Genomic DNA, 72,089 nt, shown 5'->3' with positions numbered 1-72,089 from the left:
GGTAAATCTTCTCTGCACCCTCTCCAAAGCTTCCAAATCTTTCCTAAAGTGAGGCGACCAGAACTGCACACAGTACTCCAAATGTGGCCTAACCAAAGTCCTGTACAGCTGCAACATCACCTCACGACTCTTGAATTCAATCCCTCTGCTAATGAACGATAATACTCCATAGGCCTTCTTACAAACTCTATCCACCTGAGTGGCAACCTTCAAAGATCTATGTACATAGACCCCAAGATCCCTCTGTTCCTCCACCTGACCAAGAACCCTACCATTAACCCTGTATTCCGCATTCTTATTTGTTCTTCCAAAATGGATAACCTCACACTTGGCAGGGTTGAACTCCATCTGCCACTCCTCAGCCCAGCTCTGCATCATATCTAAGTCCCTCTGCAGCCGACAACAGCCCTCCTCACTGTCAACAACTCCACCTATCTTTGTATCATCTGCAAATTTACTGACCCACCCTTCGACTCCCTCATCTAAGTCATTAATAAAAATTACAAACAGCAGAGGACCCAGAACTGATCCCTGCGGAACTCCACTTGTAACTGGACTCTATGCTGAATATTTACCGTCTACCACCACTCTCTGACTTCGACCGGTTAGCCAGTTTTCTATCCAATTGGCCAAATTTCCCTCTATCCCATGCCTCCTGACTTTCCGCATAAGCCTACCATGGGGAACCTTATCAAATGCCTTACTAAAATCCATGTACACTACATCCACTGCTCTACCCTCATCCACATGCTTGGTCACCTCCTTGAAGAATTCAATAAGACTTGTAAGGCAAGACCGACCCTTCACAAATCCGTGCTGGCTGTCCCTAATCAAGCAGTGTCTTTCCAGATACTCGTAAATCCTATCCCTCAGTACCCTTTCCATTACTTTGCCTACCACAGAAGTAAGACTAACTGGCCTGTAATTCCCGGGGTTATCCCTATTCCCTTTTTTGAACAGGGGCACAACATTCGCTACTCTCCAGTCCCCTGGTACCACCCCAGTTGCCAGTGAAGACGAGAAGATCATTGCCAACGGTACTGCAATTTCCTCTCTTGCTTCCCACATAATTCTAGGATATATCCCGTCAGGCCCGGGGGACTTGTCTATCCTCAAGTTGTTCAAAATGTCCAACACATCTTCCTTCCTAACAGGTATCTCTTCTAGCTTATCAGTCCGTTTCACACTCTCCTCTTCAACAATACGGTCCCTCTCGTTCGTAAATACTGAAGAGAAGTAATTGTTCAAGACCTCTCCTATCTCTTCCGACTCAATACACAGTCTCCCACCACTGTCCTTGATCGGACCTACCCTCGTTCTCGTCATTCTCAGGTTTCTCACATACGCATAGAATGCCTTGGGGTTATCCTTGATCCTATCCGCCAGGGATTTTTCATGCCCTCTCTTAGCTCTCCTAATCCCTTTCTTCAGGTCCCTTCTGGCTATCCTGTATCCCTCCACTGCTCTGTCTGAACCTTGTTTCCTCAACCTTATGTAAGCCTCCTTCTTCCTCTTTACTAGACATTCAACCTCCCTCGTCAACCAAGGCTCCCTCACACGACCATTTCTTTCCTGCCTGATCCGTACATACATATCAAGGACACGTCGTATCTGCTCCTTGAAAAAGTTCCACATTTCCACCACATCCTTCCCTGACAGCCTATGCTCCCAACGTATGCTCCTCAAATCCTGTCTTACAGCATCGTAATTTCCCTTCCCCCAATTGTAAAAACTTCCTTGTTGTGCGCACCTATCTCTCTCCATAACCAAGGTGAAAGTCACAGAATTGTGGTCGCCATCACCAAAATGTTCACCCACTAACAAGCCCACCACTTGTCCCGGTTCATTACCGAGTACCAAATCCAATATGGCCTCCCCTCTGGTTGGACAATCTACATACTGCGTGAGAAAAGCTTCCTGGACACACTGCACAAACACCGCCCCATCCAATCTACTTGATCTGAAGAGCTTCCAATCAATATTTGGGAAGTTGAAGTCGCCCATGACGACGACCCTGTGGCTTCTGCACCTTTCCAAAATCTGTTTCCCAATCTGTTTCTCCACATCTCTGCTGCTATTGGGGGGGCTATAATAAACACCCAACAAGGTGACTGCACCTTTCCTATTTCTGACTTCAGCCCATACTACCTCCAGAGGCAGATCCCCCTCAAACTTCCTTTCTGCAGCCGTTATACCATTTCTAATTAGCAATGCCACCCCCCTCCTTTTTTACCACCCTCCCTAATCTTACTGAAACATCTGTAACCAGGAACCTCCAACAGCCATTCCTGTCCCTCATCTATCCATGGTTCCGTGATGGCCACAACATCGTAGTCCCAGGTACCGATCCACGCCTTAAGTTCACCCACCTTATTTCTGATACTCCTTGCATTGAAGTATGCGCACTTGAGCCCATCTCTGTGTCCGCAAGTAGTCCCTGTCAGTGCTACCTTCTCCACAGCCTCCCTACAGTCTTGGACATCCTGACACACAGCTAGCTTACTTGCTGGACTACAAGTCCGGATCCCATCCCCCTGCCAAATTAGTTTAAACCCCCCCGAAGAGTGCGAGCAAACCTACCCCCCAGGATATTGGTGCCCTTCTGGTACAGGTGCAACCCGTCCTGTTTATACAGGTCCCACCTTCCCCAGAATGTAGTCCAATTGTCCAAATATCTGAAGCCCTCCCTCCTACACCATCCTTGCAGCCACGTGTTCAACTGCACTCTCTCCCTATTCTTTGCCTCTCTGTCACGTGGCACCGGCAACAACCCAGAGATGACGACTCTGTCTGTCCTAGCTTTTAGCTTCCAGCCTAACTCCTTGAGCTCTTGAATGACCTCCCCCCCCCTCTCTTCCTACCTATGTCGTTGGTGCCAATGTGTACCACGACTTCTGGCTGCACACCCTCCCCCTTAAGGATTCTGAAGACACGGTCCGAGACGTCTCGGACCCTAGCACCCGGGAGGCAACAAACCATCCGAGAGTCTCGCCCATGTCCACAGAACCGCCTGTCCGTCCCTCTAACTAGAGAGTCCCCTATAACTAGCGCTCTCCTCTTCTCCCCCTTTCCCTTCTGAATCTCAGAGCCACAGACCCCTTCACTGCAGCTTACACTTGCAAGGCTGTCCCCCCCAACAGTTTCCAAAGCTGCATACTTATTTTTTAGGGGAGCGACCACAGGGGAACCCTGCACTGCCTGCTTCTTCCCCTTCCCACCTCTAACTGTTACCCAGCTACCTCTGTTCTCCGGCGTAACTATGTCCCTGTAGCTTCTATCGATCACCCCCTCAGCCTCTCGAATAATCCTCAGCTCATCCAGCTCCAGTTCCAGTTCCCTAACTCGTTCGGTGAGGATCAGGATCTGACTGCATTTCCTGCACACGAAGTCGGCAGGAGCAAAGAAATTTACCAATTATTCTTTGCGTCTCTTCTCTCAAAGCTTATTCTTTCGGTTTATATCTATTGCTCTCTTCTTGATGTAATGTGATTATAATTGTGCAATGTAACTTCAAAGACATGTGGGAGGAGCTGGACAGAGTTAATTGGAAGGGGAGCCGAGCAGGGCAGACCATGGAACAGCAAAAGCAGGAATTTCTGGGGATGTTTCAGAGGATATCAGAAGTTCTCCCAAAGGTGATGAAACACACTCATGGCAGGACAAGGCAACCATAGATAATAAGGCATCAAACCAAAAGAGGAAACATACAATGTGGTGAAGATGATTGGGAATCCAGAGAATTCATTGGCTCTGAAACTACATAAGGCTGACATCACTGACACTACAGAGCTCTTAATCATTGTCAGGGAAAGAAACAGAAGAAACACATTCACATTAAACACAGAAGATGGTATTACTCAAGGAAAAAGATTCAGATGAATTAAATAATTGAATTAAAAACAGTTAATTGGTTTTGCAGAATGCGTCAGATTGAAAGCATGACCCGGGAAGAGACCCTCAGCAGAATGAAAGTATGAAAATGGAAGTGTTACCACATCAGATACCAGAGTAGGTCACTGAGTACATGACTGATGGGTGAATGGGTCTCGATGTGAACTAAGGGACAGACAGCAGAATTGCATTGCAGATATTGCAGCTCAAAACTGCGTATTTATGTGGTGCTGTAGACTACAGCAGCAGGAGAAGCAGAACAACATTCAACCACAACCTGTAACTTTTAGCCTCGAGTAATTTCCTCAGTCTGCCATTACCATCAATACGATCTATGTTTCAGTAATGACTGTGGGTGAACATGACAGGGTCAGAACCACGTGAACCTAAACCTGACGCGAACCCATTAAAGCTACCACACTTGACCAACAGATCTGATCGAAGCTCCGCACTCCTGTCACATTCTGACATAAATGGTGATGGATGATTAAACAAATGACGGAGGAAAGTGATCCACAAATATCCCCATCCTCAGTAATCGAATAGCTCTGCACATCAGTGTAAAAGACCAGGATGTGGTAGCTGCACCAACCTCAGCCAGAAGTGTTGAGTTAATGATCCACCTCACCCTCGCCATGATACCCACAGAATCACAGATGCCAGTCTTCAACCAATTCAATTTGCTGTACGTGACATGAAGCAACAGATGAACACAGTACGTACGAAAAAGGCAATGGTCCCTGACACCATTCCTGTAATAGGACTGAAGACTTGTGCTGCACAACAAGCCGTGTCCCTGGGGAAGCTGTTTCATTCCAGCTCCAACTCTGACAACTCCTATGTCCAGTTCCTAAGAGGATTATAATTACAATCTGACCAGTCACCTCCCCCTCAGACCCACCACGACAGTCAAATTGGTGGGAGTTTTTTTTTGACAGAGTTATCAAGCAGCACAGAAATAACCTGCTCAGTATGATTTCAGATTGGTCCCCATGTAGAGATGGTGCTGTTGTGGAAAGGTCACTGGATTACTAATCCAGACCAGGCTAATGCTCTGGCAGCTGGTGTAAATTAAACACAATTGACAAAATATTAAGATGCAAAATCTGGTGTCAGTAATAGTGACCTTCAAGCCAATGTCGATTGTACACACCAATTTGCTTCACAAATGTACTTTCAGGAAGCGAATGCCCCGTGCTTTCCTGGTCTGCCCTAAACGTGACTGCAGACACACCGACATGTGATACACTCTTCAATGGTCTCTGAATTCCGCCAAACAAGACATTCTATTGTATCAAACTATTCCGAGGTCTAAAGGATAAAACCAGACAGAACACCCGGCCCTAGCCTCAGTATCGGAAAAAGAGAATGAGAAACACAGTCCTGTTGACCCTGCAGAGACCTCCTTCCTAACATCTGAGAGCTTGTGACAACATTTACAGACTGCATAGTAACATCGGGAATGTAGTTGGCCATACAACACATTGAGCCTTGCCCATTCCAGTTCATGTTCAAACATCTCCTCAATGCACTTTTACCACACACTGTACACATCCCTTAATGTGATTAACTGTGAGAAGCTATAAAGTAGGAAGTGCACTAGTCCCTTTGGTCTGTCGAGTTTGCTACACAATTCAATATAATGATACCTGGCCCTTTATTTCCATATCGTTCGCCTTCTCTCCGACCATTCCTTTACTTTCTCTACGTCCGTATTTATATTCAGGGTCTTGGCTTCCAGGTTCGAGCGCATTCCCCAGGTTCACCAGTTGCTGAGTGCAGACATTTATTGTCATCTCATTGCAGAATGGCCTGTCTGTGGACCCTTGTTTTAGACACCACAGTCAGGGGAATTATTATCCCTGCTTCCAATCCGTCTCACCCTGTCAGAGCTTTATATATCTCACTGAGATCTCCACCCATTTTCCTAAACCCCATGGAATACAGGCCCAGTCGCCCCAAACTCTGCTCCCACAACCAGCCTGTCATCACAAAGATCGGTCTGGTCATCCTTCACTGCTCTCCCTCAATGTCAGGTTTGTCCTTTATTAGGTAATGAGACCAAACCTGCACAGAATACTGCACATGTTTGAGATGGGGTCTCACTAAAGCCCTGTACAGCTGCAGTAAGACACGCTTATTCCTGGATTCAAATCCCCCTGAAATGAACATCATTGATCTTCCCAACTGCTTTTTGCTCCTGCAATATTGCTTTCAGTGACTGGTGTACAGGGAGATCCAGATCCTTTGCAATGTTACAGCTCCCCACTTGGTGGGTCTATGTACACTGGGTAGCGTGTGAATGCCATTCCCAGTATTGCCTTGTGGGTTCAGACCTCACTGCGCTGCAGGGACCTCAGAGGGCCGCGCAGAAGGAAACAACAAAAAGGCGCATCCGTCGCTTTTCAGATCAACATGTTTCAAACAATCCCTTTTCAAACGAAAAGCGGCCAATCTCTTGTTCCCACCAAAGGGCACACCGCCACCTCTACCCACATTGCTCTCCATCTGCCACGTATTTGCCCATTCATTCCACTTGTCTTAGTCACTTTGAAGCTTTTTTACAACCTCCTCACCCACTCACAATCCAACATCCTTTAGTTCTGTCAGCAGGCTGGGATATATTGTATTTGATTCCTGCAACCAATTGTTTAATGGTTATTGTGAACAGCTGAGACCTGAGCACCGATCTCTGTGATATCCCAGCAACCTTCCTGTTATTTTTTAAAAAATAATATTTATGTCGTGAATCTGGGTGTGACTGGCTGGGCCAGCATTTATTGCCTTCCCTGGTTGTCCCTTGAGAAGGTGGTGGTGTGCAGCCTTGTTGAACCGCTGCAGTCCACTGTGGATTCAGTGACAGGAACACCATTAAATGCCAAGGGGCAGTGCTTAGATTGTATTTTATTGGTGATGGTCAGGGGCTGGCATTTGTGTGACGTGAATATTACCTGCCACTTGTCAGCCTGGATACTGTCCAGATCTTGTTGTATTTGAACATGGACTGCTTCAGTATCTGAGGAGACACAAATGTTGCTGAATATTGTGCAATCATTGGCGAACATCTCCACTTCTGACCTTACAATAGAGGGAAGGTCATTGATCAAGCAGCCCTGAAGATGTATGGGCCTAGGCCACTGCCCGAGGGACTCCTACAGACTTGTCCTGGAGCTGAGTTGACTGGCCTTTATCAGCCAAGACCATCTTCCTACGTGTCAGGTATGATTCTAACCAGCAGGCAGTTTGCCCCTGATACCCATTGATTCCAGTGTTGCTAAGGCCCCTTGATGCCTCACTTGGGCGAAGGCAGCCCTGTTTTAAAGGGCTGTCACTCTCACCTCATCTCTGGAATTCATATCTTTTGTCCATGTTTGAACCAAGGTAATGAGGTCAGGAGCTGAGTGACCCTGGTGGAGCCCAAACTGGGCGTCATTGACCACGTTATTGCTGAGCAAGTGCTGCTTGAAAGCACTGACACCTTCCACCACTTTACTGATGATCGAGAGTAGACTGTTGGAGTGGTATTTGCCGGATTGGATTTGATCTGCTTTTTATGCATAGGAGATACTTGAGGTAATTTTCGACGTAATCGGGGAAATGTCATTGTTGTAACTGTATTGGAACACCTTAGCTAGGGCAGTAACAAGGTCTGGAGAACAACTTTTCAGGACTATTGGCAGAATGTTGTCAGGGTATGTACCCTCTGGGGTATCCAGTGTCTCCAACTGAATCTGGATATTGCGTGGAATGAATCGAATTGGTTGATGACTGGTAAACTGAATTGCTGAGGACCACTGGAGGAGGCCGAAATGGATCATCCACTCAGCACTTCTGACTGAAGATTATTGCGAATGCATGAACGTTATCTTTTCCACTGAAGTGCTGGGCTCTTCCATCATTAAGGATGGAGATACTTGTGGAATCTCCTCCTCTGATGACTTGTTTAATTGTCCATAACTATTCTCAACTAGATGTGGAAGGATTGCAGAGCTTAGATCTGATCGTTGCTTGTGGGATCACTTAGCACTGGCTAACACTGACTGCTTGTGCTGTTTGGTGCACAAATAGTCCTGTTTGGTGATTTCACCCGGCTGACACCTCATTTTCAGGTATTCCCAGTGCTGCTCCTGCCCTCCTGCACACTCCATTGAATCAAGGTTGATCCTCTGGCTTGATGGTAATTGTTGTGAGGGGGATATGCCAGGCCATGAGGTTGTGCTGGAGTACAATTCTGCTGCTATTGATGTCCCACAACACATTATGGAAACCCAGACTTGAGCTACTAGATCTGTTCGAAGTCTGTCCGATTTAGCACGGTGATAGTACCACCCAAAAGTGTGGAGGTTATTCTCAATGTGCAGGTGTGACTTTGTCTCCACAATGACTATGCAGTGGTCACTCTTACCGATACTGTCATGGACAGATACTTCTGAAACTGGTAGATTAGTAAGGCTGTGGTCAAATATGGCTTTTCTGTCTTGTTGGTTCCTTCACCACCTGCTGCAGACCGAGTCGAGAAGTTATATCCTTTCGGACCCAACCAGCTCAAGCAGTAATGCTGCAGCTGAGCTACTCATGTTGGTGGACATTGAAATCCCTCACCCAGAGTACATTTTGCGTCTTTGCCACCTTCAGTGCTTCCTCCAAGTGTTGGTCAGCATGGAGGAGAACTGACTTATCAGTTGAGAGAGGCTGGTACATGGTAATCAGCAGGAGGTTGCCTTTCCCATGTGTAAACTAATGCCATGAGACTTCATGGGATACAGAGTCACTGTTGAGGACTCCCAGAGCAATTCCCTTCCAACTGTATCCCACTGTGCCACCACTTCTGCTTTTGTCTGTCCTGCTGGTGAAACAGGAGATATCCGCGGAAGGTGATGGGGAGTCTGGGACATAGTCATACTCACAGATTCATACCTTAAATACAATGTCAGGCTGTTGCTTCACGTGTCTGGTTATTTTTATTCACTGTTTCCTGCCTGCTGTCCCATTCTAGAAGCACGGCCATATATTCGCCCCAATCCACTAAGATTTGATTTTGCAAACCGGGCTTGGAGCTTTACCAAACTTTTTCTGAAAATCGACATGCTTTACATCCATTGCTTCTCTTTCATTTGTCTCCTAGTCAGTTTCTCAAACATAATTCCCGTTTTGCAAATCCATATTCGTGTTGTCTGTGACCATTATTTTCAACCTCAATAATTGCTCCTAAAGCATTTACTTACTATGTTCGATGTTCCATGTAATATTTCGTTTTCCATACCGGACTTGGTTTTCCTGGTATTGTCAGAAAGTTCTGTGAAGACAGAACTGAAGTATTGGATTCATAGTTTTGCCATTTCCCTGTTTCCCATTCTCCATTCTCTGGTTTCAAATTAGAAGGAACCAGCACTGTTTTTTCATACGTCTCACATTGACATAATTTGACAAACTATAACAGTTCACTCTTATAACCTTTGTGAACAGTATCTTCAGAAACCTAGCAATTCCTGTCTTAAGCTGCTCAGCTCCACATCATACACGCACAGGAGCATAGTCTCTGTACCAACAGAAATACAGCACGATCTATATTCGTCCCACTTTCCAACACCAGGCACATAGCCTGGAATGTTATGACACTTCCATGTGCTCGTCCAAATACACTTAACGGTTGAGAGGTTAGCCGTGATAACTCCCCTCTCAGGAAGTACATTCCAGACCTCAACACAATCTGGGTAAAAAAAAAGTTTTTTTAAAATCCTCTCTGAACGTTAAACCCTTCACTTTAAAAGTGAGCTGCCTTGTTCTTGACCCTCTGTCTAAAAGGAACAGCGACTGTCTATCCACCCTGTCCATGCCCCTTGTTAACTTATCCTTCTGAATCACATCCCCCGAAGCCTCCTCTGCTCCAAAGTAAACAACCCGAGCTTATCCAGCCTCTCTCCATAGCTCATATTCTCCTTCCCAGGGAACATCCTGGTGAATCTCCTCTGCCACAACTCCAGTACAATCACATCCTTCCTGTAATGAGTCTCCAAGAACGACATACAGTACTCCATCATGGACTAAACCAAGCCCGGTATAGAACTTATAATCTACTCCCTGATTAATAAACGCTACACCCAAGGTTCAATTTTTAACTAGTCCATTACCCTGTTCAGTCACATTCCGGGATGTGTGGAGAAACACCCTGTGAGCTCCCTAGTGTTCTGCCAATCATTGTGTACACCCCATGTCAGGTTCCTCCTTCCAAACTACATCACCTCATATTTATCAGGATCACATTCCATCTGCCATTGATCTGCTCATCTGATCATTCCACTTGTATTTTCCTGTAAAATCAGAACTTTCTCCTCACTGCCAACCACCCGGCCAATCTTTGTGTCAAACACAAACTTACTTATCACAACTCCCACCCCTCCACCCACTCCCCCTCCAGATTCACATCTGTACCATTTATGAATGCTACAAACAATAAGGGACACAGCACTGATCCCTGTGGTACACCAGGGGACACTGGTCTCCAGTCACACAAACAGCCTTCTCCCGCCACCCTCTGCCTCCTGACACTAAGACAATTTTCGTTGTAACTTTTTAAGTTATCCTTGATACTGTGAGATTTTACTTTATTTTTTTCAGTTTCCAATGTGGAACTTTGTCAACGGCCTTGCTGCAAAACTAAATAAGCGACCTGCTCAAACTAATTCAATCAAAATCATTAGGTGTGACTTCACTCTGACAAAGACATGATGATTATCCCTGATCAAACTTTGCGACTCTATTTGGAGTTCAATTTTCTCTTTCTCTATTTTCTCCAGTAGTTTCCCGAACAGTGCTCTAACACTCGCTCGTCCATAGTTACCTTGGCAAATCTCTACCACCCTCACTGTGAAGTGGAATCATATTAGCTGTTCTCAAGTCCTCTGGTACCTCCCCTATGGTTAGATTCCAATTATAATTTCCTCCCTTGACTCCAACAGTATCCAGACCTGCGGATTGGTCCAATTTTATACCAGACAAAACCTCAAACCCCCGCTCGTATTTTACATCAATCTCTTCAAGAGCTTTCCAGTCCATCTTCTCGAATTCTGTACCTGCATCCTCCTTCTCCCAAGTAAAACAGCTGTGATGTTTACATGTAACAATCTATCAATGTTCTCTGGGTTGACGTACTGATTCCCCCCTTTGGTTTCTAATGGACACTAACTGTTTGCTGATTATTCTGTTCTACCTGACCGTGTAGAATACCGTGGGATTCTCCCTCATCTCGCCTGCTTGCACTTCTCCATGTCCCTCTGTTATTCAGTTCCCTCTATATTCCTAAGTTTCTAAGTTTCACTACAATCGCCTCTCATCTTTTGAAATTCGAGATCACAGGCTGAGTTTCCCCATCAGACAATCTTGTCATTTTATGGATTTATCTGGAGAATACCTTTTGCAGTTCCTCTATAGTCAGGATATTCTATCGTAGATTGGGACTCCAAACGGTACATAATACTCTAAGTTTCGTCTCAGCAACACTCTATGCAACTGGTGCACGACAACTTCTATATTGCAATTGCATACACATGAATGTAAACCTAATTTTTCGTTTCCTATTTGCATGCGTTTTTCCCAATTCCTTTCACTTTAACTTTACTTATGATGTTAGTGGGAGAGTTCTTAAAGAAAAGTTCCTCCTGAATATCCAACGATACGTTATCCATTATCTCCTTGTTGCCTCCGTCCACAAGAATCATCTTCAAACTATTCCAAAAGATGTTTGCCACGTATGGTTTTCGTTTCATCGATGCATTACCGTCCTCCCCAGTTTTCCCATTACCTTCTCTATATCCAGTAACACTTTCTTTGTAATTCAGCCCCAAGAGACACCTGACCGCGGATTACAAGTTAACTGATCTGTAGTTCACCACTCTCCATCTTCATCCTTTCTTAAACTGGTAGATAATATTTATAACTTTTGCCATATCCAGATTGACTAAATATCTTTCCGGAATGTATTGGAAAATAACATGAAAATCTGAGATGCAATCAATACGTCTACTGCTGCTTCCTCTGAAATTATTGTATGAAATACATCTGATCTGTCAGATTTACAAATACTCAATCCAGCTTTCTTTTCAAAGATGACCTCAACACTGATAAGAATGATCTTAGACTTTACTTCCACACGTCCCATGTTCCACACTTGGTATTTCTGGGAGAATTTCTGGATATTCTTCCTTGAAGATAGACACAAATAAACTGTTTCTTTCCCCTGTGATTTCTCTGTTCTTTGCAATAAATAATCCTGTCCGCACACCTACTGTTCCACATTTGACCTTGTTTTTACTTTTGTTTCATACACTGATGCACGTTTGTGAAGCAGTCTTTATGTTTTTTTTCGCAGTTTTTATGATTTTCCTTAGTAGTCTTTATGGTTTTCTTTTGTTTGCATGCTGTTTCACTTTTTGATTTCCTTCTCAGTTTCTTGGTCATCCGTTGCTGTGTCCTACATTTCTCCGAATCCACCGGCTTACTACAACACTTGACATTTTTCTAAGCTGCTTCCATTGACCTAATAGGTACTGAAAAATGAGGATGAAAGGGTTAGGTCGGAGAAGAGGGTGGACCAGATTTATGGGAAAGAAGATGAACAGATAGGAACGTTCCAAAGGGGGAGTTTGCTGAGTTGGAATATTGGACTGCGATAAGGTGGAGTTAGGGGACATGGGGAAACTGGTGAAATCTACATTAATCCCCTGAGGTTGGAGGGTCCCAAGGTAGAAGAGGAACCTTTCTTCATCCATGCTTCGGGTGCTTATGTTTTGGCGATAGAGGAGGCCCAGGACTCTCATTCCCTTGGCAGAGTGGAAAGGAGAGTTCAAGTGTTTAGCCACAAGGTGGTGGAGTTGGTCAATGTGGCTGTTCCAGCGATGTTCTCTGAAATGATCCACGTATGTCTCGCCAATGTAGAGAAGACCACACTGAGTTTAAAGGATGCAGTAGATGAGGCGTTCTGTCTCCCTTCATCACCTATCCCTTTCAACACCACCTTCATCTACCAATCACATTCCTAGCTACCTGCCTCCTGCCACACCCCCTTCTCATTTATCTCTCAGCTCCCTTGACCCAGAAGCCTCATTCCTGATAAAGGGTTGTGCCCGAAACGACAATGCTCCTGCTCCTATTACACTGACTGACTGTGCTTTTCCAGCACCAATGATCTCCAGCAGCTGCAGTGCCCACTTTCTCCTCACCCCTTCAGGGCTTGCATGATTCAGATTTATAACAGTTCCTTCAAATAAAACAAAAACTATGGTGTACTCAAACAGCATAAAAGAAAACAATGCATTGTGGTCACTGTTCCCAAAATGTCCTTTTAAAGCAAAGTTTTCAATTAACTTTTCTGATCATTCAACCTCAATTTCTAAATAACCTGATCTCTAGCTCCGTGCTCGACAAAATGTTAATGCCATCATCTAACACATGCTCATGAAATCCATTTTCCCAGCATTAGCATTCAGTTGGGTTAACACAGTTTCAATATAATGTAAACAGTACATCATTACTTCAGTAGCCACAAATGTGTATATCTTATTTTCCTGTTTTATAACCTGCCCAACATTTGTATTGCAGCTTTCACTTTGATATATAACGCCCTTCAATGTTTCCTTCGCGTTGCTGTTTTTACGCTCCACCTTACAAGATTCTGTAGAATCTGAGTGACGTCAACTTTGGGGAGATTAATGGGAGAGATCATCTCACCATATCATTTATGATTGTCTTAAGCATCATCGTGAGATTTTCTCCAGATCTCCCGTTATGCTAGTGGAGTAGAGAAGGACAATGATCGTTCTACAATGCTCTGTATTCCCCCAGAGAGCTGAGACTGCTCTCACCTGGGTGGGAACCTTACAGCAGGATGGTAAAGCATTGCTGCTGCTATACAGGATCTTAGTGAAATCACATCTGGAGTAGTGTGTACAGATTTGGTCTCTTCAATGAAGAAAGGATGTTGTTATATTGGAAGCAGCTCAGAGATGGTCCCCTCAACTGATTCCTGCAATGAAGGTGCTAGCTTATAATGACAGGATGATCAGGTTGATCCAATAGCCATTGGAGTTTACAAAAATGAAAGAAGATCTTATTTCAATTTAGATGACAGGAAGGAGTCAACAACTGAAGAGAATTACACAGATAATGGAGGAATCCATTCCGTTCTTCAACTTGTTACACGCACAACAGAAGAATATTCAGGCCTTTAACTCTGTTACACTAGAATAGGACGAGGCTGTTCAGCCCCTGGAGCCGAATGTATTTTTACAGGATGAGGCCAATCAGCCCCTTGAATCTATAACACTGACCCCAGAGTAGACCATGTGGCACCAGTATCCTATTACACAGCAACAGGATCAGTCCATTCAGCCATCACAAGTCCGTAACATAGGAACTGAAAGCGGTCAAACAGTGACTGGAGATTTGTTACACTGGGATAACAGGAGGCCATGCAGTCCCACCGAGTCTTTTGCAAGAGAATTAGATAAGGATAAAAACTATCGGAGACTTATTTCATGAGAAAGGAGGAGGTAATTCAGACACGTGTCTGTTGTATGGGAACAAGTGAAGACCAATCGCCATCTTGCTCACATCTCTGGGATACATGAAGAGACCGTTCAGTATCTCCACCTATTATGGAGAAATATGAGAAGACCCATCAGCCCCTCAAAATGTTACACAGCAACGGGAAGTTTCCATAATCCCCCACCTCTCTAACGCATCAACAGGAGGTGGTCATTCTGGCCTTGGAGATGACAACATGTGAACGCAGGAAAGACTTCATCCCATCGATTTTGTACACCAGCAGGATGATGAGTCCAGTCAGCCACACATACCGCTTATGCAGCAATTGAAGCACATCTCTTAAAACCCTTTTGCCCATCAAACAGGAATTCAAAGAGAACGTAAAGGTTTTAGAATGGGAAGAATTTATAATAACTGAATACATTAGGGAGTAAAATGTAACAATAAAGTATTGTAATTTAAGGCAAATTATTCGAATCCATTGTTGTGGACATTTGCAAACATAAACCACAATTTATCGGAGTCAACATGGTTTTACAAAGGATAAATCATGATTGAAGTGTTTTCTTGAGTTATTTAAAGATGTGACAAACAAGGTGAATAGTGGGAATCCTGGAAATGGAATATATCTGGTCTGCGTGAAGGATTCAGATACGCCCCTTCTCCAAAGAGTGAGTGGTAAGATCAGACAGCATCGGTTTAGGAGTAATTTATTGGCTTGGATGGAGGATTGGTTAACCAACAAAATGCAGTCAGATGAATTAACTGTGTCATTTTCTATTGGAAATGCAATTTGTTGGGTGCCATAGATTTCAGTTCTCATGCTGCAACCATTTGTGATCAACATTATTACTCGGTTGACGGGATAGAAAATGCAATAGCTACATTTTCAGATGACACTAACATTGGTGGGAAATTACTTCGGAATGATGATGCAAGAGATTTAAAAACTGTGTGTATAGATTGGGTGAATGGGCAAACATTTGGCAATGAAAATTAAAATGGATAAATATGGAGTTATTCAAGTTGGCCGGCCTAATGAAAAGGCCAATAATTTTCTAAATGGAGAGAAACTTCAAAGTGCTTAAGTGCAGAGGGATTTGGGTGCCTGTTTGCATATCACAGAAAACTTCCTTGCGGGTACTTGAAGTAATGAGGAATGCAAGCATAACTTCAGCGTTTATTTGTAAAAAGATAGAGTAGAAAGGTTGCTGTAGCTATGCAAGGCGTTAGTGAGGCTGCAACTGGAGTACAGTTTGAGTGTCCTGCAGAATGAGGTATTTCCATTGGAGGCAATTCAGAAGAGCTTCATTAGATTGATTCCATATTTGAAGTGTTTGTCTTATGAAGAGAAATTGAGCAGTTTAGGCCTATACTCTCGAGTTGATAAGAATGCAAGGAGAGCTCATTGAGGTCTGTGAAATGCTAAACGTAATTGAAAGCGTAGCTGTGGAGTGGATATTTTTTCATGTCGCGCAATCTACAATAAGAGACTACAGTTTGAGGATCGAGAGATGGCAGGAAAGTGGAACAGACGCCGCGATGCCATCAGTCATAATTGTATTCCATGGCGGAGCAGATTAGAAGAGTTGGATTCATGACTGATGCTCCTTGTTCATATTCCGCTTTACGACTGTGTTACACAGTAATGGGGGAGGATTATGGATCAAACAGGAAGCAGGCACTCCGGATAAATCAGTCTAAATCAGTTTGACAGAACGTCACCAGTGGACTCACACAATGACCAGTGCTGCGTCCTCCACTATTTCCAATCTATATCAATGATCAGGAGGATGGAACAGATATAGAGATACTGAGTTTGGTCATGTTGCTGTGATAAGCAAGAGATTAAATTATCAAGAGAGGGTGGAGGGTCTACAGATAGATACAGAGAGGTAAGGGCAATGGAGAATAATTTGGCAGCTGCAATATAACATGATATAATCTGTCATTTCATTTACAGGAATAATGGAAGGCAGTATGTTACTGAAATGGAGAGGGATTACAGGGATTAATGATACTGTGTACTGGGGGGTTCATTCAGACCCGTTCAGACATGGGAGGTTTTGCTCCATCCCTGATCATCTGCTCCTTGATGCTCCAAGTGACCCCATTGCTCTCCGTACACATGGAATGTTTTGATGTGTTTGGTTGGTGATGGGTGATGCTGTTATTAAACGTATATCAAGGGGATGGCCTTTATCCAAGATACATTCATTCCTTTCTACATGGAGACCCGAAGACGATGGGGATGGCAGCCTGATTGTGAATGAAGAGTCTGTGGTTGCTGTCTGGACAGGGGTATTCACCAACATGATGTACTGTGATGGGCACGCTGCAAGATTAATACAGAGAGTGCTCCTTCAGTTCCTCTACCTCTCCCCATTGATATGGCTACTCCGCAGATGCCATGTACACCATCGGGAATCCCATTATACTGGATAGACCTGGCAGCTCCCTCTTGAGGGAGAAACAATGTATTTACCTCATCCACCATATATATCCTCCATCACTGAATGGCTACATTGATGGCAACATACCGGCAGATGATGGATATGTCACACAGTCGTGTTTGAAAAGTTCCAGAACATAGAAGCTGAATGAAACTGTGACCCTAACGGCCACTGGCAGCACCATCCACCCCCTGGTGTGAAGCTGCAGGACTGTTCAATCTATTAACATCACCTAAACACACCCCTTGGCAAAAAGGAACATTCAGACATGCATTCGTGCATACAGTTCTCCAATCCAGGAGGAAACACCATCAAAATGAGGCTTTAGAGAGAGTAGCAGCTAGGGATAATTTACTAAAACTTCCAACCCCTCTGGGACCCCAAGCACCCGGTGATTGTTACAGCGAAAAGAAAAAACAAACTAGAAAGCCTGGTATGTGCGAGCTGGCCAATGTTCCTACTATTTATTAAAGAACCCTAAAAGCCCCGTAAGTTATTTACTTGAGCTGTTTTCAGGCAGTTTGGCCTTTAAGATCTTTACTAAAAAAATTGAGAAACTAACGTTTTATTTAAAAAGTGACAGCATTGACACACAGTTTAGATGCCTGGTCCTTTACTCAATGAGCTTCCCCGTGTTACTGAACGCAAGGTCCCCTGAGTGGGGCAAGCACAGGTACAGACCAAGTTACAAGGATGTTTCTTATAACTTCTGAAACACGCCTGTCTATGAACCATCACACGGGACTTACCGGGAAGGGAAGGGAAAAACAGCTTGAAAAAACAACATTTCAGTCTTTCTGAACTACACAATGCCAGCACTCGATGCACTAGGGAGACAAAACCCAAGGCCAGGGAAAGATACAGAGGGACAGAGAGATTCACATTAAAGACAGAAACAGACAGTTAATTAACTGAAAAGATGTTGTGGAAATATGTGGAAAAAGGCAGGGCAGTGGGACGAACTGAGGAAGTGAGATATTCGTGAGTAAAATTACAAGAATGAGAATATTGAATAAAGGCATTGTCAGATCAGCGGAAATGGTTTGTTACATCAAATTCTGAATCTGCTTTACTGACCACCACAAACAAACATAGACTGGGACAAGATGACAGCCCAGCATGGAGAGCTGTGCAGACCATGCTAGTGTGTTGCTCAGTAAACTGCACTATCTGCCCAGCATGAGAGTATAGCAGACTTTGCTATCATATGCTAACTATCCTCGCATTAGATTACTGCCTGCAATGGGAAGGTTTGGTGTGTGTGTGTGTGTGTGTGTGTGTGTGTGTGTGTGTGTGTGTGTGTGTGTGTGTGTGTGTGTGTGTGTGTGTGTGTGTGTGTGTGTGTGTGGTTGAATGCGAAGCTCATTGTTTGAGAAGGAACGCACATAGAGGAAATTATTCTAAATAAGAACAACTGGCAGGCTTTTTATTAATGAACAGAGAGAACGAGGGAAGTTTCATGGACAGGTTAAGATAAAGTGTTTGAGAATGTTAAAGTAAAGTCATTCCCAGACACAACAGCAATATACATTCGGGTGCACATGAATGACAGATGGATGGGAGTTTGGTGTGAGGTGGAATCAGATTTGCTTCGGCAGGTTTGAAGCCGGGAGTGTCAGCAGCAGATTATTGGCTTCATTAAGACGGTATTTAATAGCTCAAGATTCAAACAGCAGATGGAATAAACCAGTGAGATATATTCTGGAGTGGTGAGTATTTCAAGTTCGAAATGTTCAGGGCATGGTGTCAAGAATTAGCTCATTGTCAAAGGGATCTCCCACAGTTGTGACTTGTCTGCTTCAGCTGCAGATATTGGCCAAGGATGGGATGGAAACAGTGGAAGGAAGTGGAGTTTGTAACCAGAACAGTAGACAGTGACCTCCATGCTCTGAACAGCAAAGGCAATGATACGATGCATTATGATTCTCCCCTGAAACTGAATAGTTCAACATAGAGACCCGTGAGTAACACTGCCAGAGCAGAGAGGGAGGCAGTAATTGAACACGTTCATTAATGTAGTTAGTAGTGGTCTGTAGAATGAATATCTGGATTGAGAGATTCAACAGGAACAATATTAGTGACAAGATGTGTAGACTATATGAAAGAACCATAATACAGTCATAACTGGTTTATAGAAAACAAAATCTGGACAGTGACACTTACCAGGAACACCAACGATAGCCAGGAATGGATAATAAAAGTATTGAATAATGAGAAGAGCGTAATAGATCCGCGATGATAATAACCACCAATAAAATGCAGAAAGATATCAAACATAATCAGATAAGTTCCTGTATATTGTTGGAATATTCCTGTTTAATGTTCTCAGATCCTGATCCATTGTTTGAATATTCCAAACTAATGTTCTCAAATTCTGATCCATTGTTGGCACATTCCAGTCTCATGTTCTCAGATTCTGATCTCTCCTCCCCCCTCTCTCTGGATCTGCTGATCCCTATCAGTGCTGTCGGTGATGCTCCCGCTCATGCTATGGGATAACACATTGAACGGAGTCCATTTATCATTAAAAGATGGAAACCCTCCACTGGCTTAATTAGAATCCATGGAGACTGGCATTAATCGCACTTACTGAACAAATAGGCTCAGTTAACCTGTTCAAAACATCACTTTTCATTTACTGGTTTTGGATGGAATGGATGAGGGTTGCTGAGGAATGGATCATAAATCTTTAAATCTGTTAAATCATTTTATTAACTTGTATATGAGACTATTAACAGGACACTGCAGGCGTCTATATATGTTCCACTCTGTTTATGAAAGGAAGCAGTTATAAAATAACAGATCGGCTACATAAAGAAAATTCGGGTGATCAAGTTTCTCGATACTTGAGTATTTCAAGTTAGAAATGTTCAGGGCATGGTGTCAAGAATCAGCTCATAGTCAATGGGATCACCTACAGTTGTGACTTGTGTGCTTCAGCTGCAGATATTGGCCAAGGATGGGATGGAAAGTACGCAAAGTACAGTACTTATTGACCAGTATGCGGCCACTCCTGGTTTTAATGCCCTGTTGTCAAATCCTTTCATAACCTTGAGACAGAGCATTGAGACTGCTGCTGAGGAACAGGCCGAAGCAATTCTGTCTCTATGGGACTCTTACAGAGGGATAAGAGAAGGCCATTCAGCCCATATTAACCTGTTGCTACTTAAACAGGTGGAAATCTAGAATATTGGCACATTTTGCCGAAAGAATCATTCAAAACGAAGAGATGCATCGCTGCAGCTGTATGAAGTGTTACTGAGAGGGCACCTGGAGTACATTGTGTTGTTTGTGTTTCTGTAACTGAGAAAGGATGGACCTCCATCAGATATAGTTTAACAGATGCTCGTAATCCACGGTTTGCTGTGTCAGTTAATGTCTCAGATTTGTTACACAGGGACAGGAGGAGGCCATGAAGCCTCTTGAGTCTATTTCAGAGGGACAAGAGGAGGTCATTAAGCCTCTCCAGTCGATTACAGAGGGACAGGAGGAGACTATTCAGCCTCTTGAGCCTGTTCCAGAGGGGCAGGAAATGTGTATTTAACATTCAAGGCTGTTACACAATAATATTAGTTTTAAATTAATTTTGGAATAGGAAAGACCTGATGAAAATATTAAAGTTCTAACTTTGAACAAGGCCAATTTTGAAAGTGTTAGGCGAGCCCTGTGAAAGGCTGATTGGAGTACCCTATTCACAGGTAAAGGGATGGTTGGAAAATGCAAGGCCATCAAAACCTGGTTTCAGAGAGTCCAGAGCCAACGTGTTCCCATTAGTGATATGGGCAAGGCTAGTGAGTGCAGGGAGTGCTGGATGGCTAGATATATTGATGCTCTGGTCAAGGTAAGGAAGGAGGCATATGTCAGGTAAACAGAGCTGAGATTAAGTGAATCCCGAGAGGAGTATAAGGGGAATAAGTGTATAGTCAACAGGGAAATCGGGCCAGAAAAATGTGGGCATGAGATGGCTTTAGAAATAGGGTTAACGAGGCATTGAAGCAACTCTACACATCCTTTCATTGCAAAATATTAACTAGGGAGAGAATAGGGCACCTTAAAGATCAGTAAGGCAACCTATGTGTGGAACCATAGGAGATGGAAGGGATACTAAACAAGTATGTTTCCTAGTATTTAATGTAGAAGAGGTTACAAGACTGAGAGAATGAAGAAATACATAGTGATATCTTGAAAAGTATCTATATTACAAGGAGATGTTGGACATTTTAAAACTCATAAAGGTGAATAAAGCCCTGCGACCTGATCAGTTGTATCCCAGAATATTGTGGGAAGCTCGGAAAGAAATTACTCAGCCTTTTGCTGATATATATGTAACATTGATTTCCACAGGTGAGGTGGCAAAAGACTGGAGGGTTGCTAACATTGTGTCATTATTTCAGAAATTAAGGAAAACCCAGGTAAATATAGATCGGTGAGCCTGACGTCAATGTTGACTAAATTATTGGAGGGGATTTTGAGGGAAACGATGTATATGCATTTGGAAAGACAAGGACTGAAGAGGGCTTTGTACATTGGAGATTACGTCTCACTGACTCAATGGATTTTTTTGAGGAAGTGAAGAAGATGATTGATGAAGGCAGGACAGTGGATGTTGTCTTCATGGAATTTAGTAAGAAAACCAAAATGTTCGACATGGTAGACTGGTTAGCAAGGTTAGGCTGCCTGGTATCCAGGGAGAACTCGCCATTCAGGTCCAAACTTTTCTTGAATATCGGAGACAGGGTGTGACAGTTGGCAATTCTTCATTAAACATGGACACCTGTGACCAGTGGCACTGCTCGCAAAGATCAACAGTGGGTCCACAGCCTTTTGTTCATTACACAAATCATTTGCACTTGAATATATGAAGTATTGTCAGTAAGTTTGTAGATAATTCCAAATTTGGTGGTGTAGTCGACAGTGAAGAATGATCTCTCAGACTATAATGAGAACTTAATTAGCTGAGCTGAGGAGTGGCAGATGGAGTTTATTTTAGATAAATGTGAGGTGTTGCATTTTGGCAAGAAAAATCAAGGCCAGACATATAGTTCGGTTCCTGTCGAAAGCTGCCAATCAAGGAGAACTCGATAGAAATTATAGAATCCCTACAGTGAGGAGACAGGCTATACGGCCCATCGAGGCCACATCGTCCCTCTAAACAGTATCCCACTGTGCAAACCCCTACCCTATCCCTCTCAGCCTGCATTTCCCATGGCTAATGCACCTTGCCCTCACATCCAAGGGTACTATGCACAATTTATGATGGCCAACCTATCCTTATCTGTATATCGTTATACTATCGGAGGGAAACATAGCATCCTGAGGAAACTTACACAGACACGGGGAGAATGTGCAAACTCCACACAGTCAGTCATTCAAGGATGGAATTAAACCCCGATCGCTGCCCTGTGAGGCACCTTGCGGTGCAGGTTCTCCGTTCCTTGAAATTGCAGTCACAGATAGACAGTGCAGTGAAGAAGGCACTTGGTGATCTTCCCTTTATTGGTGAGTGCTTTGAGTCTATGCGTTTGCATGACATGTTGCATCTGTACAGGACATTGGTTTGGCCACTTTTGTAATATTGCCTTTAATTTTGGTCACCTTGCTGTCGGAAATTTGTTGTCAAACTTGAAAGGGTGCAGAAGAGATTTAAAAGAATGTTGCAGGTGTTGGAGGGTTGGTGTTACAGGGAGAGTTTGAATAGGCTGGGAGTATTTTCAAGTGTTGAGGCTGAGGGTGGACCTTAAAGAAGTTTATAAAATCAGGAGGGGCATAGAAAAAGTAAGTAGTCAATGTATTTTCCCAGGATAGATAATTCCAAATATAGAATATAAAGGCTTAAGGTGAGAGGAGAAAGATTTAAAAAGGGACGTGAGGGACAACATTTTCACACAGAGTCTGCTGCGTGTATGGATTGAACAGCCAAAAGAGGTGGTGGAGGCAGGCACAGTTACACCTTTTAAAAGGCATTTGGATGGATACATGCATGGAAAGTGTTTAGAGAGAGATGAGCCAAGTGCTGGCAAGGGAGAAGAGATTGATTTCGGATATTTGGTTGGTATAGATGACCAGACAGAAGGATCTTTTTCCACGCTTTTCATCTCTGAGATTGTATTGACTCTTGAGAGTTTAACACGGGAACAGGAGGAGGCTTTTCAGCTTCTGAATTCTGTCAGTCAGCTGGTTTGGTCAATTACTGACAGTCAAATACAAAAATAAATCATTCAGATTTTGATGGTGTTTTACAGAAACAGGAGAAAGCCTTTTAGTCAAGAAAAGCTTTAAAGAATGTGAAGAGGCCATTCAGTCCCTCACCTCCATTCCACAGGAGCAGCAGGTGAGCACAGAGCTATTGGAGCCTGTTACTCAGGAGCAGGAGGAGGACATCAATATACACAAAACTTCGATTAAGAGACAGTCACTCAACTGCTCGAGACTGGGACACAGGAACATGAGGGAGTCACTCAACCGCTCGAAACTGGGACACAGGGAAATCGAGAGGCTGGTGAGGCCCGAGGATCCGGTTACGCAGGAACAGGAGGAGGGGACTCACTCCCCACCAGTATGGGACACTGGGAGAGAAGGGAAGTTTGCTTGGAACAAACGCAAATATATGAATAAGTTGCATTCGTGGTCCACACAATCCTGCCCCAAAATTCACTAAGACCACGGCTGATCTGATTGTGATTCCCTCATTCCATTTTACGGAGACTGTTCTCTCTGCCGCCTCTGCTCCATTTGTTGGTCATGTTGCAGGCTCAGATGCTGCAACAACAGTCACCATGACTCATCCAGAGGGTCGGATCTAACCGGATGAGTCTGGATTTGAAGGGTCCAATCACGAGAATGAAATCATAAAATAAAGGTATACCCAGATGTTCAGTTCTCTCACATTCGCAATCCAACTCACATAACCAGCCCGTCCATTGTATGTTCAGGATGGAGCACTGTGTAGATATGGCTAGCGTACTGCAGAATACAACCCTGCAATGTCCAGAATGGAACTGTGTGCAGCCCACACCAATGCTGGATCTATAATCATGGGCTAAATGTCCGGTGTTCGGAGCTGTGCAGTCCGCATTGGTTTATTCATATATAAACCCAGACTGTTGCATTGTTCGGTAACACTGTGTTAGATCACTGCCCAGTGTGGGGAAACTTGCAGCCAATGTTGGAAATGACAGGATGTGCAGCTCCCATCCATTTACAGCTCCATATCTCCACTGTGCCTTGACAAGGGGTGTCATGGATGTGAAAATCACTGCGATGTAGAGATGTAAATGGAAACAGTTTAAATCCCAATAGTTCTGTTTAAGGCGAGTATCACACCACTATTTATTATTGAAATACCTGAGATAATATCCAACGAGGTTTCGTGAATGGGGCAAAGTAGTTAGAGTGGGATGGTAATGTTATCGTGGTTGCTCTATAATTAACAATGTGAATTAGAGGAACAAATATGCCGGGGGACTGGGGAGACTTGCAGGAACAATAGGGTTGTTATAATGGGTGATTTCAATTTTCCTAACGTTGACTGGGGCTTCCAGATGGTTAAGAACTTAGATGGAACGTAATTGGTTAAGTGTGTTCAGCGAAGTTTCCACAATCAATATATAGAGTATCGTACTCGGGAAGGGACAAACTCGACCTACCGTTGGGAAATAGGGCAGGATAGGTGAAGGAGATAAAGTGGGGGAGAATTTTGGTAAAAGTGATTCGAGTTGTATTAATTTTAAAATAGTTATGGGAGGGACAAAAGTGGTCCACAGTTTCAAGTTCTAACTTGGGGCAAGGTGTATGTTGTTGGAGTTAGAAAAGAGATTGCTGGGGATGATTGGAGTTGTTTGTTTCCAGGTAAAAGGATCTCGTGCAAGTGGGAGGTCTTTAAAAGTGAGATAGCTCGAGTTCAAGGTTTCCATTTTCCTGTGAGGGTGAAGGTTATGTGAGACTGGGAGAGAGAACTCTGGATGTCAAGAGCTATTGAGGCTTTGACCAGAAAAAGGAGGCGTGGCTCATGTTCAGGCAGCTCATACCAAGGGAAACCCTGGAGGTATATACAGGGGATAGAGGAGTTTACTGAAGAAGGATATCAGCAAGGCCATAAGGGGGTATGAGGTAGTCTTGGCTGAGAAGATTAGAGTGAATCCAAATTCAGTATAGTAAAGATAAAGAGCAACTAGTGAGAGAATAGGATGCTTTAAAATCCAAAACCGGCATGCATGCGTAAAACCTCAAGAGATGGGTGAAGTCCTCAATTTCCCCACTGTGTTAATCATGAAGAAAGAAATGGAGATCTGTGACCTTTAGGATGTTAGTTGTCATATCTTGGTACTGTCCATATCACAGTAGAGATGCTGTTGGACATATTAGAACGCACAAAGTCAGACAAATCTCTTGGTCCTGACCAGATATATCTGAGAGCACTGTAAGAGGCGAGAGAAAAATCTTAGGGACCAAGATCCCGGAAGACTGGGCGGTAGCAAATGTTGTGCCCTTATTCAAGAAGGGCTGCAATGAAAATCCTAGGAAATATAGACCAGTAAGCTTCACACCTGTTTTCGGTAAACCACTTGAAAAGGTTCTGAGAGATAAGATGTGCATGCATTTGGAAAGACAGAGTTTGACTTGGACCAGTCAGCATGGCTTTGTGCGTGGCGGATCATGCCTTACTAATTTTGTTAGAGATTTTTGAGGAAGTGACCAGGAAGGTTGATGAGAGCAGGGTTGTACACATATTCTATGTGGATTTCAGTAAGGCCTTTGATAAGGTTCCACATAGTAGGCCGCTCTAGAAGGTTAGATCGCATGGAATCCAAGGTGAACTGGCAAATTAGACTGAGCTGCCAGTGGAAGTGGTTGAAGTGGGCACACTAACAACATTGGAAAGGCATTTGGACAAATACACAGATCGGAAAGGATTAGATGGTTACAGGGCAAAGGCAGGGAAATGGCAGATTGGTAGATAAGGGACAATTACACCATGGTTTGTTGACGGATGGTTGGGTGAGTACAGAGGGGGAACATTCCCATCACAGAGGGTGCCACACCACCAGATCCACCCAGCATGGTCTGGGCTCACTATCGAGTTCAGTGCAGTATTTGTGGTCTGAAGAAATGTCCAGAAATACAGGACAAGCACCAATAACCTTCTCCGCTCTGTCAGGATAAGGGTCACCATATTCTGTCTGCTCCCTCACACTCACTGTATATCTGTGATTGCAACTACTCCCGAACAAGGCTCATGGTTCCCCACTCTCACTACTGCATGCAACACCTTCTCTCTCTCTCTCTCTCTCTCTCTCTCTCTCTCTCTCTTTCTCTCTCTCTCTCTCCTTTGCAATACCTCCCACACAGTCATAGAATATTCAGGAGAATGCAGATTATAGAATATTCCAGATAATGTTTCAAATATTTCCCAGTTTCAGGAAAATGGTACTGTCCCAGTGTGTAACACATAAGAGTCACTTGACTCACCTTAATGATATTAAACCAAAAACAACTTCTAAACACGTCTTGTTACAAATACAATTTCGAGCAGAGAACATTTTTACCTCAGGCGTTATCTTGACTGTTATCTGAATTGTACCACTTTTCTTCTTATCAATGTTTCTCTTACCCTTTGTCTGTGACTGTTTCTGTCTGTAACAGTTACACTGTCTCCCACTCAGTTGGCAGGACGGCCGGTTTGTGATGTAGAGGCAGGGCAACAGCGCAGGTTCAGTTCCTCACATTGACAGAGATTACCATGAAGGGGACACTCTCTCAGCCTCACCCCATCACCCGAGATGTAGTGATCCTCAGGATAAACCACCATAAGTGGTCTCGCTAATGAGAGTTTTTTGGGACTGTATTCTATCAATGATAGCATTTTAATTTTAAAAAATATTTTAAAAGAGATTTTTAATATTATAATAAACCAATAACAACACAACTCAAATATCTGAAAAAGATTACATCCCATTGCATGTACATACAAAACAAGTTAAAACACCACACACGGAAGAAAAAACAAAACTAAACAATTAATAATGAATAAATAATACAGCTCAGCATAACAAAAGGACAGCTCTCGCTCATCAAGAGCATTAACTGATATACATTTTTATGTTCATAGTTCTTCCTCTCTGGGGGTGGGGGAGTTCAGACATCCAAAACAACAGAATATTTTTCCTAGCACGGAAAGTGCGGAATTTTTTCCCATATTCATCTTTGGAATGTACCTTGGGCAGGCCCAGAAAAAACAGAAACCAAGTCCATCTCCAATTCAGTCCCCAATACCCAATCTTCCACATCTTACACAGTGCTCCAATACAGATGAAGTCTGCAGCAGAACCACAAGCAATGAGTAAGAGTGCCTGTAGTCATTCTGCATTTCGGACATGCTGAAGATAATCCCACTTTGCATTTTGAGAGACAATCTGGGGTCAGATAGACCCTACGAAGAATTTTCAACTGCATGGAATGGGTCCTATTGCAGATCAAAATCCTTCGAGCATTTTCACAAATATCCTCCCATGTCTCAGAAGTTGCCTGAACCCCCAACTCTTTCTTGCAGACATCACAAAGCTGCACAGTCTCGTCTGAGGGGACACTCTCCAACTAATGATAAAGGATACTGACAGAGAGTGTATTCGAAGCAATAAGCGCCCTCTTCCCTTTATCGGATCGATAAGAGTGTGGTAAAAGTGTGTTTTTTTTTAATCAAATCTCTGATCTGGAAAAAATACAGAAGAGGTCTCTACTAGGTAGTCCATATGTACGAATTATTTGATCAAATGACATCATTGTTTCTCCATCAAATAACACGTGGTGGCTCAGTGGTGAGCATTGCTGCCTCACAGCACTAGGGTCTCGGTTTTGGTTCTGGCCTTGGGTGACTAGCTGTGTGGAGCTAACATTCACGCCGTGTCTGTGTGGGCTTCCTCCCACAGTACAAAAATGCACATGTGAGATGAATTGGTCATTGATAAATCACCCATAGTGTTCAGGGATGTGTAGGTTTGTACATGGTCCCCAGCTATACCTGTCTCTTTGTTGGCTATGTATAACAGTTGATCTTCCGTAATTACACCGGCACCACTCCCCACCTCTTCCTCCGCTACATTGATGACTGCATTGGCGCCACCTCGTGCTCCCGCGAGGAGGTTGAGCAATTCATCAACTTCAACAACACATTCCACCCTGACCTTAAATTTACCTGGACTATCTCTGACACCTCGCTCCCCTTCCTGGACCTCTCCATCTCCATTAGTGACGACCGACTTGACACTGACATTTTTGACAAACCCACCGACTCCCATAGCTACCTGGATTACACCTCTTCCCACCCTATCTCTTGCAAAAATGCAATCCCGTATTCCCAATTTCTCCGCCTCCGCCGTATCTGCTCCCAGGAGGACCAGTTCCACCATAGGACACACCAGATGGCCTCCTTCTTTAGAGACCACAATTTCCCTTCCCACGTGGTTAAAGATGCCCTCCAACGTATCCCGTCCACATCCCGCACCTCCGCCCTCAGACCCCACCCCTCCACCGTAACAAGGACAGAACGCCCCTGGTGCTCCCCTTTCACCCTACAAACCTTCGCATCAACCAAATCATCCACCGACATTTCCGCCACCTCCAGAAAAACCCCACCACCAGGGATATATTTCCCTCCCCACCCCTTTCCGACTTCCGCAAAGACCGTTCCCTCCGTGACTACCTGGTCAGGTCCACACCCCCCTACAACCCACCCTCCCATTCTGGCACTTTCCCCTGCCACCGCAGGAACTGTAAAACCTGTGCCCACACCTCCTCCCTCACCTCTATCCAAGGCCCTAAAGGAGCCTTCCACATCCATCAAAGTTTCACCTGCACATCCACCAATATCATTTATTGTATCCGTTGCTCCCGATGTGGTCTCCTCTACATTGGGGAGACTGGGCGCCTCCTAGCAGAGCGCTTTAGGGAACATTTACGGAACACCCCCACCAATCAACCAAACCGCCCCGTAGCCCAACATTTCAACTCCCCCTCCCACTCTGCCGAGGACATGGAGGTCCTCGGCCTCCTTCACCGCCGCTCCCTCACCACCAGACGCTTGGAGGAAGAACGCCTCATCTTCCGCCTCGGAACACTTCAACCCCAGGGCATCAATGTGGACTTCAACAGCTTCCTCATTTCCCCTTCTCCCACCTCATCCTAGTTTCAAACTTCCAGCTCAGTTACTGTATCCTTGACTTGTCCGATCTGCCTATCTTCTTTTCCACCTATCCACTCCACCCTCTCCTCCTTGACCTATCACCTTCATCTCCTCCCCCACTCACCCATTGTACTCTATGCTAATCTCTCCCCACCCCCATCCTCCTCTAGCTTATCTCTCCATGCTTCAGGCTCACTGCCTTTATTCCTGATGAAGGGCTTTTGCACGAAACGTCGATTTCGCTGCTCGTTGGATGCTGCCTGAACTGCTGTGCTCTTCCAGCAGCACTAACCCATGATTTGGTTTTCAGCATCTGCAGTCATTGTTTTTACCAGGTTTGTGCATTAGTCCGGTTAAATATGGGATGGTAGGGGAATGGGTCTGGGTGGGTTACTCTTCAGAAGGTCGAAGTGGACTTGCAGGGCCCAAGGGCTTGTCTACACACTGTAGGGATTTTACTAATTCTAAGTCACTCAGGCAAATCACCTGCTGCCCACAGTTTAAACCTGGAATCCATTACCCCCGGATAACAACCCGGTATACCAATTAAAGGGGTAAGAAACATGATTTTGGCTGTATTACCGTCGATCTGACGCATTACCGTTCATGCTTTAACAATATTGATAATTATTGGGTTATGACAATACTTCATAAATGTTGTCAATTTAGCTAAGAAAAACAGACTAATAAAGGTTCACTTTATCTGATAGGGTTCAATATCTCACAGAATTGACGCCGAGTCCTCAGCAGCCCAGGCACTAACATAGGATAATAAAGCGCTTAATTGATAGCTTTTATCTGGGTGACGTACTCCCCACAGTCTGGAGGTAGTTGCAATTTGGTTAGCTTGATAAAGAGTTGCTTATGCTGCCAAATAAAAGAGCCATTATGTCTCCTAAATACCTATGTGGGAAACATCAAAGGAAACATTCACACGAGGTATAGTAAATGAGGAAGGACATTCTTTAATAAGAGCTATCCGCCCTAGCCAGGATATTGGAAGTGGCTCCCATCTTTGAAGGTCTTGTATAATTTTGTCAAACAAATGGGCATAGTTCACGTTAAATAAATGATCAATGAATGTAATGAATATACCGAAATTGGGATACCCTCCGCCACCACACCCCCGTGACCATTTAAAAGGAAACCAGGATTTGCCCTCATCAGGTATTTCCCCAAGACCTCTCTTAGGCACGGCCTCCAACGTTGCAAAATTAGTCATATAGCCCGAAAAGGCGACAAGCGAATTATTGCATTGCATCACTTGAGCTGCCGAAATTGCCTTCTTTTGCCTGAAACGTCGATTTTACTGCACTTCGGATGCTGCCTGATCTGCTGGGCTCTTCCAGCACCACTAATCCCGTATACTCAACATCCTACAGTTGAGACAAATATTTTGCCTTTGTTTAACAATACAAAGTGTTTTGTGTAATTCAGTGATGGTAACCGGATTATAATAAATCCACACCGAGCTGAAAGCTGACACTTAAAATATGACCCAAAATCTGGATATGGTCGTGTCGTGGGTAATGCCCCTGCCTCTGAGACAGAGGTCTGGATTTGATTCCTGAACGTGCTTGGTGATGTTCCAAGCTCTGGACTCGAAGTTATGGATTCAAGTCCTGCCTGTTGCAGAGGTATGTCACATCATGCCAGAACAGGCAGATGAGCAAACACACAGGAGAATAATTTTACAGCTTTACGGGTATTGCTGAGTGGTGTTAGTGTCCCTACCTCCGGGCACAAAGGTCTGGGTGCAAATCTCACAGAAATGTTTCATAACACACCTGAAAAAAACTGATTAAAACGTATTTAGAATTGTGGCTTGATGGAGAAGGAAGAGGTGTCAGTATTGCATTTCAGAATTTAGGCCCAGGATGATTAAAAGCACAGCCATTTGTGTTGATTGGAGTCACATTTTGCAGCAGTAATGGTTTATAAAATCCAAATGGTTACGGAAAGGGTGAGCTGTCAAGCTTTTCCCCAGATTTGGGGCGTCCAAAACTAGAGGGCATTGGTTAAAATTGAGAGGGGAAAGGTTTTGACGAGCCCACAGCACCATTTCACACAGAGGGTGGTGTGCATGTGGAATGAGCTGCCAGCGGAAGTGATGGTGTCTGGTAGAAATACAGCATTTAAAAGGCATCTGGATGCTGATAGACCTGCCGAGCTTTTCCAGCAATTTCAGTATTTGTTGCAAAATGCATTCATTATAACACAATATTCTGAATACATTAAACATTTTATTTTTTAATGATGCAGCAACGTATAAACATATCTTCAAATCGTCCGAGACCATTTTCTGCTAAGGATAGGGCACTGTGTATGACAGCAACAATGATGCACCTACATGGACCAGGGAATGTGATGGAGACACAGTTTGGACAAAGTACAAGGAGACCTCACATGGTCCAGTTTGGGAGAGGATGACATTAATGTGTGATTCATCTCGGAGAGCGAGAAAATGTAATCAGCCTGAGAAGGAACGGCCGATTACACTCTCTCTCATTCATTGTTCCTCATGACAGCAATGTGTGCGAGCTAAAACAATAAATCTACAGTCATCGTTACCATTCTTATTTTTATAGAATCCCTGCAGTTTGCAAATAGGCCCTTCGGCACAGAACGTTCATACAAACCTTCCCAGGCTCGCTCCCTTACATTTACCCCAACCAATGCACCAAACCTAGAAACCCCTGAACACTTCAGACAAATTATCATGACCAACCCATCAAACCAGCACAGCTTTGGACTGTGGAAGGAAACTGGAGCAACCATTAGAAGTGGAGAATGTGCAACGTCTACACAGATAGTCACCCGAGTCTGGAATTGAACGCAAGTTCGTGGTGCTATGAGGCAGCAGTGCTAACCACTGAGCTACTGTGATACCCTTGGGCGATCCCTGGCCAGAAGTCATTGGAACCTCTTCACTGCCTAATGCAAAGGGAATTCAGCCAAATCCAACTGTTCCACGATGATGTCCCATTGCTAGCAGCTTGTGTGATTAGAATGTCTTCAGAAGCAGAATAACATTTTGAACAATCTCTCGATTTTTCCTTTTCTCATGAGTTACAATAATATACGGACAAAGCGCGTTCAACTTGGAATTGCAGAGATTTTGTTTAAGTGTGTGTGTGTGTGTGTGTGTGTGTGTGTGTGTGTGTGTGTGTGTGTGTGTGTGTGTGTGTGTGTGTGTGTGTGTGTGTGTCAGTATTTTTAGAAAGGGAAATATCGATTCTTTATTTGCAATATCCAAAGAGTGTGCCATGCATTTTTCCACCATAGTTTGAGTAACATTGCTCTTGATTATAAATGTGTTGTTTTAGCAGATTAAAGAAACTAGCCTGACTTGTTGCTAAAACTGACTCTGACCCAGTCGGAGAGCGATATCATCGACCATATCACCAACCTGGTCACATTTGACATGCATTGTAAGCAGTGGAACATTGCGAATGGAAAAGGAACCAATGACCCCAAAAGTTGGGTTACTATAGACCGGTGAGCCTGATGTCAGTGGTGGGTAAGTTGTTGGATGGAAACTGATGGACAGGGATTACATACATGTTTATGCCGAAACGTCGATTCTCCTGCTCCTTGGATGCTGCCTGACCTGCTGTGTTTTTCCAGCAACACATTTTTCAGCACATACATTTGGGTAGGCAAGGGCTGATCTTTGTTGTCAACGTGGCTTTCTGCATGGGAAATCATGTCTCATTAATTTGATTGAGTTTTATGAAGAGGCGACAAAGAAGATTGATGAAGGCAGTTTGGTAGACATTGTCTACATGGACCTCAGTAAGGTGTTCACAACATTCCGATTGGTAGGCAGATGAGTAAGGTTCGGTCACACGAGATACAGAGGAAGCTAGTCACAATTGGCTTGAAGGAAGAGTGATATTTTTCAGACTGGAGGCTTGTGAGCAGCAGTATGCTGTAAGAATCGGTACTGTCTTCACTGCATTTCATCATTTATTTTAAGGATTTAGATGTGAATATTGGGGCCATAGTTAGTAAGGTTACAGATTACATCAGAAAGGTGGTGTAGTAGATTATCTCAGAGTACAACGAGACCACAATTAGATGGGATAAAGGGGCAAGGAGTGACAGATATAGTTAAATTTAGATAAATACAAAGTTTTGCATTTTGGGAAGGCAAATCAGGGCAGAATTTATACACTTAATTGTAAGGTCCTGGGGCGTGTTGTGGATCAAGGGGAAATAGGTCTGCAGGTATATAGTTCCTTGAGAGTGGAGTTGCAGGTAGACAGAGTGGTGCAGAACACATTTGGCACATTTGCCTTAATCAGTCAGAGCATTGAGTATAGGAGGTGTGGTGGCATGTTGTATCTGTACAGGACGTTGGTGAGGCCACTTTAAGAAAACTGCGTACAACTCACTTGCAGAACTGGAGGTTTGAGCTTCAGGGAAAGGTTGATTAGGTTGAGGTGTTCCCCCCTGGAGTGTCAGAGGCTGAAGTGTGACATTATAGAAGTTTATAGAATCATCAGAGGCATGGATATTCTGAACAGCCATATTCTGCTCCGCAAGATAGGGGAGTCCAGAACAAGAGGGCACAGTTTGAAAATGAGAGGGCGAATAATTTAGAATGGACCTGAAGGTAAATGTTTCACACAGAGAGTGGTGTGTGTACAGAAAGTGCTGTCAGAGGAAGTGGTGAAGGTGGCTACAATCGCACATTTAAAATGTATCTGAAAGAGGAGGGATATTGACCAAATGCTGCCAAATGGGACTAGGTCAGACTTGATATCTGATGGGTGAGAACAGATTGGACTAACGGGTCTGTTTCCGTTCTGCATGACTGTCAGATTCGATAAGAGGGATGGCGAAATATTCTTAAAGGACGTTTCAAGTGTGAATTTTCTTGACTGGAAGTTTATCGTGCCTCTATGTTCACATGGATTGAAAGCTGTTTAGTTTAATATGTGACAGCGAAGTGAGTCACGGGTAATAGTATATAGACAGTACAGTGGGGCTGAGTCCATAATCTTAGTGCCTGGTGGAGAAGGCTCAAATTATCTAACGTCCCACTCCTGCGCCTCAGTCCCATGGTTCTGTATTCCATCCAGCCCCGCAGACCTGCGAGATAGGAGAGGTTGGAGGCAATTTACTCATATAACCTGTTGCACAGAAACAGAGGAGACCATTCAGCGTCTCAAGACTGTCACACACGCTTTGAAGTGATTTGGGAAATGCAATTGGAAAATCCAGGCACGGGTATGAAAGAGGCCCCTCATCTCTCTTTACAGAGCTTCCCCTCTCTGCAACTTCTGCTTCATTTGTTGGTCGTGTTTAGACCCAGATTCACTGTGAATACTGCCCACATACCTCACCCAGAGATGGCTCACAAAATCCTCTGGTCTTCCTGCCTGCAACATTCCATAACAAACATTAATGAAAATAACACCCACTAACTTTCCAAGAACAGAATGTGAGAACATCAGACACAAGAACAGGTCATTCACACCCCAAACCTGCTTGGCCCTTCACTAAGATCATGACTGATCTGCTCTCTGTCTCAAAACCTCTTTCATACCCAATACATCATTGCCCTCCACTCTCTGACAGAAAAATATCCATCTACCTCCTCTTCAAATACTTTCAGTCATTTTGCTCCCCAACACTCTTGAGAAGAGAAATCATGACATTCAATCCCACCTGTTTGAATAAAACACTTGCTGCTCCTATATCATGGTTTATTGAAATGAACAAAAGAGGTTCAGACAAGGGTTCAGGTATAAATGACTGGCCCCGGTATCAAGGCAGTGGTTGACGTCTGCTGACATCAAGGAGCTTAACAAAACTGAACTTAATGGGAATCAGAGTAACCTCTCCAGTGTTTGGGGTCAAACGTGGCACAAAGGAAGATGTTCATCATCTCAGTCCTGGATCACCTCTGTGGGATATCCTCAGGGTAGCTTCCTCTTCACAAACAGCTTCAGCTGCTTCATCAATGTCTTGCCACCCTCACCCTCCCCACCATAAGATCAGAAGTGGAGATGGTCACTGAAGATTCCACAATGTTCAGAATATTTTGTACCCCCGTCAGCGCCTGAACTAGTCTGTGTCCATGTGCAGCAAGACCCAGACTCCATTGAGACTTGTGCCGTTAAATGGTCCGTAACATTCATCTAACATCACTGCCTGACACTGCACATTGCCACAGTAAAATAAGAGTTCATTCAGCATCTCACGCTAGTTTCACAGGAATATGAGGAATCCATTCAGCCCATTGACACTATTGGAGAAGAACAGGGACAACCCATTCAGTGCCTCCAGCCTATTACTCAGGAAGAGAAGGAGTCTAGTGTGATGGACCACACGAGAGCCCCTCGATAATATTTGAATGCAGTAACATAGACTCTAATTTTCTTTTATTTATTTTAAAGGGAATATAAATTGACTGTTCCAGATGCAATGTGACATGCCGTTGAGAAGCTAAACACTATTTATTGAAACAGGAAAGATAAAATGAAAGCAAAGAAAGAGGAATTTAGAAAAAACATAATTCTATTAGACAAGCTAACAGAATAACAAATCTAGGAACCATTACTAATGAACTGTACCAATATAGGAAAATCCCATAAACAAAGGCCCTGGCAGAAAGGAAAATCCAGGAACAGATTATCACAAACATTTCTCTAATCCAGGAATTAAAAACAGCACCAAGAAAAAATTCAGACAGGGTAGCAGCCAGGAGTTATGTCACTGAAGATTTCATCTCTGTGGAGACCCCAATAGTTTCTGATGCTACTTAGAAACCAAAACCCAGAGAGCGTAATTTGTGAGAGCTGGCCACACCCATTCAGGCTGCATTAAAATTAACCCAAGGCGTCCCTTGCTGTTTACTCAGTGTCCTTAACTAGCCAGCTTGGTAACGATCATTCAATCTCTCTCTGAAAAGAAACCAGGAAAAAATAACCTCTCAAAGCCTGCAGCATCATCACACTTGGCAGTACATTGAGCTGTCAAACAGGAACCAGGGGTAACCCAATCAGGTCCTTGGTCCTGTCCAATCAGAAGAGGAAGAAGCCATTCAGACCCTTGAGTCTCTTACACAGGAACAGTACGAGGCCATTCCCCCCTCAACGCACTTGCAAAGGGACAGAATGAGGTAATTGATGCTAATTCCTGATGAAAGGCTTATGCCCAAAACGTGGATTCTCATGCTCCTCGGAGCTGCCTGACCATCTGTGCTTTTCCAGCAATCTACTGTCTACTACAATCTCCAGCATCGGCAGTCCTCACTGTCTCCAGATTGATGCTCCAACATGATGAACAAGTGGAGCAGATGCACAGTAGTGTACAAACAGACTGCTCCACATTGTTCCTCGTGGCTCCGTTGCTCATGATAAACACGTGGGACTTTAACGTTGTTTTCTAGTGTTGAGGAGGGAATGCATATGTCTTGTTTGAAGTCTCAAGAAGGCACCTTCCATCTCCGAGAAGCCAGCCTGGTATTTTCTATGTAGGGCGGAAGCTGGTGGGAATGGCTACCTGTTTCAGGTCGAAGGTATTGTGGCTGCTGTTGGGGATTGTGAACAACATGGCGTTCAGTACGGGTTCACACGCCAACAGCACAATAACATGGGGAGAGTTAATTTATGCATATAAACTATTAGGAAAGTCACGTTAGACTGATGAATCGACTCTCTATGTTCAAATAATGCTGATCTTGCTCATGTTGATCTTGTCGAGTGCTTGTTTTGTGCAGTGTATCCTGTATGCCTTACTCTGTCTATTTCCACACTATGTTCTGTCTGGCCATGCTTACTATGATCTTCCTCCACTGCTCATAAATAAAGTGCTTCCCTGTACTGAGGTACACGTGGCAATAAATCAAACCAATCAATCCTGGGTAAAGTATGGAATTTCTCACCCTATCAATGTGTCATTTGGAAATATACCTGCTACAACTCGTGTTTCATCATTACCATTTCTTCGTATTTCACAGCTCTGCAGATTAAACTCTCAGGTTCTTCACTCTACCCTCATGATACCGCCATCTGTGTGTGTGGGAAGGATATCATTCCTTACAAAGGAGATCAAATCTATAGAGAGTGTCCCAAAAGCTCTCTCAGCAAGGCTCGACAACAGCAGGAAGATGGCCTTACTTATGTACTCGAAACATTTTACAATGAAGGACAGCATACCAGCGACTGCACCCCTTACTTACACAGGGTTTGATTCGGAGCAGTCAGCATAGACTTGTGAGTGGGAGATCATGCTTCCCAAATTTGTTATAGTTCTTTGATGAAGTGACCAGGAAGGTTTACGAGGAAAGAGCTGTAAATTTACTCTCGATGGTTTTCAGTAAGGCTTTTGATAAGGTTCCACATACTGGCTGCTCTGGAAGGTTCCATCACTGGAATGCTGGAGGAACTGTCCAATCGGATACACGGTTGGGTTGATGATCGGAAGCAGAGGGTTCAGTGGAAAGATGATGGTCAGACTGAACGCTGTGTCCATTGCTGTTTGTTATCTATGATTTGATTGAGAATGTGCAGGGCATGATTAGTAAGTTTGCAGATGACACTAAAATAAGTGGTAGCGTGATCAGTGAGGAAGTTTATCAGAAATTGCAGCAGGACCTTAATCAGTTGGGGAAGTGGGCCGAGAAATGGCAAATGGAATTTAATATAGATGTGTGAGGTCTTGCATTTTGGAAACTCAAGTCAAGGTAGGAGTTTCACGGTGAATGGGAGGGTCTTAAGAGGTGCAGTGGGCAGAGAGACCTTGGTTTTCACGGGCACGGTTCTTTAAGAGTAGAGTCACAGGTTGACAGGGCAGTGAAGAAGGCTTTTGGCACATTGGCCTTCATCAGGCAGGACATTGAGGAAAGAAGTTGGGAAGTTTTGTTGCAGTTACACAGGACTTCGGTAAGGCCGCACTTGGAGTATTGTATTCAGTTCTTGTAACCTTGTTATAGGGAGGATGTTATGAAATTAGAAAGAGTGCAGAAGAAATTTACAAAGACGTTGCCAGGACCCAATGGTTTAAGTTATAGGGAGAGGTTGGACAAGCTAGGACCTTTTCATTCGAGTGTAGGAGACTGAGGGAGTCTTTATAGAGCTGTATAAAATCACGAGGCGTATGGATAGGGTTAATGCTCTCAGTCTTTTTCCAAGGTGCACTCAATCGAGGATTAGAGGGGATCAATTTAAGGTTAGAGGGGAAGGAATAAAAGGGAACCTGTGTGGTCACTTCTTTTCACAGAGGGCTGATACATGGATGAGCTGCCAGAAGATGTGGTTGGTGGTGGGGCGGGGGGGGGGAGGGATGTGTACATTAACAACATTTCAAAGCATTTGGATAAATATGTCCATAGGAAAGGACTGGAAGGATGTGGGCCAACTGCAGGGAAATGGGGCTAACGTGGATGGACATTTACAAGGTGAAGATGAACCCCTCTGTTAATTAAAACCAAACACCCAGAAAAGCTCGCCTCACCTCGTAATCTGTTAAAATATGAGTGACACCGATCTCCTATATTCCACTATTTAAACAAAAATTAACAAGGTTGTTTCTTAACTTTAATAGTGAACACTAAACAACAACTATTGAAAAATAAAAGCCCCTCTTTTCTTAGCTACTTACTATCTGACTCCAAATCTGTAAAAATATGCTGTTCCAACAATCCACATATTAAACATTACAATCTCAAGAGCACACCGTCTCTATCTTCCCCGCTGTGCTCACTCTTCCAGCTGCTGATCTCCCCGGGTCATTTTTTTTAATTGCAAGTAGTTTTACATGAACATGTGTCTTTGATAGAGTGTGTTTGAGATGGCCAGTTAGCACTCCTGCTCTACAGCAGTTGCTCTGCTGTTGGATGGCAGTAGCTCTCCCACCGGTGTTCAAAATGCTTGGTATGTATACTCCCCATGATATAGTAATTCTCATAATTTGGTTGCTTATCAGGTGTCCAAACAATAACATTCAAATTCCATTGGCTTCTGGTTTCCTGAGCGTTATTTAAACTCTTTGGTTGCATGTGAATGGCTGTCAAAACAGCAACCAAAACTCAGGTATCCATTTCTCAGTTAATGGTGACATGTGGAACAGTTTGACCTTTAGCTGGCATCTGTGGCTTTAATTTCTATTCGGCAAAACCCATTCTGTTTTAAGGTACCCTACATAATTTTGGCTTCATAACATCTCCCCGCTTCAGAAAATAGAGTGACCCAGCAGAATGAAAAGATGACTTCATTTCATCTCCTCTAATTCTTAATCCCAATTTTATGAAATACAAACGTATTAATCTCAGTTTTATTATTTATATTAATTCTGCACACCATTATAACACTGGAATAAGGTAAATCTTATCTACACTTTTTCCTTTAAATCTACGATAACACATCTGCTATCACATTGTAGGAGCCGCAGTATGTACATTTTGTGAGTTTAAAGTCGGTAAGGTAAGACTCCAATGAAATAATCTCATATTCTGGTTTTAACTATTCCAAAAAAAATGCGAGAGATTTGTCATTGTCCACAACCATCTCCGAAAATTTGTTTGTCATATATACATTAAAATATTGTCAGGCCTGTTCGAAACTTAATCATTCTTGTTCAATAATGGAGATTTTGTATTTTGTTTCTGGTGGACATTGAGTTTTTTGACAAGTAGCCAATTAGCCATTCAATTCCATCATCATCTTTCTGTATCAAGACATCTCCGACGCTATATCCCGAGCATCAAACACAATTTTCAAAGGATTTCAGAATATTTGGTGTAGCTAAAATGGGTGCGGTGATTGATCCTGCTTTAAAATTCTCAAATGCCTCCTGGCATTGTTCAGTCCACCACAATTCTGTGTTCTCCTTTAATAAATCCATCAGTGGTGCCCATACGCTGCTGAAGTTTGGAACAAACTTCTGATAGTATCCACTTAGTTCCAAAAATCGAAGCATCTCTTTCTTCGAGGATGGTTGTGAAAATTCCTCAAAGCCCTTCGTCTTTGTGTTCCATGGGGTCAACCTTCCATGTCCAATGTAATGTCCCAAGAACGTCACCTCTGCCTTCGCGAATTCTGTTTTCTTTAAGTTTATTACCAAGTTTGCTTCTTGTTCAACATGCTCTGCCAACTGTAACATGTGAGCTTTTCACCACTTGCTGAAGATCACCACATCATACAGATAAACTACACAATTTGTTCATCTGGCCACAGCTCTGTTCCTGAGTCTTAAATGTGTCTGCAGCATTATTCATCCATATAAAATACTCGATAAAATTTATTGTCTTCTCCAGTATCTTTACTAGAAAGCTTAACTGACTTCACATTTTTTTAATTTGAAAGGGGCCACTAAACCAGGCTTTGAAGGGATTACCTACCACTGGTGGCAATACTAATACGTCATCCCCACGGGATATCCTCAAAGTTTCAGAGTTTTTATCTGCCACCTGCTTCACTCTATGATGTGCTCTTCAGATACGATTTAGCAAACTCACCTACTCCATCTACTCTCTCCTTCACCTCACACACAGAATCCAAGTGTGAGATTTCCGACTTTGGTCCTGTCAATTTATATATAATTAATTTCAAAGGACCTCTCATTTCATGTACGAATATTAACTCAAAAGAAGTAAAATGAGCAGATTTATTTGTGTCATCTCTAATGGCAAACAATATAATGGGACACCTTTATTGCAATCATTCGGGTAATCATAACAGTACGCTGTGAACATGGTCTTCAATGTGTAATGCTAACTTTCCAAGGCTCCCTGGGATTCTGGATCCGACGCACTTGATTTAAACTGCTGCATGCCGAAGGTATCCATGACTTCCTTAAATAGCTGAGCGGTAAGATGAGACCCTTGATCTGACTCAATCTTACTGCCTAGCCCACAGCGAGTAAAGAAAGCTACCAACCTCTCCACCTCTCGTTTTATCTTAACATTCTGTAATGGAATTGCCTCTGGAAATCTGGTGGACATATTCATTATGGTCAGCAAATATAGTTTTCCACTTCCATTTTAGGAAGGAGAGCTACACAATTAATCATAACCCACGTGAAATGTTCTTAGAATGCAGGATTTGGCAAGAAAGGTGCTGGTTTTATTGCTGCCTGTTACTTACCAACCATTTGGTATGTATGTCACGTACAACAATAAAAACCACGTCCTTGTGCATTCCAGGCCACTAGAAATGCTTCTGTACCTTAGCTTGAGTCTTCTGTCCACCGAAGTGGCCGCCTGCAATTAGTTTATGTGCTAGCCATAACATTGTATGCTACAGGTAACACAATGTGGTGTACTTCAGCCCAATTCGCTTTTCCAGTAACCTACCGGGGTCTCTATTTTAATTTTAGCATTCTATCTTTAAGTTAATAATGTTCAACAATATATTCTGATTCCTTTTCTGTGTGTGCGCATGTGTATGTGTGTGTGAATATGTGTGTATATGTCTGTTGTAAGTCCATTAGCCTTTCTGGACTAAACCCCTCTGCCTGACCCTCTGCCTGTTCAGGTTTTTCCTGCACCGTTACATCAAACAGGGGGTCAGTTCACTGAGCATCAATTCATTTGTCTTTTTCGTTCGTTTTTCCTTCCTGCTGTAACTTATGACAGTGGGATCTTGTTACTACACAGTCTGGAAAGATTCCTCGGTATTTTTCTTTTAACTCCCCAATTTCTTAGACTTCTGTTGGGGTGCCTATCCCACCTCGCCTCCTGCTAAATCGTTCCCAAGAACAAACTGTATTCCTGGAACTGACACTCTGTTACTCACTGTCACTGTTACTTCCCTAATCTTGATTTGGCATTCCATCCTGATGTTAAACAAGGGAATGCTTAATTTCTGTCCCCATTCCACAACTTATCACACTCTTGATTAACAAGCCAGAAAGAGTGAAAATACTTTCATTTCTTACTATCAGCGGCCGAGAGAAATTGTGGGCTGCAGATGCTGGAGATGAGAGTTGTAAAGTGTGGGGCTGGAAAAGCACAGCACGTCGGCAGCATCCGAGGGGCAGGAGACTTAACGTTTCAAGTATAAATCCTTCATCAGGAAAATGTGAAGTAAGGGAGGGGGAAGGAGGTTGAGAAATAAAGAGGAGGGTGAGGTGGAGCTGGGTGGAAGGGAGCTTGGAAGGCGATAGGTAGATGCAGGTGAGGTGTGATGGAGGTAGGTCGGCGAGGAGGGTGATAGGACTCCTATCGGTGGTAGGACAGCTGGAAACCTCAGACTGTATAGCATCCACGTTGACTTCACCAAATTCCAAATCTCCCCTCCACCAACCTCTCCCAGATCCAACCATTCAACCTAGCACTGCCCTCTTGAACTGCCCTAACTGGCCATCTTCCTTCCAACCTATCGACTCCACCCTCCCCTCCGACATATCACTATTACTCCCACCTACATCATCTTATTGTCTTCCCAGTGACCCTCCCACCAGCACAGCTACTCCCCTCGTACTTATATTTCAGCCTCATTGTCCCCCACCACATTCCTGACAATGGGTTTCTGCCTGATATTCGATTGTCCTGTTCGCATGCTACCTGATCTGTTGTGCTTTTCTGGCGTCTCACTTCTCAACTATTAGAGACTGAGCAGATCCCATTGATCCCATATCTCACAAAATTATAACTTCTTGTCCTTCTCCCCCGGTTCTTTCTGAGTAAACCTTATCGACAGAGCCGAATTCGTTCAGAGATCAGGTACTGCCTCCATACCCAGCCCTTGCCTCGGTTGTGCACTCTCCTACTTCTCCTCGGCTCTACTTGGGGTCTCCTTTACCACTTTCACTAATTCCACTGGGCTTAGCCTCTTCTACCGCATCTTTCCCCAAAGTGTCTTCCTTTATCGCCCAGCACGGTGTGTCCCAGCTTACTGCAGTGAAACCACCTTTTACCAGTGTCCTTCTTAAACCATCGACACTGTCATTTTATGTTTTCCACTCCCTTAAATTTTGATCACCTGAGGCCTTTCACCACCTTTCACCCCTTCGGGCTTCTTTCTTCACCTGTGGTAAAGTATTGTGCGTTACTGTTCGCTTTGTAATGTGTGATCTTCCCTTCTCCCAATTTCTATCCCTCACAGGATGAAAATCTTGCCAGAAGCTAAATATCATCTCATGCCCCAGTACATATTTACCTGCCCTTTCTGCCGTGCTTCTCACTTCCTGAACTTTCGGTAATTCACATGAATTGTTACTATCTCTGGAAGTGAGTCTTTTAACTTCTCCAGCAGATTAATCTCCCTTCAAGCCTCACAGGTCTTATCCATTTTTAAGGCCAGCACCCACCTATCAAAATGATTGTGGTTACTTCTTTCAAACTCAATATAAGACTGACCTGTTTCCGTCTCGATTTTTCTGAACTTCTGTCTATATGCTTCCAGCACCAATTCATAACCAATAAAAATAGCCAAATTGACATCTTGATAATCTCTTGACCCCTCATCTGATAGCGCTGCACATACCTCACCAGCTGTGCCCACCAGCTTAGTCTGAACTAACATTACCCACAAGTTCACTGGACACGTCATCTGACTCGTCATTTTTTGAAATGAAATAAAAAAGGTTTTGACATTTTTCTCACCAAAATATGGCAAGTTACTAACCTAGTTGTATACATCCCTCTGTTCTCCCTTCATCTCCATCCTGTTAACTTAACTTTCTTGTCTAATTCCCAACTTCTAAATTTCAAATCCTCTCTCACTTTCTTTTTCCTCTCTTTCTCTTTCTTATCTATCTATTTCCTTCCCTTTATTTATCTTCTATCTCCAGTTGCCACATTTGCAATTTCAGGTTTTTCTAACTCTACTGCAGTTGCCTATTTCTCTGATACACCAAAGTGCTTGATCAACTCCATTATAATTTCAGCTTCCCTTTTCTCCCTGGTTAAACCCAATTCCAACCTATTTGCTAATTCTAAAAACTGTCCTCCTTCTGTCCTTCTAAACTTCCTTGGAAATTTGGGAGCCCCTTTTGTAATGTTAAAAGCCATTTCCCTCACTTTTGATTTAATCAATCACAAGTAACAAAATTAAACGAATTTTCCCACTGGTTTTATTTGAAGATCAAAGTCACTAATTGCAACGAATTGGAATTTGCTGGGACCTTTTCTCCCCCAAATCTGTTCAAGTTTGTCCAAATCCCATATGGCAAGGCCCCAAAACTGATATGACATCAATGTCGAATCCCTATGTAAATTAAACCACGCACCCAGAAAAACTCACCTCACATCATAATCTGTTAAAACATGAGCGACAGAGAACTCCTAAATTCCAATAATAAACAAAAAGTAACAATTTATATCTCTGCAAGTTGGCTCGCTGAGCTTGAAGGTTTGTTTTCAGACGTTTCGTCACTATGACTAGATGACATCATCAGTGAGAGTCTCCGCTGAAGCTCTGGTGGTATGTCCCGACTCTGTATTTATAGGTCTTGGTTTCTTAAAGTGGGTGATGTTATTTCCGGTTATTTTAACAAGACAATGTAGACAGGATCTAAATTGATCCGTTTATTGATGGACTTCTGGTAAGAACGGCATTCCTCTAAGTAGGTCCTTGCGTGTCTTAGCATGTGTGTTTGCTTTGCCCCAGTCAAGGTGGTGCCTTTCATCGTCTGTATGTATGGAACGTGCATCATGAGGTGTTCATGTATCCTCGTAACATGACAACATGAAAGTTTCAGTGGTCGATAAGTGATTTTATACACACTGTTTAATCAATGTTTGTGTCCAGTTAAGTAGCATTTTTCACACGTGCACAACACATTGTAAACAAACAACAGAGACACAGTTAACGGAAAATGATGCATATGATGTATAAAATTGATAAAACATTTAAACATGATTTGATCCTCTCAACGTTCCCTCCTTTTCTGGAATTCCCTACTCTACTCTCTCATTCTTACCAGGATGTGTGCTCCAAATTCTCGATTCTAGTGTCCCAAATTGTTTCAGTTAATCCCCTTCAATATGTTGGCCTGTTGGGTTCTTTCCAAAGCTAGTGTCTGTCATATAATCGGAGATAAATATTCTGGTATCAGTCTCAGCATTCGAACATATTACTCTGTTGTACATGCACTGTACCAAGGACAACAGCACACAGGCATTTCCAAACCATTGGGGAACGTTCATCTACTTCTTTCGATAATGTAGTTTTCTCATTTTCCACATCTCCAGATCTATAACCTCTATCTCGTTCTCTCTTTGAATCTAGTTAAGAAATCCACCAATTATTCTTCGTGTCCCATCTCCCAAAACCCCTTCTTTCAGTTTACATCGAATGGTCTCTTCAAGATGTAATGTGGTTATAATTAAGCAATGTAATTGCCAAGACATGGGGGAGGATCTGGCCAGAGTTAATTGGAAGGGGAACTGAGGAGGAAAGACCATGGAGCAGCAATGGCAGGAGGTTCTGTGGATGATTCGGAAGATACCAGAAATGCAACCCCAAGAAGATGCTACATTCTCATGGGAGGACAAGGCAGCCATGAGTGACAAGGCATCAAACCAAAAGAGAATACATACAATGTGGTGAAGATGATTGGGAATCCAGAGAATTCATTGGCTCTGAACTACATAAGGCTGGTATTACTGGCACTGCAGAGCTCTTAATCATGGTCAGGGAGAGAAACAGAGGAAACATATTCACTTTAAACACAGAAGATGGTATTTCTGAAGGAAAGAATTTCAGGTGAATTAAATATTTGAATTAAGATCAGTTAAATGCTTTTGCAGAATGTATCACATTGGAAGCAAGACCCGGGGAGACAGACCCTCAGCAGAATGAGAGTTTGATAATGGAAGTATTTCCACATCAGAAACCAGGTTAGGTCACTGAGTGCAGGGCTGATGGGTGAATGGGTCTCAGTGAGAATTGGGGAACAGACAGCAGAATTGCATTGCAGGTGTTGCAGCTCGACACTGCGTATTCATGTAGTGCTGTAGATCATAGCAGCAGGAGAAGCAGACCTGCATTCAACCACAACCTGTAACTTTTTGCCAGGGTAACACTTCAGTCTATCATTACCATCAACACCATCTATGGCTCAGTGACGAGTGTGGGTGAACATGTCAGAATCACATGAAACTTAACCTGATGCTAACTCATTAAAGCAACCAGACTTGACCATCAGATCTGAACGAAGCCCTGCATTCCTGTCACGTTCAGTTATAAAATGGTGATGGACGATTAAACAAATGACTGGAGGCGAGGGCTCCACAAACATTCCCATCCTAAATAATGGAGCAGACCTGCACATCAGTGTAAAAGAGAAGGATGTTTCATCTGCAGCATCCTCTGCCAGAAGTATTGAGTCGATTATACACCTCACCCTCATCATGATGCACACAGAATCACAGATGTCAGTCTTCAACCAATTTCAATTGCTGCACGTGACATGAAGAAACAGCTGAACAGAGTCGATATGATACAGGCAATGAGCCCTGACAACATTTCTGCAATAGGACTGAAGACTTGTGCTGCACAAGAAGCTGTGTCCCTTTGGAAGCTGTTTCATTCCAGTTCCAACTCCGACATCTCCCTGGCAGTGTGGAAAATTACTCAGCTATGTCCCTCTCCCTAAGAGGGGGATAATTACAATCTGACCAATTACCACCCCCTCACTCCCATCACGACAGTCATATTGGTTGGAGGTCTTTTTGACAGAGCTGGAAAACAGCACAGAAACAACCTGCTCAGTGTGGTTTCTAATAGTTCCCCATGTGGAAATGGTGCTGTTGTGGAAATGTCACTAGATTACTAATCCAGACTAGGCTAATGCTCTGGCAGCGGGTGGAAGTTAAAGACAATTAATAAAATAGCGAGATCTAAAATCTGGGGTCAGTAACAGTGACCTTGAAGCCAATATCGATTGTAAACAGAATTTCATCCTGCAATGTACTTTTAGGAAGTGAATCGCCCATGATTTCCTGGGCTGGCCGAAAAGTGACTCCAAAAACCCTGACGTGATAAAAATTTCAATGGTCTCTGAAATTGCCAAGCCAGGGCACTCATTTGTATCTAACTACTCCGAGGTCTGAAAGGATGAAACCGGACAGAACACCCGGCCTCAGCATCAGTGTAAAAAAAGGAATGGGAACACAGTCCTGTCGACTCTGCAGAGACCCCCTTCCTAACATGTGAGAGCTTGTGACAATATTTACAGAGCTTTCCCACAGACTGCACAGAAACAGCGAGAAAGGAGTAGGTCATTCAACACATTGAACCTCCCCCATTCTCGTTCATGGAAAAAGTCTCCTCAATGCACTTACCCCACACGATATACATATCTGTTAATGTGAGTAACCTTGGGAAGCCATAAAATAGGAAGTGCAGTAGTACGTTTGGTCCATCGAGTTTGCTACCCAATTCAATGTAATGATGGTTGGCCCTTCATTTCAACACCGTACTCCTGCTCTCCCACCATCCCTTTACTATCTCTAAATCCTTATCTATAATCAATGTCTCGGTTTCCAGGTGCGAGCGAATTCCCCAGGTTCACCAGTCTGTGAGTGCAGACATTTATTCTCATCTCAATGCAGAGTGACCTGCTTCCAATCTGACTCACCCTGTCAGAGTTTTGTATATTTCACTGAGATCTCTATTCATTTTCCTAAACCCCGTAGAATACTGGCCCAGTCTCCCCAATCTCTGCTCCCAAACAAGCCCGTCATCCCAGAGATCAGTCTGGTCATCCTTCACTGCTCTCCATCAATGTCAGGTTTGCCCTTTATTAGGTAAGGAGACCAAAACTACACACAATACTGCACAATGTTCGGGATGATATTTCACCAGGCACTTAGGGCTGCAGTAAGACACCCTTACTTCTGGACTTACATCCCCCTGAAATGAAGGTCAACACACCATTTATCTTCCTGACTGCTTTTTGTTTCTGCAATACTGTTTTCAGCGTCTGGTGTACAGGGAGATGCAGATCCTTTTTAATGTTACAGCTCCCCACTTGGTTGGTCTGTGTACACTGGACAGCGTGTCAATGCCATGCCCAGTATTGACTTCTGGTTGCAGAACTCACTGCGCTGCATGGGCCTCAGAGGTTTATGCAGAAGGAAACAACAAAAAGGAGCATTCGTCCCTTTGTAGATCAACATGTTTCAACCAATCCCTTTCAAATGGTAGGTTGCCAATTTATCGTTTCTACCAAAGGGCACACCGTCACCTCTGTCCACATTGTTCTCCATCTGTCACGTATTTACCCATTCACTCCACTTGTCTAAATCTTCTTGGTGTTTTTTACATCCTCCTCACCCACTCACAATCCCATATCCGTTAGTGCTGTCAGCAGGCTGGGATATATTGTATCTGATTCCAGTAACCCAATGTTTAAAGGGCATTGTGAACAGCTTGGCCCCGAGCACCGATCCCTGCGACACCTCAGCAACCGTCCTCTGTTAATTTCTATTTATTTATTTCTCAGAGTCACTGGCTGGGCCACCATTGTCCTGTCCCTAATTGCGAAGGGGGTGGTGAGCTGCCTTGTTGAACCGCTGCAGTCCACCTGCTGCTGTTGACGTCCAATGCCATTAGGGAGGGAATTCCAGGCTTCTGACCCAGTGACTGTGAAGGAGCAGTGATATATTTCAAAGTCAGGATGGTGAATGGCTTGGCGTGGAACCTGAAGATGACAGCATTTCCATATATCTGCAGCCTTTGTCCTTCTAGATAGATGTGGTCGTGAGTTGGGAAGATGGTTTCTGAGGATCTTTGGTGAATCATTTCATTGCAGCATGTAGATAGTAAAACACTGCTGCTGCTGCTGAGCGTTGATGGTGGTGCATTGTGGGTGAATTGACGGTCAAACTGGCTGCTTTGTCCTGGATGGTGTAAAGCTTCTTGAGTGTTGTTGGGGCTGCCCTCATCCAGGCAAATTGGGAGTCTTCCATCACACTTCTGACTTATGCATTGTAGATGATGTACAGACGTTTGGAAGTCAGGATGTGAGCTACTCACCGCAGTATTCTTAGCTTCTAATCTGCTGTTATAGTTAGTGTGATTATGTGGCGAGACCAGTGAGTTTCTTAGCAATGATTACCCACCAGGACTTTGATACTGGGGGATTCAGTGATAGTAACACCATTGAATGCCAAGGGGCAGATTAGATTGTAATTTACTGGTGATGGTCATGGTCTGGCATTTGCGTGGCCTGAATATTACTTGCCACTTGTTAGCCTGGATACTTGTTAGCCGAGGTCTTGTCGCATTTGGACATAAACTGCTTCAGTATCTGAGGAGCCACAAATGTTGCAGAACATTGAACAATCATTGGCGAACATCCCCACTGCTGACCTTAAAAGGAAGCAGCCTTGAAGAAGTTTTCGGTCACTGCCCGAGGGACTCCTACAGACTTGTCCTGGAGCTGAGTTGACAGACCTTCATCAACCATGACCACCTTCCTACGTGTTAGATATGATTCTAACCAGCAGGGAGTTTCCCTCTGATACCTATTGATTCCAGTGTTGCTCACGCCCCTTGATACCACACTTGGTCGAAGACAGCCTTGATTTAAAGGGCTATCACTCTCACCCAACCTCTGGAATTCAGCTCTTTTGTCCATGTTTGAACCATGGCAATGAGGCCAGGAGCTGAGTGGCCCTGGTGGAGCCCAAACTGTGTGTCATTGACCAGGGTATTGCTAAGCAGGTGCTGATTAAAAACACTGACACCTTCCACCACTTTACTGATGATCGAGAGGAGACTGATGGGGTGGTAATTGGCCGAATAGGATTTGTTCTGCCTTTTATATACAGGAGATACTTGGGGTAATTTTCCACATAACCAGGGAAATGTCATTATTGTAACTGTATTGGAACAGTTTGTCTAGGGGAGTGGCAAGTTATGGAGCACAAGTTTTCAGTACTGTTGCCAGAATGTTGTCAGAGTATGGACCATTTGGAGTATCCAGTATCTCAGACCATATCTGGATATCGCGTGGACTGAATCAAGTTGGTTGATGACTGGTAACTGGATCGTTGTGGACCACTGGAGGAGGCTGAGATGGATCTTCCACTCAGCATTTCTGACTGAAGATTGTTGCGAATGCATCAGCCTTAACTTATACACTGAAGTGCTGGGCTTTACCATCATGGTGGAAGGGGTTATTTGTGGAATCTCTTCCTACAGTGAATTGTTTAATTGTCCCCAACGTTTCTTGACTAAATGTGGAAGGACTTATACCTTACAGAATCATGCCTTACAGACAATGTCAGGCTGTTGCTTGACGAGTCTGTTTATTTCTATTCACTGTTTCATGCCAGCTGTCCCATTCTAGAAACATGGCCATACATTAGCCTAAATACACTCAGATTTGATTTTGTAAACTGGGCTTGGAGCTTAACAAAAAATTTTCTGAAAATCCACGTGTTTTACATCCATTGGTTCTCTATCATTTGTCTGCCAGTCTGTTTCTCAAACATAATTCCCATTTCATAAATCTATGTTAGTGTTGTCTATGACCATTACTTTCAGTCCCAATAATTTATCCTAAAACATTTCCTTACTATGTTCTATGTTCCATGTGCTCTATCATTTTCCCACACCTGAACTGGTTTTCCTAGTACTGTTAGAAAGTTCTGCGAAGACAGAACGGAAGTAGTGGCTTCATAGTTTTGCCATTTCCCTGTTCCCCATTCTCCATTCCCTGGTTTCAAACTGTAAGGAATCTGCACTTGTTTTCTCATCTTTCTCACATTAACATAATTTAACAAGTTGTCACCGTTCACTCTGATAACACTTGTGAATATACTCTTCAGAAACTCATCAATTCCTGCCTTAAACTGCTCAAAAATTGACCTTGCACACCATACATTCACAGGAGCATAGACTCTGTGCCAACAGCAGTACAGCACGATTTATATAAGTTCCACTTCCCTCCAGCAGGCCCATAGCCTAAAATGTTATTACACTTCCAAAGGCTCGTCTAAGTACTTTTTAATGATTGTGAGGTTACTCATGATAATTCCTCTCTCAGGAAGTAATCCCAAAACACAATACCCTCTAGGTGAAAAAAAGTTTAAATCGTCTCTGAACCTCAAACTCTTCACTTTAAAAGTGTACTGGCTTGACCCTCTGACTAAAAGGAACAGCGGCTCTCTATCCACCCTGTCCATGTCCCTCATAATCTTATCCTTCTGAATCACGGAACCCTCAGCTTTCTCTGCTCCAAAGTAAACAACCTGAGCTTATCCAGCCTCTCTCCATAGCTGATATGCTCCATCCCCGGGAACATCCTGGTGAATCACCTCTGCACCCTCTCCAGTACAATCACATCCTTCCTGGAATGTGGCTCCCAGAGCTACATACAATATTCCATTTTGTCCTAACCAAAGCCCTGTATTGTTCTTATAATCTATGCCCTGATTAGGAAACACAATACCCAAGGTCCAATTCTTAACTAGCCCATTGAAAAGTCCAGTCACATTCAGGGATGTGTGGCGAAGCACAATCTGAACTTCCCATTGTGCTGCCATTCATTGAGTACTCCCCTGTCTGGTTCCTTCTCCCAAAGTGCATCACCTCATATTTATCAGGGTTACATTCCATCTGCCATTGATTTGCCCATCTGACCATTCTATCTGAATCTTCCTGTAACCTAAGGCCGTCCTCCTCACTGCTAACCACCCAGCCAACCTTTATGTCAAACATACACTTACTTATCACATCTCCCCAACTCTCCACCAAACCCCCTCCTCATTCAAATCTATAGTTTTTTTTAGGAATGGCACAAACAATAAGGGACACAGCACTCAACCCTGTGGTACACCAGGGAACACTGGTCTCCAGTCACACAAACAGCCTTCTCCCACCACCCTCTGCCTCCTGACGCTAAGACAATTTCCATCATAACTTGTCAAGTTATCATTCATATTGTGAGATTTAACTTTATTTTTCCGTTTCCCAGGTGGAAATTTGTCAAAGGCCTTCCTACAAAACTAAACAATCGATCTCCTCAAACTAATTCAATCAAATCCATTGGATGTGACTTCCTTCTGATAAAGTCATGATAATTATCCCTGATCAAACCTTGTGACTCTGATTGGAGTTCCATATTCTCATTCCCTATTTTCTCCTGTAGTTTCCTTAACAGTGATCTAATACTCGCTCGTCTATAGTTCGCTGGTCTATCCCTCCCACCCTTACTGTGAAGTGGAATCATATGAACAATTCTCCAGTTCTCTGGCACGTCCTCTATGGTCAGATTCTAATTAAAATATTCAGTCAGGGTCTTTCCTCCCTTGACCTCAACACCCTCCTGTGATACAACTCATTCCGACATGGACATTGGTCCAAATTTATACAGAACAAAGCCTCAAATTCTTTCTCGAAATTACATGAATATGTTACAATCCATCAATGTTCTCCAGCTTGACACACAGATTGCCCCTTTGGTTTCTAATGGACACTAACTGTTTGCTGATTATTCTGTTCTACTTGTCCGTGTAGAATATGGTGGGATTCTCCTTGATCTCGCCTACTTGTACTTCTCCATGTTCTTTAAAAAAAGCTCATGAATATCCAACTATACGTTATCCATTGGTTCTCCATTGCGTATGTCTCCAAGAATAATCTTGAAACCATTTTAAGACGATGTTTTCCACTTCTGGTTTTTCTTTCATCTGTACATTCTCACACTCCCCAGTTATGTTATTACCGTCTATATATCTAGTAGCATGTTCTTTGTAATCGAGTCCAATAGACACCCGACTGCGGATGACAAGTTACTGGTCTGTAGTTCACCATTCTTCAAATCCATCCTTTCTTAATCTGTTGGATAATATTTATAAACTTTGCCTTATCCAGATTGGCTAAATGACTTTCGGGAAATGTGTCGGAAAATAAAGTGAAAATCCGCGATGCAATCAACATGTCTATTGCTGCTTCGTCTGAAATTCTTGTATGAAGTGCATCTAGTCTGTCAGATTTATAAATAGTCAATCCAGCTTTCTTTTCAAAGATGACCTCAACATTGATAAGAATGATCTTAGACGTTACTTACACAAGTCCCATGGTCACTTGGAAGAATTTCTGGACATTCTTCCATGAAGATCGACACAAAGAAACTGTTTCTTTTCGCTGCGATTTCTCTGTTCTCTGCAATAAATTATCCTGAACGCACACCAGCTGTTCCACATTTGACCTTGTTTTTATTATTTTTTCCATACATTGATAGACGCTTTTTAACAGTCTTCATGTTTTTCTTTCGTTTGCACGCTTTTTCTCTTTCTGATTTTCTTCTCAGTTTCTTGGTCATCCTTTGCTGGGTCCTACATCTCTCTGAAACCACTGGCTGACTGCAACACTTGGCATTTTTCTAAGCTGCCTCCTTTCATCTAATAGGTAGAAGAAGGTGAGGTTGAAAGTGATAGTCGGAGAGGAAGAAGGGTGGACCAGATTGATAGGAAGGAAGGGGGACACAAAAAGGAACATTCAAAAGTGCTGACTTGGAATTTTGGAGTGGGATAAGGTGGGATTAGGGGAAATGGGGAAATGGGGAAGTCCACTATGATCCCCTGTGGTTGGAGGGTCCCAAGGCAGAAGATGAGGCTTTCTTCCTCCAGGCTTCTGGTGGCTCGGGTTTGGCGGTGAAGCAGGCCCAGGACCCACATGTCCATGGCAGAATGGGAAGGGGAGTTAAAGTACTCAGCCACAAGGCGATGGAGTTGTTCAATGTGGATGTTCTAGAGATCTTCTTTGAAATGATCCACAAGTTGACCTCCTGCCTCGCCAATGTAGAGAAGACCACATTGGGTTTAATGGATGCAGTAGATGAGGCGTTCTGTCGCCCTTCGTCACCTATTACTTTCAACCCCACCTTCATCTACCTATCGCATTCCCAGCTACATCCCCCCTGCCGCACCAGCTTCTCATTTATCCCTCAGCCCCCTTGGTCCATAAGCTTCATTCCTGATGATGGGTTTATGCCCGAAACATAGATTTATCTGCTCTCAGTATGCTGCCTGACTGTGCTTTTGCAGTACCACATTCTTCGACTCTGATCTCCAGTATCTGGAGTCCCCACTTTCTCCTCACACCTTCATGGTTTGCATGATTCCGATTTATAACGGTTAATTCAAATAAAAATGAAACTATCGTGTACTCAGACAGCATAAAAGAAAACCAATACATTGTGGTCACTGTTCCCAAAAGGTCCTTTTCAGCAAAAATTTCAATTAGCTATTCTGATCACTCAACACCAATTCCTAAATAACCTGATCTCCAGCTCAGTGCTCGACATAGTTTTCATGTAAACCATCTCGCACGTGGTCATGAAATCCATTTTTCCCAGCATTAGCATTCAATGGGGTTAACACAGTTTAGATATAACTTAAGTAGTACACTATTACTGCAGTACCCACAAATGTGAACATCTCATTTCCTGTTTTATAACATGTCCAGCATTTGTATTGCAGCTTTTACTTTGATATATAACTCCCATCAATGTTTGCTCCTCCTTGCTGTTTTTGCGCTCAACCTTACTAGATTCTGTGGAATCTGAGGTACAAACAATGACTGCAGATGCTGGAAAGCAAATACTGGATTAGTGGTGCTGGAAGAGCACAGCAGTTCAGGCAGCATGCAACGAACAGCGTAATCGACGTTTCGGGCAAAAGGAAGGGCTTTTGCCCGAAACGTCGATTTCGCTGCTCGTTGGATGCTGCCTGAACTGCTGTACTCTTCCAGCACCACTAATCCAGTATCTGTCGAATCTGACCGACTTGGGCTCTGGGGAGATTAATGGTAGAGATCATCTCGCCACATCATTTATGATCTTCGCAAACTTTAATTTCTTCGGATCTCCCGTTATGCTGATGTAATGGAGAAGGACAATGATTTTCCAACAATGCTCTGTATTCCCCCAGAGAGCTGAGACAGCTCTAACCTGGGTGGGAACCTTACAACAGGCTGGTAAAGTGTTGCTGCTGCTGTACAGGGTCTTAGTGAGATCACATCTGGAGTAGTGTGTACAGATTTAATCTCTTCAATGAAGAAAGGATGATGTTATATTTGAAGTAGCTCAGAGTGGGTTCCCTCAACTGATCCCTGCAATGAAGGTGCGAGCTTATAACGAAAGGATGGTCAGGTTGACCCAGTAGCCATTGGAGTTTACATAAATTAAAGAGTGTCCTATTTCAACAAAGATGACAGAACGAATCAACAAGTGAAGCAAATTACACAGATAGTGGAGGAATCCATTCCGTTCTCCAGCCTGTTACACAGGAACAACAGGAGGATATTCAGGCCCCTCGAGCCTGATATACATTTACAGAAGGAGGCCAATCAGCCACTCGAGCCTATAACGGGAGGCCATGCTGCACCAGTATCCTGTTAAACAGCAACAGAATCAGTTCATTCAGCCACCTCAAGTCTGTAACAACTGTAACAACTGGATGAGGTCACGCAGTGACTGGAGATTGTTAGACTGGGATAACAGGAGGCCATTCAGACCAAACGAGCCTATTTCAACAAGTGAAGCAAATTACACAGATACTGGAGGAATCCATTCTGGATAAGGATAAAAACTGTCTGACACTTCATTCATGAGAAAGGAAAAGGTAATTCAGACGCATGTCTGTTGTATGGGAACAAGGGAAGATCAATCACTCCCTCGGTCCCATCTCCGGGATACATGCGGAGACCGTTCAGCATTTCCACCTGTTATGGGGAAGTATGAAAAGACCCATCAGCCCCTCAAAATGTTACCCAGAAACAGGAGGATTCCGTAATCCCCAAACCCCTAATGCATCAACGGGAGAAGGTCGTTCTGGCTTTGGAGACATCAGCATGGGAACACCAGAAAGACGCCAGCCCATCGACATTGTACACCAGCAGATGAGTCCAGCCAGCCACACATGCCTCAAACAGCAATTGGAGTAGACCTATTAAAACCTTTTGCCCATTAAACAGGAATTCAAAGAAAACCTAAAGGTTTTCGAAAGGGAAGACATTATAATAACTGTATACATTTGGGACTAAAACGTAATGATAAGCTATTTTAATTTAAGACAATTATTAGAATCCATTGTTGAGGATACTTGCAAAGTTAAACCACAATCCATCGGAGTCAACATGGTTGTATAAAGGATAAATCGAGTTTGAAGTGTTTGCTTGAGTTACTTAAAGATGTGACAAACAAGGTGGATAATAGGATTCCTGGAGATGGAATGTATCTGGTCTTCCTAGTAGGATTCCTGGAGATGGAATGTATCTGGTCTTCCTGAAGGCATCGGATATGTCGCTTCTCCACAGAGTAAGTGGTAAGATCAGACAACATGGGTTTCAGAGTAATTTATTAGCTTGGATGGAGGATTGGTTAACCCAGATAATGCAGTCAGATGTCCTAAATGTGTCATTTATTTTGGGAAATGCAATTTGTGGTGTGCTATTGATTTCAGTTCTCATTTGCGATCATTAGTATTACTGTACTTGGTTGACTGGATAGAAAATACGACATCACATTTTCAGATGACACTAACATTGGTGGGAAATTACGTCGGAATGATAATGCAAGAGATTTAAAAACTATATGGATAGGTTGGGTGAATGGGCCAACATTTGGCAAGGAAAATTAAAGTGAGTAAATGTGGGGCTATTCACATTGACGAGTATAATAGAAAGACAATTTATTATCTAAATGGAGAGAAAGTTCAAAGTGCTTAAGTGCAGAGGAAACTGGGTGTCTGTTTGCATATCACAGAAAACCTGCCTGTGGGTACTGCAAGTAATGAGAAATGCAAGCATAATTTCAGTGTTTATTTATAAAAGGATGGAGTAGAAAGGTGTAGCTTAGATAGAGTGTTGGTGTAGCTATGCAAGGCGTTAGTGAAGCTACAACTGGAGTACAGTTTGGGTGTCCTGCAGAATGAGGTATTTCCATGAGAGGAAATTCAGAAGAGCTTCATTAGATTGATTCCATATTTGAAGTGTTTGTCTTATGAAGAGAAATTGAGCAGTTTAGGCCTATACTCTCGAGTTTATAAGAATGAAAGGAGATCTCATTGAGGTCTGTAAAATGCTAAAAGTAAATGAAAGTGTCGATGTGGAGTGGATTTTTTTTAATGTGGTGCAATCTACAAAAGAGACTAGAGTTTTAGGATGGAGAGATGGCAGGAAAGTGGCACAGAGGTCGTGCTGACATCAGCCTCATCGAGCCGTTGGATTCCTCACAGATGCTCCTTGTTCTTATTCAACTCTTCAACTGTGTTGCACAGGAATGGGGAAAGACTGGGTATCATACAGGAAGCAGGCACTCAGGATAAACCAGTCTCAATCAGTTAGACAGAACGTACACAGTAGGGTCACACAGTGACCAGCGCTGGGTTCTCAACTATTTACAGTCTACATTAATGATCAGGAGGACGGAACAGATATACAGATGCTGAGTTTGGTGATGTCGCTGTGGTAAGCAAGAGAATAAATTATCAAGAGAGGGTGAAGAGTCTGCAGATAGATTCAGAGAGGTAAATGCAATAGATAATAGTTTAGCAAGTGGAATTTAACATGATATAACCGGTAATTTCATTTACAGAATAATGCAAGGCAGTATGTTGCTGAAATGGAGAGGGAATACAGGACTTAATGGTACTGTGTACTGGGGGGTTCACTCAGACCTGTTCAGACTTGGGAGATTTTGCTGCATCCCTGATTGTCAGCTGAAAAAAAACACTCCAGAGACCCCATTGTCTCCGTACACATGGACTACTTTGTTGTGGTTGATTGGTGGTGGGGATGGTGTTTTGAAACTTGCATCAAGGGGGCGACCTTTTTCCAAGATATATTCATTTCTTTCTACGTGGAGACCCGATGACGATGGGAATGGCTTACTGCTTCTGAATGAAGAGGCCGTGACTGCTGCTAGGAGAGTGGGTATTCACCAACATGATATACTGTGATGGGCACACTGTAACATTACTAGAGAGAGAGCTCCTTCAGTTCCTCTACCTCTCCCCATTGACATGGATACACTGCAGATGCCATGTACACCATCGAGAATACCACTATACTGGATACACCCGGCAGCTCCCTGCTGAGGGAGAAACAATCTATTTACCTCATCCACCATATGTATCCTCCATCATCGAATGGTGACATTGATGTTGAGACACTGGGAGATGATGGATATGTCACCCAGTCCTGCCTGGAAAATTCTGGATCATAGAAGCTGAATGAAACAGTGACCCTAACAGCCACTGGCAGCACCATCCTCCCCCTGGGGTGAAGCTGTGGGTCGTGTTGTAGGAGGTGACACCGCTCTGTGACCAGTTCCTTGTTCAATCAGTGTCCTTCACACTTTGATCCTAGGTTAAGTGGAGCTTGGGAAGCTGATTCTGGAAAACCCGGGGTGGATACAGCAGATCCCTTTCCCCACACACACACTCTGTGGTTTCAGCGCTTCCCCCTCTGCAGCCTCTGCTCCATTTGTTGTTCATGTTGCAGACACAGATGTTGTAACTACAGTCCCCATGCTCCATCCAAAGTTGGGTCAGCAAATCCTCAGGTCTCCCTGAATGTCTGAGGCAGCTCACAGCACCACCTCCAGCAAACCATCCCCAGCCCCTCCACTAACTTTTCAGTAACAGGAGACAGTCAGAAACCCCTCGGCTACAGATCCCCGCAAAATGTTGGGTCGTGATCCAAACCTTTCCTTATTTTAAACATAGATTCGAAGTGTACGTTCCAGATATGTTGTGACTGGTCAAACCACTCATCATTTAGCAAAATATAATTTATTCAAATGCTTTAGTTAAAATCCAATCAAAGAGAAGAACATTTTGGGATAACTCATATCTTGGAACACTGACACAACAATAGATACCGTACCTTCTTGGTATACACTGCTTGGCACAAAGATATATTCAAATAATGATTTTTACAGCAATTTTCCGATCCAAGAGATATCAACATCAACAGAGATCTCAGAGAGAAAAGCAGGTATTGAAACTCCTAACCCTTCTTGGATTCCCAACAGTTTCTGAATGCTTCAGCAAAAAAAACAAAACGGGAAAACCTGGTCTGTGAAAGCAGGCCACCGCCCTTCCATTGTTATCACCATTTAATGAAACCTAAAAGCCTCCTCAGTTATTTACTTAAACTGTGTTCAGACAGTAGTTCTGCACCTCTGCCTTTAGAACTTCTCTTCAAAATCAACCTAACAAAAAATAACCTTTTTACGGTGATAGTATTCTCACAACTCCACGTGTAATAAAATGATCCATCAATATACAAAGATGAATTAATTTTAGACCTCCTAATCGTCGTCTATTAGTAGACTGAAATGCATATATAGGTAAAAACAATGACTGCAAATGCTGAAAACCAGAGTCTGGATTAGTGGTGCTGGAAGAGAAAACAGTTCAGGCAGCATCCGAGGAGCAGTAAATTCGACGTTTTGGGCAAAAGCCCTTCATCAGGAATTCCAGCAGAGAGCCTGAAGGTTGGAAAGATAAATGAGAGGAGGGTGAGGGTGGGGAGAAAGTAGCATAGAGTGTAATAGGTGAATGGGGAAGGGGATGAAGGTGATAGGTTGGGGGGAAGTTGGATTGGATAGGTGGAAAAGAAGATAGGTAGGTGGGACAAGTCATGGGGACAGTGCTGAGCTGGAAGTTTTGAAGTGGAGTGAGGTGGGGGAAGGGGAAATGAGGAAACTGTTCAAGTCCACATTGATGCCCTGGCATTGAAGTGTTCCTAGGCGGAAGATGAGGCATTTTTCCTGCAGGAGTCTGGTGGTGAGGGAGCAGCGGTGAAGAAGGCCCAGGACCTCCATGTCCTCGGCAGAGTGGGAGGGGGAGTTGAAATTTTGGCCCACAGTGCGATGTGGTTGGTTGGTGCGGGTGTCCCGGAGATGTTCCCTAAAATGCTCTGCTAGGAGACGTCCAGACTCCGCAATGTAGAGGAGATCGCATCAGGAGCAACGGATACAATAAATGATATTAGTGGATGCGCAGCTAAAAATTTGATGGATATAGAAGGCTCCTTGAGGGCCTTGGATGGAGGTGATGGAGGAGGTGTGGGCGCAGGTTTTGCTATTCCTGCGGTGGCAGGGCAAGGTGCCAGGATGGGAGGGAGGGTTGTAGGGGGGCGTGGACCTGCCCAGGTAGTCACGGAGGGAACGGTCTTTGCGGAAGGTGGAAAGGGGTGGGGAGGGAAATATATCCCTGGTGGTGGGGTCTGTTTGGAGGTGGCAGAAATGTTGGGCGGATGATTTGGTTTATGCGAAGAATAGTAGGGTGGAAGGTGAGCACCAAAGAGCGTTCTGTCCTTGTACGGTTGGAGGGGTGGGGTCTGAGGGCAGAGGTGTGGGATGTGGATGGTATACGTTGGATGGCATCTTTAACCACGTGGGAAGGACAATTGCGGTCTCTAAAGAAGGTGGCCATCTGGTGTGTTCTGTGGTGGAACTGGTCCTCCCGGGAGCAGATACAGTGGAGGCGGAGTAATTGGGAATACGGGATGGCATTTTTGCAAGAGGTAGGGTGGGAAGATGTTTAATCCAGGTAGCTGAGGGAGTCGGTAGGTTTGTAAAAAATGTCGGTGTCAAGTCGGTCGTCATTAATGGAGATGGAGAGGTCCACGAAGGGGAGGGAGGTCTTAGAGATGGTCCAGGTAAAGTTAAGGTCACGGTGGAATGTGTTGGTGAAGTTGATGAATTGCTCAACCTCCTCGCGGGAGCACAAGGTGGCACCAATGCAGTCATCAATGTAGCGGACGATGAGGTGCATATATATATATATATATATATTACATTGACTCTGAGCATACAAATGTTCACAACTCGATTCGATTTCAGTCATTTTGCTCCTGCCACTGAATGCCTTTGTCTTTCTTCATCCACGTCTCCACAACGTATCAAAACCCTTAGGTTTTCTCGCAGTGTCACCTGTATAATTTCAAATTGAATGGCAGTAGTAATAAGCTCAATCGAAACAGACTGATATTCTTCTCCCTAAACTTCTCCAAAATCTTTAAGGGGTCACGATCAGTGATAAAGATTTGTCTCATGTATGTTATTCGCAATTTAAATGCTGAAATGTTGTAACACCAACACCAAGCTCAAGGCCTCCTTTCCCATTGTGGAATAAATCTGTTGATGTTTCCACTGGACGCTCCAACCACACGTTACGTAATGGAGCACTTCTCATCTCGCCAATAGTCCTTCTGAATGACATAGCTCCTCATGTCTCAGCATAAAAGAATTCCATGCTTCTGTGCCTCTTAATGCTGTAACCTCTTTACCTGCTACTCTTGGTCTATGTCAGTAAACCTTACTCTCACAGAGGTATGTTTTAAGAAGATCTCACACATTCTTCTCATTCCCTCACAGAAACCAAGCTTTGATTTCTGAACTCAATCATCATCATCATCAGCCATTTCAGCTTCTAATCTTGCCATTGTAACTCTCTGCTCTTCCACACGAGTTCTCACGACTGCAGGAAGTGAATTGTTGAACTTCTCCAAAATAAGAATCTCTGTAAGAGTGCCATAGGTTTGCTCTGATTTAATACCCTTACCCACCTTTCAAAATCACTTTGTTTGATCCTTTCAAACTCAATGTGCGTTTAACCATGGACGCTATTTTAGATCCCTGAAACTCTGTCTGTCAGTTTCTGACACAAGCTCATGTGCACTTCAGATGGCTTTCTTCACCTCCTCCTACTCCCCAGACACCGCCTCTGATACGGATGCAAATACCTATCAGCTTTGTTTGAATCAACTAAATCCACATGTTCACTGGGCACTGCATTTGTTTAGCCACTTTCTCAAATGAAATTAAGAAGGCTCCCCCATCATTTTCATCAAATTTAGATAATGTCTGAATGTATTTAAACAGATTCCCATCAAGCCTTTGGCCACTATAGGGTTGCTCATCCTCACTATCCTCCTCACGCAGCCTACCATCTACCTTCATCACCACCTTCTATGTCAACTTTCCTCTCTAATTACTAACTTTTGAAGTTAAATCTCTCTGCTTTTCTTATTTCTTTTTCTCTCCTCTTCTTCATAATTCAAACTGCTCCAATTCCTTCTCATGTTCACGGTGCTTCATTTGAAATTGAATTCTCGCCATATCCAAAGAGTCTGATGGCGTTTCCACCAAATGTAATTGCCGAGCTCGAGCTGTAATTATCTCTCATTTTCTCACAGACAAACACAACCCCAACTCCAGCTCGTCTGCCAATTCCTACAGCTTTGCCTTCATTACCTTTTGTAAAATCCCCAACTTCACTTCTTCCACACCCAGAGAACTCTCAGTGACTGAAAGAATCTTTATGCACAAAACACTGTTTAAACCAACGGAATTCAACATCTGGAACCAAAGACACTAACAACTACCATACGCGACCTTTGAACCCAATAGTCACCTGGTGCGTACTCTCCAGTGTTTCCATGAGCTTATTCTGGATTCGCTGGTTTCCTCCCACAATCCAAAGGTGTGCATGTCATGTGAATTGGCCATGCTAAATTTCTTGTAGTTTTCAGGGATGTGTGGGTTATGAGTCTTTTTCGGGGTAAATGTTTAATAACAGGGTTGAGGAATGGGTCTCGGTAGGTTACTCCTCGGAGGGTCGGTGTGGACTTGTTGGGTCGAATGGCCTGTTTGCACACTGTAGGGATTGTAATTCTAAACCCAATTTGGAGTTACCAGACAAGAGTTCCCACTTTGCTATAGACGAACCAGACTGCCTTAATCTATTTTATGGAGGTAGCCTTTTCGTATTTTAAAGGTAGATGTGAAGTAGGTGTTCCAGATGCGATACTCCTCGTCAAACCACTCACCATTAATTAAAACACAATATATTTAAACACTCTAATGAAAATCCATACAAAATGAAGAGGAATTTAGAATAACTTAACTATTGGAAACCTTAACCGAATAATGGATACAGTACCTTCTATAAATGAACTGTTCCAATATACTAACATCACCTAAACACACTCCATGGTAAAAAAGGAGCATTCAGACATACAGTTCTCCAATCCAGTTTGAAACAGCATCAAGTGAAGCTTCAGAGAGAATAGCAGCTAGGGATAATTTACTAAAACTTTCAACCCTTCTGGGACACAAGCACCTGGTGACTTACAGCCGTGAGAAAAAACTAGAAATCCTGGTCTGTGCGAGCTGGCCATTGTTACTACTATTTATTAAAAACTCTAAAAGTCTCGGAAGTTATTTACTTGAGCTGTTTTCAGTCGGCAGTTTGACATTTATGAAATCTTGTTAAAAAAAGAGAAATAACCTTTTTTATAAAGTGATAGCATTGTCACACAATTTAGATTCCTGGTCCTTTACTCAATGGGCTTCCTCGTGTTACTGATCGCAAGGTCACCGGAGTGGGGCAAACACAGGTACAGTCCAAGTTACAAGGATGTGTCTCATAACTTCTGAAACACCCCTGTCCATGGCCATCACATGGGACATACCGGGAAGTGAACAACAGCCTGACACACACCATTTCACTGTTTCTGAGCTACACAATGCCAGCTCTCGATACATTTGGGAGACAAAACCCAAGGCCAGGGAAAGATACAGAGGGACTGAGAGATTCACATTAAAGACAGAAACAGGCAGTTAATTAACTGGGAGGAGGTTGTGGAAATATGGGGAATAAGACAGAGCAGTGGGACTGACTGGAGAAGTAAGATCTTTGAGTGTAAAATTACAAGAATGAAAACATTGAATAAAGGCATTGTCAGATCAGCTGAAATGGTTTGTTATATCAAATTCTGAATCTGCTTCACAGAACACCACAAACAATATAAACTGGGACAAGATGAAAGCCCAGCATGAAGAGCTGTGCAGACCATGCTAGTGTGTTGCTCAGTAAACTGCACTATCTGCCCAGCATGGAGAGCATTGCAAACTTTACGATCATATGCTAACTATACTCGCATCAGATTACTATCTCCAATGGGAAGGTTTGCTCTCTCTCTCTCTCTCTCTCTCTCTCTCACTCTGGATGTGTGTGTGTGTTCATCAGAGAGTTAGAGAGAGTGCGTGTGCGTGCGCGATAGGCGTGGTTGAATGCAAAGCTCATTGTTTGAGAAGGAATACACGTGAAGGAAACTATTTTAAATATGAACAACTGGCAGGCTTTTCGATAATCGACAGAGAGAGAACGAGGGAAGTTTCATGTACAGATGAGGTAAAGTGTTTGAGAATGTCAAAATAAAGGTATTGCCATACACAATAGCAATATACATCGGCGTGCACATGAATGACAGATGGATGGGAGTTTGGTGTGAGTTCGAATCAGATTTTCTTCGGCAGGTTTGAAACCGGAAGTGTCAGCAGCAGATTATGAACTTCATTAACACTCTATTTCATAGCTCAAGGTTCAAACAGCAGATGGATTAAGCCAGTGAGATACATTGTGGAGTGATGAGTATTTCTAGTTAGAAATGGTCAAGGCAAGGTGTCAGGAATCAGCTCATAGTCAAAGGGATCACCCACAGTTATGACTCGTCTGCTTCAGCCGCAGATATTGGCCAGGGATGGGATGAAAACACTGGGAAAAGGTGGTGTTTGTAACCAGAACAGTAGACAGTGACCTGCATGCTCTTAATATTTAAATACCAAAGGCAAAGATGCAATACATCGTGGTTCTCCGCTGAAACTGAGTAGGTCAATATAGAGACCCATGAGTAACACTATCAGAGCAGAGGGAGACAGTAATTGAACACCGTCATTGATGCAGTTAGTAGTCGTCTGTAGAGTAAATATCTTGATTCAGAGTTTCAACAGGAACAATAATAGTGGCCAGAAGTGTAGACTATATGAAAGAACCGTATTATACAGTCATAACTGGTTTTTGGAAACAGAAAGTGGACAGTGACACTTACCAGGTACACCAACGATAGCCAGGAAGGGATAATAAAAATATTGAATAATGCGAAGAGCATAATAGATCTGCAATGATAAGGACAACGAATAAAATGCAAAAAATATACCAAACATAATCGGATAAACTCCTGTCTATTGTTGGAATATTCCAGTCGACTGTTCTCAGATTCTGATCCATGTTTAGAACATTCCAGTCGAATGTTCTAAGATTCTGATCTCTCCTCCCCCTCTCTCTGGATCTGCGAATCCCGGTTAGTGCTGTCGGTGATCGTCCCTCTTATGTTATGGAATAACACATTGAACGGCGCCCATTTATCGTCAAAAGATGGAAACCATTCACTGGGATAATTAGAATCCATGAAGACTGGCATTAATCACAGTCACTGAATAAATAGGATCAGTTAACCAGCTCTATACATCACTTTTCATATCACTATAAAAGGGAAGTTTAACTGGTTTTGGATGGAATGGATAAGGGTTGCTGAGGGATGGACCAGAAATCTTTCAATTTTTTAAACATTTTTTCCTTGCATACGAGAATATTAACAGGACAATGCAGATTTCTATATATGTTCCACTCTGTTTATGAAAGGAAGCAGTTATAAAATAACAGATCGGCTACATAAAAAAAGTCGGGTGGGCAAGTTTCTAGATACCTTAACATAAAGTATGATACTTATTATCCGGTGTGAGGATACTCTGGTTTTAATACCCTGTTTTCAAATCTTTTCATAACCTTGACACAGAGCACTGACACTGCTGCTCAGGAACAGGCCAAAGCAATTCTGTCCCTATGGGCCTCTTACAGAAGGAAAGGAGAAGGGCATTCAGTCCATATTAGCCTATTGCTACTTGAAAAGGTGGAACGCTGTAACATTAGCACATTTTGCAAACAAAATCATTCAAAATAAAAGGATTTGTCGCTGCAGCTGTCTGAGGTGTCACTGAGAGGACACCTGGAGTACATTGTGTTATTTGTGTTTCGGTAACTGAGAAGGGTGGAGCTCCATCAGATACAGTTTAACGGTTGCTCATAATCCAGGGTTTGCTGTCTCATTTAATGTCTCGTGGCTGTTATACGGGGACAGAAGGAGCCTATTCAGCCTCTCGAGCCTGTTACAGAGGGGCAAGAAATGTTTATTTAACATTTCAAGTCTGTTACACATAAATATTAGTCTTAAATTAGTTGTGGATTAGGAAAGACCTGATGTAAACATTAAAGTTCTAACTTTGAACAAGGTCAATTTTGAAAGTGTTTGGCAAGCCCGCTGAAAGGCTGATTGGGATACCTTATTCACAGGTAAAGGGATGGTTGGAAAATGCAAGGCAATCAAAAATTGGATCCAGAGAGTCCAGAGCCAACGTGTTCCTATTCGTGAGATGGGGAAGTCTGGTGGGTGCAGGGAGTACTGGATGGCTAGATATATTAATGCTCTAGTCAAGGTAATGAAGGAGGCATATGTCAGGGAAACAGAGCTGAAATCAAGTGAATCCCCAGAGGAGTATAAGGGCAGTAAGTGTATAGTCAACGGTGAAATCGGACCAGAAAAATGTGAACGCGCGTTGGCTTTAGAAATAGGGTTAATGAGGTATTGACGAAACTCTACAAATCTTTTAGTAGCAAAAGATTAACTAGGGAGAAAATAGGGCACCTTAAGTATCTGTAAGACTACCTATGTGTGGAACCACAAGAGATGGGAGAGATATAAAACAAGTATTTCTCCTCAGTATTTAATTTGGAAGAAGTTACAAGAGTGAGAAAATGAAGAAATGCAAAGTGAGATCTTGAAAAGTATCTATATAACAAGGAGGTGTTGGACATTGTAAAACACATAAAGGTGAACAAATCCCTGGGACATGATCAGTTGTATCCCAGAATATTGTGGGAAGCTAGGAAAGGGATTGCTGCACCTTTTGCTGATATATCTGTATCATTGATTTCCACAGGTGAGGTGTCAAAAGACTGGAGAGCTGCTAACATAGTGTCATTATTTAAGAAAGTAACGAAAAACCAGGCAACTATAGACTAGTGAGCCTGACATCAATGGTGACTAAATTGTTGGAGGGGACTTTGAGGGAAAGGATGTATATGCATTTGGAAGGACAAGGACTGATGAGGGCTTTATACATTGGAGATCACGTCTAGCTGACTGGGTGGAATTTTTTGACGAAGTGATGAAGATGATTGATGAAGGCAGGAGAGTGGATGTTGTCTTTATGGAATTCAGTAAGAAAACTAAAATGTTCTACATGGTATACTGGTTAGCAAGGTTAGACTGCTTGGGATCCAGGGAGAGCTAAACTGTTAGATCCAAAGTTTTCTTGAATATTGGAGACAGGGCGCGACAGTGGACATTTGTTCATTGAAATTGGAGATCTGTGACCAGTGGTGTGCAACAAAAGTCAATAGTGAGTCCACTGCCTCTTGTCACTTATACAAATCATTTGCATTTGAGTATATGAAGTATGATCAGTAAGTTTGTAGATAATTCCAAATTTGGTGGTGTAGTCGACAGTGAAAAATGATATCTCAGAACAAAGTAGAAACTTGATTCGGTGAGCCGAGGGGTGGCAGATGGAGTTAAATTTAGATAAATGTGAGGTGTTGCATTTTGGCAAGACAACTCAGGGCAAGACATGTAAGTAGGGTCCTATCGAAATTTGCCAATCAAAGAGAACGCCATTGAAATTATAGAATCCCTACATTGAGGAAACAGGATTTTCGGCCCATCGAGGCCACACCGTCCCTCTAAACAGTATCCCACCGTACAAACCCATCCCCTATCCCTCTGAGCCTGCATTTCCCATGGCTAACCCACCTCGCCTACACATCCCAGGGTACTTGGAGCAATTTAGCATGGCCAATCTACACTTGCCTGTATATCTTTGTACTGTGGGAGGAAAATGTATCACCCGGAAGAAACTCATGCACGGGGAGAATGTGCATACTCCACGCAGGCAGTCATTCAAGGATAGAATTAAACTCAGATCGTTGTGGTCTGAGGTAGCAATGCTAGTCACTGAGCTACTGTGTCACCTGATGGTACAGGTTCTCCGTTCCTTGAAAGTGCTGTCACAGGTAGACAGCGTAGTGAAGAAGGCATTTGGCGACCTGCCCTTTATTGGTGCGTGCTTTGAGTCTATGCATTTTCATGACATGTTGCATCTGTACAGGACATTGTTTTTGCCATTTTTGTAATACTGCCTTTAATTCTGGTCACCCTGCTGTCGGAAAGATGTTGTCAAACTTGAAAGGGTGCAGAATAATTGAAAAGAATGTTGCAGGTGTTGGAGGGTTTGAGCTACAGGAAGAGTTGGAATAGGCTGGGAGTATTTTCGAGTCTTGAGGCTGAGGGATGATCTTAAAGAAGTTTATAAAATCATGAGGGCCATAGATAAGGTAAACAGTCAACGTCTGTTCCCCAGCATAGGCAAGTCGAAAATTACAGGACAAAGGTTTAAGGTAAGAGGAGAAAGATTTATAAAGGGAAATGAGGTACAACACTTTCAAAGAGAGACTGCTAAATTTAGGATATTTAGTCAGAATGGACAACTGGATCGAAGGGTCTTTAACCGAGCTGTACATCATTGAGACTCTGTTGACTCTTGAGTGTATAACACAGGAACAGGAAGAGGATATTCAGGTTCTGAATTCTGTCAGTCAGCTTGTTTGGTCAATTAATGAGAGTCAAATACAAAAATAAATCATTCAGATTTTGGTGGTGTTTTACAGAAACAGGAGAAAGGCTTTTAGTCAAGAGAAGATGTAAGGAATGTGAAGAGACCATTCAGTCCCTCAACTTCATTCCACAGGAGCAGCAGGTGAGCACAGAACTTTTGGACCCTGTTACTTAGTAGCAAGAGGAGGACATCTACTTTCAGAAACTTGGGATCAGGAGGCATCACTTAGTTTCTCAAGACTGGGACACAGGAACAGGAGGCAGTCACTCAACTGCTCGAGACTGGGACACAGGGATAGGAGGGAGTCAGTCAACTGCTCGAGACTGGGACATGGGAACAGTAGACAGTCACTCAACCGCTCTAGACTGGGACACAGGAACAGGAGGGAGTCACTCAACTGCTGGAGACCGGGACACAGGAACAGGAGGGAGTCACTCAACTGCTCGAGACTGGGACACAGGAACAGGAGGGAGTCACTCAACTGCTCGAGACTGGGACACAGGAACAGGAGGCAGTCATTCAATTGGTTGAAACTAGGGCACAGGGAAATCTGGTGGCTAATGAGGCCCGAGGATCCTGTTATGCAGGAACAGAAGGAGGTGACTCACTCCCCACCAGGATAGGACACTGGGAGAGAAGGGGAGTTTGCCTGTTACAAACAGAAATAGATGAATAAGTTGCTTTCGTGGTCCACACAATCCTTCCCCACCATTCACTAAGACCACGGCTGATCTGATGGTGATTCCCTCATCCCATTTTACGGAGACCCCCCTCTCTGCAGCCTCTGCTCCATTTCTTGGTCATGTTGCAGACCCAGATGCTGTAACAACAGTCGCCATCACTCATCCAGAGGGTCGGGTCTAATCGGATGAGTCAGGATCTGAAGGGTCCAATCACAAGAATGAAAACACAAAATAAAGGCATTGCCAGATGTGTCCTTCTCTCACATTCTCAATCCAACTCACATAACCAGTCCATCCATTGTACGTTCAGGATGGAGCACTGTGTAGATCCGGCTAAATTTCCTGCGTGAGGAGCTGTGCAATCCGCACTGGTTCATTCATATATAAACCCAGGGTTTTGCATTGTTCAGTAACACTGTGTTAGATCACTGCCCATTGTGGGGAAACTTGCATCCGATGCTGGCAGTGACAGGATGTGCAGCTCCCATCCATTTACAGCTCTATATCTCCACTGTGCCTTAACAAAGGGTGTTGTGGGTGTCAAAATAATTGCAAAGGAGAGATGTAAATGGAAACAGTTTAAAGACCAACAGGTCTGATTCAGGTGCATACCACTCCAGTATTTAAAGATGAAATAACTGAGATAATGTCCAGTGAGGTTTTGTGGATGGTGCAAAGAAGATAGAGGTGGATGGCGATGTTACAGTGGTTGCACTATAAGCCTCCGAATAATCAATGCGAATTGGAGGAACAAATAAGCAGGGAGACTGGGGAGACTTGCAGGATCAATAGGATTGTCATAATAGGTGATTTTAATTATATGAACTTAGACTGGGACATCCAGATTGTTAAGAACTTCGATGGAGCGTAATATCTTAAGTGTGTTCAGGAAAGTTTCCATAAGCAGCATATAGAGGGTCTTACTCGGGAAGGGACAAACTCACCTACTGTTGGGGCATAGCGCAGGATAGGTGACGGAGGTAAAGTGGGGGAGCATTTTGGGACCGGTGACTAGAATTATATGAATTTTAAAATTGTTATGGGAGGGACAGAATTGGTCCATAAATTCAAGTGCTCAATTGGGGCGAGGCATATTTTGTTGGAATTAGACAGGGACTTGCAAAGGTTGATTGGAGTAGCTTGTTTCCAGGCAAAAGGATCTCTGGTAAATGGGAGGCCTTTAAAGTCAAGGTCTATATGTTCTTGTGAGGGTGAAAGGAAAGTGAGGCAGGAAGAGAGAACCCTGGATGACAAGAGATAATCAGGCACTGGCGAGCAAAAAAGGAGGCGTGGCTCAGGTTCAGGCAGATGGAATCAATACACTCTCTGGAGAGACGCAAGGGATACAGGACTTTACTGAAGAAGGATATCAGGAGGGCGAAAAGGAGGTATGAGATAGCCTTGGCTGAGAAACTGAGGGTGGATCCAAAGATGTGTTTTCAGTATAGTAAAGTAAAAGAACGACTAGAGAGAAAATAGGACTCCTTAAAATCCAAAGTGGGCATTCATGTGTAAAACCACAAGAGATGGGCGAGGTCCTCAAATTCCCCTCTGTGTTTACCATGAAGAAAGACATGAAGATCTGTGAGCTTTTTTGGACGTGGGGGGGGGGGGGGGTTAGTTGCCATATCTTGGTACCGTTCATATCACAGTGGAGGTGCTGTTGGACATAGTAGAATGCATAAAGTCAAATAAATACAAATAAATCTCTTGGTCCTGACCAGATATATGCAAGAGCACTGCAAGAGGCTAGAGAAGACAGGTCAGGGGCAAAGGTCCCGGAGGACTGGGCAGTAGCAAATGTTGTGCCCTAATTCAAGAAGGGCTGCAAAGAAAAACCTGGGAAATATAGACCAGTAAGCTTCACATCTGTTTTTGGTAAACCACTTGAGAAGGTTCTGAGAGATAAGATATGCATGCATTTGGAAAGACAGAGTTTGACTTGAACAGTCAGCATAGCTATGTGCATGACAGATCATACCTTACAAATTTTGTTCGAGTTTTTTGAGGGAGTGACCAGAAAGGTTGACGAGGGCAGTGTGGTGGACATACTCTATATGGATTTCAGTAAAGCCTTTCATCAGGTTCCACATGGTAGGCTCCTCGGGCAGGTGAGATCGCATGGACTCCAAGATAATCTGGAAAATTGGCGACACAATTGGCTTGGTGTTAGGAAGCAAATGGCTATGGTGCAGGGTTGCTTGTTGGACTAGAGGCCTGTGTCTAGTGGAGTGCCTCAGGGGTCAGTACTGGGCCCATTGCTGTTTGTTATCTATATCAATGATTTGGACCAGAGTGCACAACGCAAGGTTAGTAAGTTTGCAGATGACACTAAAATAGGAGGCATCCAGTGAGGAACATTATCAAAAATTGCCACAGTACCTTGATCGGCAGGGGAAGTGGGCTGAGAAATAGCATGTGGAGTTTAATATAGATAAGTGTGACGTCTTGCATTTTGGAAAATCAAATTCAGGTAGGAGTTTAATGATGAATGAGAGTGCCTTAAGGAGTGTAGTGGAACAAAAGGACATTAGAGATCAGGTGCCCGGTTGTCTGAAATTTGAGTCACAGATCCACAGGACAGTGAAGAACGTTGTTGGCATACTGGCCTTTATCAGCGCATTGAGTATAGAATTTGGGACATTATGTTGGAATTGTACAGGATGTTGGTAAGGCTGCAGTTGGAGTATTGGGTTCAATTTTGTTCTCCTTGCTGTAGAAAGGATATTATTGAATGATAAAGAGTGTAGTAGAAATTTCATAGATGTTTCCTGGGCTAAAGGGTTTAAGTTATAGGGAGATTACGGACAGGTTAGAACTTATTTCTTTACAGCCTAG

Source organism: Chiloscyllium punctatum, chromosome 18, assembly GCF_047496795.1.
Source record: "Chiloscyllium punctatum isolate Juve2018m chromosome 18, sChiPun1.3, whole genome shotgun sequence".
NCBI classification, from domain to species: Eukaryota; Metazoa; Chordata; class Chondrichthyes; order Orectolobiformes; family Hemiscylliidae; genus Chiloscyllium; species Chiloscyllium punctatum.
Note: the sequence above shows the minus strand (reverse complement) of the source record.